Source organism: Strongylocentrotus purpuratus, unplaced genomic scaffold (assembly GCF_000002235.5).
Source record: "Strongylocentrotus purpuratus isolate Spur 01 unplaced genomic scaffold, Spur_5.0 spur5_scaffold_7, whole genome shotgun sequence".
NCBI classification, from domain to species: domain Eukaryota; kingdom Metazoa; phylum Echinodermata; class Echinoidea; order Camarodonta; family Strongylocentrotidae; genus Strongylocentrotus; species Strongylocentrotus purpuratus.
Window position 1 is genome coordinate 28,685,225 of NW_022145613.1, and position 56,987 is coordinate 28,742,211.

The 56,987-nt window shown below is 36.6% G+C and overlaps 3 protein-coding genes across 6 annotated transcripts; all 3 read right to left on the reverse strand.

The window, feature by feature from the left end:
* Window positions 1-4,642: 4,642 nt before the first annotated feature.
* Window positions 4,643-16,660, reverse strand: LOC753609. Of its 3 annotated transcripts, none has more exons than XM_030974317.1 (11): window positions 16,646-16,660; window positions 14,940-15,302; window positions 14,297-14,480; window positions 12,594-12,713; window positions 11,011-11,170; window positions 10,048-10,246; window positions 9,503-9,575; window positions 8,838-8,882; window positions 8,124-8,287; window positions 6,192-6,303; window positions 4,643-5,449 (listed from the first exon to the last, which is right to left on the reverse strand). In XM_030974317.1, exons 2-11 carry the CDS (start codon window positions 15,287-15,289, stop codon window positions 5,021-5,023), a joined length of 1,836 nt encoding a protein of 611 aa, XP_030830177.1. In that variant the 5' UTR covers window positions 15,290-15,302; window positions 16,646-16,660; the 3' UTR covers window positions 4,643-5,020. The 3 variants fall into 3 exon arrangements, with proteins under 3 accessions (XP_030830177.1, XP_030830179.1, XP_030830178.1); XM_030974319.1 differs by lacking the exon at window positions 16,646-16,660 and adding an exon at window positions 16,587-16,593 and having other exon boundaries at window positions 14,940-15,300; XM_030974318.1 differs by lacking the exon at window positions 16,646-16,660 and adding an exon at window positions 16,186-16,293 and having other exon boundaries at window positions 14,940-15,300.
* A 4,690-nt stretch (window positions 16,661-21,350) lies between these two features.
* LOC105443434 (zinc finger BED domain-containing protein 1) lies at window positions 21,351-30,209 on the reverse strand. The gene is made up of 5 exons (XM_011676566.2): window positions 29,894-30,209; window positions 27,341-27,715; window positions 25,381-25,923; window positions 24,426-24,689; window positions 21,351-22,818 (listed from the first exon to the last, which is right to left on the reverse strand). The coding sequence occupies exons 1-5, from the start codon at window positions 30,101-30,103 to the stop codon at window positions 22,303-22,305; spliced, it is 1,908 nt and encodes a 635-aa protein (XP_011674868.1). The 5' UTR covers window positions 30,104-30,209; the 3' UTR covers window positions 21,351-22,302.
* Window positions 30,210-32,421: 2,212 nt separating this feature from the next.
* On the reverse strand, window positions 32,422-55,683 carry LOC581745 (cell division cycle protein 27 homolog). 2 transcript variants are annotated; one of them, XM_030974033.1, is made up of 20 exons: window positions 55,497-55,683; window positions 53,298-53,373; window positions 52,504-52,651; window positions 51,722-51,847; window positions 50,927-51,024; window positions 49,301-49,473; window positions 48,714-48,922; window positions 47,592-47,694; window positions 46,536-46,654; window positions 45,666-45,747; window positions 44,392-44,626; window positions 43,121-43,290; window positions 42,435-42,587; window positions 41,396-41,476; window positions 40,434-40,561; window positions 39,671-39,788; window positions 38,019-38,147; window positions 37,363-37,437; window positions 36,430-36,604; window positions 32,422-35,423 (listed from the first exon to the last, which is right to left on the reverse strand). In XM_030974033.1, the coding sequence occupies exons 1-20, from the start codon at window positions 55,518-55,520 to the stop codon at window positions 35,320-35,322; spliced, it is 2,526 nt and encodes an 841-aa protein (XP_030829893.1). In that variant the 5' UTR covers window positions 55,521-55,683; the 3' UTR covers window positions 32,422-35,319. The 2 variants fall into 2 exon arrangements, with proteins under 2 accessions (XP_030829893.1, XP_030829892.1); XM_030974032.1 differs by having other exon boundaries at window positions 43,121-43,293.
* Window positions 55,684-56,987: the final 1,304 nt, after the last annotated feature.

Here is a 56,987-nt window from a genome sequence, read left to right on the forward strand (position 1 = left end):
CTTTCACATTTCATGTTTTCTCAACTTACTCAACGTGCGACGTATATTATCTGTTTTTAGCGAAAACGTATTACCAAAAAACGTGATGACATTTTTTTTCTTCTTTTTTTTTCTTTCTTTAAGTCAATCATCCCCCTACTTGACACTTTATTTCGGACTTGTGCCTCTCCTCCGCCAGAGAATCCTAGATCCTTCACTGCCCCTGAAGACAAGTTGAAGACAATTCCTGAGATAATAATGTCATTTTGGCCCGGACATTGATTCTAGACATTGACCAATACTTAATGCATGCTTTTCTCCCAAAGTCGAACCATACATTTATGTTCAAGGAAAATAAAAGAAACTGCATTGTTTAGTACAAGAAAGGAAAAAAACAAAAGAATAGAAAAGAAAAGAAGAGAATAGACTTAAAAGGAAAGAAAAGAAGAGAAAAGAAAAGAAAAGAAAAGAAAAGAAAAGAAAAAAAGAAACAAAGAAAGGAAAAAAAAGAAGAAAAAGAATAGAAAAGAAAGAAAAAGTATATAAAAGAATAAAACATGATTCATATTTCATATTCATATTCAAATTTATTGTCCAATGATTGGAAATTTGTTTCATTTGCATGTCAGTACAAGGTTACACATTATAAACATCAATAAGATACATTATGGGTACAGAGTAGAATATTTAACTTGGACATAAGTAACAACAAATGCGATAGTTCAACATGCAGACTAAAATTCGGTTCATAAATTCAGACTAAGTAGTTAAATTCAGTTCAAGTTCGGATTAAATTCATTCGCAATTCAGATTAAATACAATTAAAAATTTATACCAATTCAATTCGTAATTCAGATCAAATCCATTTCAAATCCCGATCACATTCAATTCGTAATTCAAATTAAAATATAATTAACAAAATCAAATCACATTCAATTTATAATTCAAACTAAGTAGTAAAATTAAATATCTTAATTCGGGTTAAATTAAGTTCACAATTCAAATTCAATACAATTCATGATTCAGACAAATTCATGATGACATCATAGTAAATACATAATTTTATAGTTTCAGTTTTCTTGCAGATGTAACTGTTTTGCTGAATCATCATTCACAATTGTTGTTTCCTTTATGTGTTTCCTGTCAAATGTTAATGTTGACTATCTCAATTGTATTGCTGATGTTAAATACGATGTACACTGGTTTTATAAAAACGTTTCATATAGTGTTTCGGTCGGTTCAAAGGATAAATTCACACGTATTTCTACAGTGCGTCCAAGAAAAAAGAAAAGAGTTAAAACAAGACTTCTCTCCCAAAATAAATGTTATCATATTTCCCCCAAAAGTCATCTTAGTAGATAGCTATTAAACGGTCTGTTCTATAAAATGACACCAACAAATCTGACAATAATTACGCTTGAGTGAGCAAAAGCCCTTTCGGTGAAAGGGTGGAAAATATTTACTTGACGAATACTGATAATAATTGTCCTGGAGGTGAGGGTATCAACAAGTTGAGAGCGATTAAAAAGTTTACAGCTGCATAAAGTACCCTCAGATGATTATATTAACTTACTTTCAACAACAAAAGTCAAGACAAAAAGTGTCTCTATTGTGAAATGTCAAGTGACATGTGAAGCGTCATTCAAAGTCGTTCAACTTTCTGGAAAAAAGAGGCACATACAAAGGAAAACCTCAAAGCCGAAAATATACCATTGTTAACATTGGTATATACCCCTACATTGTGATTATTATCAGGGATGATTTCAATGTTTGTTTGTTTCTTTAGATGGTCCCTGATATTGCTTAAGCACCATACATGAACTTTGCGGTCGGGTGGGATAGTCTGAATATTTATTTCCGAGCGAGCGAAGTGAGCGAGCAAAAAAAAAAGATTTGTGTCGTCGCAGTGCGAAAAATTCTCATAAAGGGAAAATAACTAAATGAGTTACTAATGTTCCAAAAGGAACACATGGGAGAACAGTGATTTTTGCAAAATGCTGAACAAAATTTAAAACGGCATCAGATGTAACCTGATGTAATCTAAATATGGCATACTTCCATATTGATTATCAAGAAATAAAACAGCAATCAATCTATAAATTAAACTTTTGAATACCTCTCCATTATCCATTCAATTACTCCATTCATCGTTCATCAAATTATTATTCAATCAATCAGTCAATTAACCAACCAATCAAACAATTAGTCGGTCATTCAACCAACCAATCAGACAATTAGTCAGTCAATTAATTATTCAAATAGTCATTCATTCAATCAATCAATCAATCAGTCAGTCAGTCAATCAATCAATTAACCAACCAATCAAACATTTATTCGGTCAATCAATCAGTCAATCAATCTATTGCTTATTTAATCAATCAGTCATTCATTCATTCAATCAATCAGTCAATCAACCAACCAATCAATCAATGAGTTGGTCAATCAATCAGTCAATCAATCAATTGCTTATTCAATCAATCAGTCTATCACTTCACCAACTAACCAAACCGCACATTTAAAAACAAAATATATATCTCTAGCTGAAGTTTATACACCCAGAACAAACTGCAATCCCTATAAAGTCATTTTTATTCTGTTCACCTCGTTGCAATGTTTGAATACAAAAATAGTACTGATCTTAGGAAAAATATATTTTGATTCCTTTTATAAACGCTCACAAATTGAATTATATAGTACTCTGAATAAGATACACAATGCAGTATAAGAACTAATTTCATTATTACTATAAAACTGAAATTTGTGTCTAAAGTACCGGTACTGAGTTTAGAATAGCTAGCCACAATGTACATGTAGATATGCTATTTACAACAATTTTGATGTTGTGAAGTTATTATAGGTTGATAACAATTCACCATAGAGAACTTGCTTTTTGCATGGGAATTTGAAAGACATATTTACATTGATATTGTGTGACACATCAAACATGTATTCTTGTCAGTGTTCCACTAAATTAGGTGGGAAGGACTTAGCATTAAATGAGCAATGTCTATACTCCTAATTCCTATATTTCTAACTATGCTGTATACTTTAACCATACACCCAGCACTATACCTATCCCTAACACATACCAAACCAAATTGAGACATAATCCTAAACTTGATACCGTTGACAAAAACAGATGCTGCTGGGGTCAATCTTGCATCAACCAACTAATGCCGCAAAGTGGTCCTAGAAGTTAAGGTTTTACAAAATAGACATAAATGAGGTTTTGATTTTTTATAATTATTTTCTGAGAAGCTGCAAGGTATATGACCTCAAAGGTAATGATATTCATACAACTTATGGGTTTATGAGATTATAAGTTGTCCATGTACGCTTTAAACCATCAAAAGATTTACAACAATTCAATGTATGATTCTAATAATATTATCAGGCAGGTATTAAATGACAAATCTCAAAGTAATATTTTATTTGCAAACATGAAGTTATGCAGTGTACATATATATATACCAAATCAAACTATGTAATCTTTCTAAACCCTGACCTTTGTAACACTTTCCAATAATCTTGTTGGGAAAAAAACGGAAAAAAAAGTGAAAATCTCATTTCAGAAAATACATTTCCTTGACTACCTGAAAGACCCATTAAATGATTGGCTCGATTTAACAATTTTTTTACTGCAAAATCTCACCTTTTAAAGTCCTCTTCCACCCAATTACAATAATGACATTCTTTACTACCAAATACAAAGTTAATGTTGTACATCAAAGTTTACGTTTTGGAATGATATCACTTGAAAGAAATGGTAGTACTGATTTCACAAGTTTTGGCAACACATATAAGAGCAAAAATAAACACAGAAATATGTACAGGCACAAAAAGGTGGGACAGGCATATTCAATGCCAATGGACAGTGAACAATACAATTTATACAAATAAGAAGCTTGCATATAGGCTAGTGATCTCTTCAACTGCTTGATCCTTAAATATACAAATAACACAGAAGCACAGACCTGCATAGACTTTAATGGCTAGTTGCATATATTACACTAAGGGTTGATGATTAGGCCTAAAAAAACACGATGTTGTATTGCCCTTTGCGACCGACCCCAAAATCTTTAAATCTATGGTCGGCTGTTAAAAAAAAAAAAACTTTTTTTTTTCTTTACAGTTTTTAGCAAGAAAATGTAATAAAGCATTCAAAACTGGGATATATCGGCCCAAAGAGGGAGAAAAAGAAAAAAAAAGTAAAAAAAAAAAAAAGGTTTTCGACTGCCCGACCCATGTTTTGGTACCTAAAGGGCAATACAACATCTTTTTTGTTTAGGCCTTATAGTGGTATTGGATCCAGGATTCTAGGAAACCCAAGATGTAGATCTGACCAATTCATAAATGCCAGCAAACAAATGTGCTTTCTGATATTTTGACATTGTCATGAATACAGTAGAAATGCTTTATCAATCTGGCTATTAAAGAATACGAGATGAAACAGCCCTGGCAGATTAACAAACATGAACAGTGTTTAAGAAGGGACAATGAATGTTCACCGTCAATACGAATAATACTTCTATGTTTGCATAGCTGTAAAATCATTGATATCACTGAACCAAGAAGAATAGTTTTAAAGGAGTCCTCCACACTGGTATAGTGTATCAAGAGACCTCTACAGCGAATAAGGCAAGGTAGAAAGAGGCCACAATGCCAGAAACACATTACAGAGGTTACCGTAAGAAGAACATCAATATATAAAAACGAACTTTCAAAACAAAGTGATCAATCCCCATAGTCCCAGCTTGTATAAACTATGTGTACATTTTCATAAAGGAAAATGATTTCACTTGAAGATAATATGGCAGCTCTGTATGAAACTTTTACAGTAAATAAGCAAATATATACCCCACCCTGTACAACAAAAATATCTGTAGCAAAGAAAATCAAACAAAACTCAATATTGCTTCTCTTCACAAAAATTAGGCTTTTAAAGCCTAAAGATGGAAACTCACTATGCATGTACCTGTACATTATGTTCGTGACCTCTGAACTCTCAGCAGCAAGCATATTAGTACCAAATAACTCTACATTATAATTCGTCATGCTTATCCTCTTCACCGTTAACGTTGTGCTCCTTCTCTTCCTCTTCCACTTGATTCAGCTCTTCATTCCTTCCCTCCTCTTCTTTCTCTTGCAATTTCTTTTCATCGCACACCGGCATACTATCCAGATCTTCTACGTACACGATTTCACCTTGTTCCATCTTTCCGGACCTCTCGCACTTTTCTTCCACTTCATCTTCCTCTGCTTTAGTTGATTCCTCGTCGGGGGCGTTGAAATGCGTCACGCCAAATTCTTGGAAGATGCCTTTGGCTGCAAACCGCTTGTACCACAGGTTTTCGATGGTGGGGTCGTGGGCGAAACCCTTGTTGAACTTCTCAAAGGCCTCGTCACCGTTCTGCATGATCATGCGGGCGGTTATCTGATTAGTACCTTCTGGATCCAACATGGCGAGGATCTGTTTTGTCATGGAAAAAATTTGAAAAATAAAAATAGGATGAGAAATAATAGTCCTCAAGGTAAGTATTCATTGAGGAATGGATGTTTGAGGATTGCCTTACCTGACTGCTAAGAAATCATGTTTATGCTTGTAAGTAAGCAAACATGGGGACAGACGCATTTTAGTAAGCAAATAATAATAATACACAACATTTATTAGGAACTAAGTACAGGTATTTCTAGGCGCACCATTGTCTGACTAAAAATTAACAACCAAAACTTATAATAAACACATAAAATAGGGGATAGACGCCTTTAAGTCCACTCCTGGGGCCTTGGTAATGAGGATTGAAGCCTTACCAAAGCGCACAAGCGCATTGACTTGGTTTTAAACCCGGGACCTCTCGATTACGAGACCACTGCTTTACCAATGAGCCATCGCGCCTCCTTTTAATTCATTTGGAAAAGAAAATTAAGAATAATGATTCAACAGACAAATTATTCACTAAACAGGCGAGTTCATGTGGTGGTGGTTATTTTACCTGACTGCTAAGAAAGCATAAATGCTTGTGAGTAAGCAACCAGACGTCCAGCGGCTTTAGGTTCTCTTCGAGGGACATGGTAATGAGGATTAATGCCTTACCAAAGGTCCCTATAGCACATCGACTTGGTTTCGAACCCGGGTCACCGGATCATGAGACCACTGCTCTACCGACTGAGCTATCGCGCCTCCTCATGATACCATAGGTGGAAAGTCTTACCTCTCTTGCGACCTTCTCACTGCCTCCAATGTAGATGGTGTAAATCTTGATGAAGTCTGATCCCTTGAATGGCTGAGAAGGGTCTTTACCTCGTAGCATGGCTAGAGCACCCCTAAACAAGAAAGCACAAAGATAACACCCATTTGATTCATGCAGTAAAAGCAGGGGCATGTCTAGCAGGAAGTTGAAGGGGGGGGGGGGAGGGCGGAGGGGGTGAGGTGACAACCCTCATTCAAATCTCACACTGTCAGCGACTTATTCAAACTACATTCTATGTTGGCAAGCATAAATTGAAGACATATTCCTTTTCCTTGCTTGCAAATAACAAAATAGAAACTATTTTCTATTACTTGCTCAAAATCATTAATTAATTTATTGACAGTTAATATCATACGAGATGAGAAAATATCGTAAGATATGGTATTAAAGAGAGACAACACATTGTAGCATATGAATAATCTCAACATTCTTCAATTTTCTGTTCTCAATTATACATTCTAAATAAGTCTATTCTTATGAGTATGACTTGTTAATGTCAACACTTGTATGGATACTTAGCCCTATTCTAACCAGGCTATTTCAGACCAGGTTTTTACCGGGGGTGGAGGGGGGGGGGGGGGGAGGGGTTAAGAGAGTAGTATGGGGTTAACTTAAAACTACTTGTAATCCAGAGATGTTATAGTATTAATGACTGCTTTGCGTATAAAAACAACTATTTCTCGAATATTAAAGCAGTCATTAATACCTTTATATGCCGAAAAAAAATAGACTAAAAAATAAAAAATAAAAAATACTTTTTTTTTTGGTCGAAGATGAGATTCGAACTCTTGCGTACAAAAGGTGATGTATCTAAAGTCAGCGCCTCAGACCTCTCGGCCATCGCGCGTTATTAACATGCATGGCAGTTTTGTACAATATATACATTAAAATGGATTGAAACCGGCTTCGCGTGTGATGAATGCTTCGCAAAAGCTCCATATACGGACTCTTCTTTTACTTTTGCAATGCATATTGGCACGAACTTAGATCAAGATCTATCGGCAGATGTTGTTTTTTTTGTTTTTGGAAGTTTATTTTCGTCTTCATGTCAACAATGCAAGATAAAATTGTCGGTAAGATCGATCGAGATTCAATTGTATTGAAATTACCGACCAATTATTCGCACACATACGGTATCCTCCATCGCTCAAACCATTTTTTAACACGTAAACCTATGGGGTAACCATGGAGACTGACCTATTTTTTTAATAACCATGGTTATTAAAAATATTAAATGTTTTAAGCATGGTTACCGGGAATTTTACAGGAACAGTTGACGTTTATGAATGCAATTTCGACCAATCAGATGGCTGGATTACTTAAGTGAGGTATATAATAATTTCTATTACAGTGAATTCATACCCACACACACAAACATATCTGGTGTGGATTGCAAACTCATACGTACGAGGACTGTTATTACATGTTCAAAGACAAATGTTTGTAGGAATATAACAACCCGATGACGATCTGGAAATTTACTGCATAACCGAGGACCTACTTTTTTAAAAGAAACATATCCCCTCTATGAAAGAGCTCAAAATTTTAAAAATTTCACAGGATTTTTTAACAGAAGACGTCCTCCTTTGGCGAGTTGCCGACAAAGTGAAGGTACATTTCTTACGAATGTCCTTGATACCCACGCACACACATAAAACAAAAGTTTACTATGTCTGGTAACCCTCTAATATATCAATATATAAATAATAACTTCCTCAATTTCCTCAAAATATAAATGCAGTTAAATTTCAAAATTAAATTTTTGTCTTCCTCAAATGTATAAATTACTATTAAGATTTGTTTATTACAAATTTAACTATGTTTTGTATACATTTTACATTGCATTTTGTTGGAAATGAAAAAATAAAAATGAAATGAAAAAAATGAACTTACCAGATAGCATCCTTGTCTAAGTGATTGTACTCAAAATCTTCTCGGTTGGAAGCATCCGAAGGGTCAATGATCTCCACAAGATTCTTCAGAGTTTCCAGGGGTAAGGAATCCAGTTCCTCTACCGGGATATAGCCCCGCCCATCGGTATCTAGAAGCTTGATAAACTGGATTGAAATGGGAGAAATCAATGATGATTAATAGACCGGATAAGATTCTTGAGAGTTTGCAGGGGTAAGGAATCCAGCTCCTCTACCGTGATATAGCCCCGCCCATCGGTATCCAGAATCTTGATAAACTGGATTGAAATGGGAGAAATAAATGATGATTAACAAACTTGACAAGATTCTTAAGAGTTTGCAGGGGTAAGGAATCCAGCTCCCCTACCGTGATATAGCCTCGTTCATCGGTCTCCAGAATCTTGATAAACTGGATTTAAATGGGAGAAATAAATGATGATTAATAGACTTGACAAGATTCTTTAGAGTTTGCAGGGGTAAAGAATCGAGCCCCTCTTTCGTGATGTAACCCTGTTTATCGTTATCAAGTATTGTTAATTGGCGCCGATTACACATTTACACATCTAAATAAAAGTTTGAAATAAAACAATTTAACATAAAACTCAAATAGGCAAAACAAAAAATATTTTCTGTGAGAAATTACATCATCTTCCAATCATTAGATTTTTATTTCTAGCCATCTAATAAAAGAACTTACCTCTAAACGTTGGTTCACGAGGACTTCTTCATCATTCAGTTCTCCCTGCACAAAAGGAGAAGAAGAATAACAAGATCACCAATCTTATCAATATCTAATTGTGTTTTCAAATGATTGTATTGTAAACAAAAAATATATCAAATCATCTACCTAAAAATTCAAAACTTCTAACATGAAAGGGTGTATTACTGCATTATAACCTCAAACACATAGGCCCGAATTCACAAAGCAAGGTTTGAGTTCAGACCAAGGTTTGAGCTCAAACCTCCTTTTGTTTCGCCAAACCTCCTTTTGTTCTTTACAAACCAGGTTTGTAAAAAATGCGTAAAACGCGTCATATGACGTACGAAAACCAAGGTTTGTCGACAAACCTCCTTTGTGAATTCGGGCCTTAGTGCATAGACGTCACTCACTTTGTGATGTGTTTTTTTCCGTTTGCAATATGCATAGTCTTAAATGTACAACAAATTCTACCTTCCTTGGGTTCAATCACATTCACTTAAAATCATACCACGTATCTGAACAATGCACCAACAAAATGAACTGCCCAGTGTCATCAATATATTTTCAGATTGTGCAAAATAGAAACTTGTCATATTTTGGGGGTCATAATGTATTATGGGCATCACATTTTCTGGTACAGAGAAAAAAGGGGTAAGTAATACCTGTATGAAATTACTTGTAAATTCCTCCAACCAAATCTTGCCGGTTTTATCAGCAGTTGTCTTCATGACAGTTCTGAAAAGAAGGAAATTTCAATGAAATTTGATATAGTAACATTAATAAAGAACAGGGTGAGTACTTATACAGCATCATATCCATTACACAGAATGCTTGAAGATGGAGTGATTTAATGCACATACTTCTGTGAGCATTTATACAGGGAAATTCTGTATCCCAATATCCATTGTACGACGCATGCTCAATCGACAATTGCTCTCCGGTTAATATCCTACACTAAATGTTTACCTAGATAACCAAGGCCTAACCCCACCCTGAACCTAACCTAAAACCAAATTCTACACCTAACCTAAACTCTATCTTTGACAAAATAAAACCTGGAGCAGTATTCTGCAGAGTATATTGTTAGAGCACAATAACATTTCAGTGTCTTAATTAAAAAATTGTACTTTTGCACGAAGCTCTGTTAATCAACACCTAAAAAGTATTTTGTAAGAAGACACTATATGTTCCTCATACAAATCAGTACCTCAGCATGTGGACATCCATATGGCCTTGCGCGAGCTCTCCCTGACCACTGTAGCGCCACAGTACAGACGACTCACTCATGGGTTTGAAAACATTCTCAGATTCCTCACAGCCAGAGGGGTCAAAGGTCAAATAGTGTGAGAACCAGATGGATACGGCGCTGTTCATGTAACCCCTTGACCTCACCTGATGTGTATAGCCTGGAAAATATACAGAGGGAAGATTTCGTTAGAAATAGACATTGTTGTAATTCAAAAAGTCTTTAACAAGGGTTCAGTGACACAAAGACGTGACTCCATATTTTGCCAAAATGAGTATTTGATATCAAAAAGTTAAACAAATATGGGCTTTCCAGGAAACACAAAGACTTAACTCCACCCAACACCCCATTGAAGTCAATAGCTAGTGAAATATAGACTTAACTCCTTAAGGCCCAAGTGCTCTGTGACACATAAACCAAGTTTTTCTCAAAAATGGCCAAAATGGAATTACGTCTTTGTGTCACTGACCTCTTGATAATATCTAGGTAGAAGTCTTTGTCAAACAAAAAACTGGATATATTCGGTAATGTATTTGTGAATGGAATACATTTGAGTATTTAAGTACAGAAGTAGGTACATGCCATAATCTTTAGGCAAGTAATAAGCCCCCACACAGTACCAGATCACTGACCTATAAAACAGACTGCTGTGCATGGGAGTAAATGTCTACGTGCCACAACCAAATGAGTAGAAAAACAGTTTAGTCAAAATGACTTCATAATGGAATCACAGGTATTACCTTAAACAGGGATTCCAGTGCAGCTAGGGTAGAACAGAATAAGTTGAGGTAAAATTGTTGTATACATGTACATACTGGAAACTATTGCACACTTTTTTTTTATTAAAGTATGTGAGATAGCAAGAATAAATCAGGAACAAAAGAACTGCAACCAATCATGAGTGAGTTTTTAGTAATAACTCACCGCTTGGCATGTAGATGCAGTCTCCTTTCTCAAGAATCACTCTGTCAAATAGTAGGTCCTTGACTTTGGGGTGCTTCTTATAGTCTACATCATCTACCTCTACTTCTGAGTATCCCCCAAACTCATAGCGTGAGTCCTCAGACATGTACAGCTGTTCTTTCTGAGAAAAGATACGTTTGATAAGCTCATTTACCAAAGCAGAACAATTCAGAGCCAGACAGATATGTGTGATTTATAAGCTATATAATATTATATCCCTTATCGTAAGATTGTTGCATTAGGTGTGTACACAACAAGAAAAAGAATAGTTTGACTGTAAAAGACGTTTCCTGCCGACTAGATCAAAATAGTTCATTTTTATTGATGACGTCACGCATAGTACCTTTTTTTCCCTAGGGAAAAAGGGTACTATGCGTGACGTCACAATAAAAAAACGCATATTCTTGAACTTTGCGTTTTCCCAGCGAGCGCGTACATGATTTCCAATGCCTCTGCGCGGTCAACCCCCGCGGTGTCACGGCGCTAGCTCAAGCCATATGCAATTTACGCTGTGCGATAACTGCACTACACTAGCGCCAGCTAAACATTTTTACATCCTTCAATGTTTCATTTGAGCCGTGCAATTTTCTTTATTTCTTTTCGATCTGAATGTAGATGTGAATGTGAATATAAGGGTCATGTTATTACAGAAGTGTACAAGGAATAATACAGATGGAAGGGATATAAAACAAATATAAAATGACTCATTCTCGGAACAAGCTAAAACTATTCGCACTCAGGAACATCAGTACTTTTCTAGAATAGAACTAGTTGATGTTCCTTCGATGCGAATAGTTTCAGCTAGATCCTCGAGTGTCATTGTATATTTGTAAACTATAGCCATCAATAAAAACTTTCTTGTATGAATATCATGAGGAATATTTCACGATATACAATTCAGAGAATTAAAAGCATTGAAATAAGCATTGTTATCACTGTTCGGCACTTTACTTACGGTATATTGATTTGTGTTATCTGTTGATAACAAGAAAAAGGATATTGATGGGAAAAAAGATTGGATATCATGCCTTGATGCATAAAATAACATCAGTCCGATAATGATTGATTTTTATTACTGTGTATGTATTGCCATTTCTTTTGTGAGGGGCGCCTCAAACCAACTTCATATAAAAAAAACAAAATGAAAACTAAACTCTGATAAGACCTGCAAAAAAAAAAAAAAAAAAAAAAAAATAAGAAAAAGAAAAAGAAAAAAAATTACACAATGCTAAGAGATTTCACTAAAATAGCTCTGATGAACAAAGAAGCATTTTAACTTCTGGATGAGATATATTATTTAGTTGTAATTCTAATTTCCTTTGCAGGACATTAATCTACAATTGCCACACTCAACCCAGGTGAGGTAAATGGGTACCTGAAAGGAATTAAGGAATTAAGTCCTTGAAATGCTAGAGCGCCATAATGTCAGCCATGCTAAAGCCGGAGAAATAATTTTCCAAGAGACGGTAATGTGATATGCGCTTTACAAGAACAGAATATTTGTTATTATTATTATTATTAATTATGTGACTAGCACTGCTTACCTGATTTGGGTCAGCAATGATCCACTGCTTGGTTCCATTGAATACACAGTGGACAGAGCTGTACGGATCACGATGAAGCAAAGTCTTCCCTCCTCGAGAACTCACAAACAAGTGAACTTCCTTGGGATTCAAGTGAGGATAACAAAAATCAAGCATTGTTCAATGATCAGCAGTCCAGAAAATGAGTATTACATCTACATGTATATCCATTCGTTCATAAAAAACCTAATCTTGCAGAAAAGGCCCAGGTGTTTTTTCAGCATACCCTTTGCATTTTACATTTGCATATTTATGGTAATTTATGCAAATAAGGTCATAAAATTCACATTTTTGCCCATAAATTACACATTCATATTTAACCATCCTTTCTCACTACATATATTTGTTAGACCATTTGGAATAATAATACAACACAAAAAATTGAAAAACCAGGGTTATTCCTTATGTTATCTATTGTTTTGATAATTTCTTATGTATTTCTTTGTTTTTTTAACTTATGTATTTTATTGTTTTTGTTCTTTTACTTCATTTCCAACTATAATTCAACTATTTTGACCCCAAAATAAACACCTAAACTATAAACAAGACCAAATAACCAATGTTTTATCTCCTTATTTGAAAAATGAGATTTCCATATGTTTTGTACACAAATCACAAAAATGAGCGATTTTCGGACTGACATGCAAAGACAAAAGGACACGTGACTTTGTAATGGTAGGTCCGATTTTCGAAAAATTTCTTTCAAAAGATGCGCAATACTTGAAAGAGAAAAGTCACAAAATATCAGTGCAAGATTTTCTTGCATTAAAAAATTATCGCGAAAAATGCAGCTTTCCTTTGCCACCTTCAAAGATTCCTTGCCTATTTCCTGTGGCTACTTGACACTTTGTTGACAGGAAACTGTTTGACATCCTATTACGAAACCGTCATAAGTACAAGTTTGCCAACACGCTATTGAGACACGTGTGTTGAAAATTAACAAGCGTGTCAATGGGATGTTGGTGAACTTGTACTTATGATGGTTTCCTGAAACAATGCCCATGTACACTTTGAGTGTATTATGGCATTGGAACATCCCATGCAGGGCAGTAATTTGGGAGAATCAAAACAACTTTGTAAATTGAAAATATGTATTGACATATATATCTAACCCTAACATTTCCTCCAGCAACAATTGCTCTGTATTTTATCTTAAGTATAGTTAGGGTTAGGGTTACATTGTGGTTTTAGGTTAGGTTTAGGGTTAGGGTTAGGTTTTTTGTTGGGTCCATGGTTAAAATTAGGAATTTGGTTAGTTTAGGAGTAATTGTCACAAAAGTATACATGTGACAAACAATTCTAATAGAGTAACGAAGCTGTGACATCATAACAATCTATTTTTACAATTTCTCAATTTAACTTTATTTTCAGAAGGAGGATACAAAATAATGTCCAAATGTCGGAAACCAATTGAATATGGTAAATATTGGCTGAGATATGACCATCTGAATAAATAGATTTCCTATAGGAACTCAGTGTTATTTTGCTCTGGTTTCTATAATGTTTAAAAAAATAGTTATTTGATGACGTCACACTTCACCATAGCTTTGTTTGTACCCTTGTCAGGAGAAGGTTTTCAGAGGGTTCCCTGGAACCCTCCATCATTAATATTAGCACCAAGATCGAGGGATAGATGTTTGCCACGGCAAGAACCCTGTACCTACCTGGACACCCTGTGCCAGTGATCCACAGGTCAAGAACGGAGGAAATGAGATGTCTTTCTCCATTGGAGCAGGGACTTGTGATATGATGTACCCGTCCAGGGTCTGGTACCGGTCCAGGAAGTTTCTAATGGAGTCCCGTCCCATCCCTCCCACTCCGCTCGGTATCCTGGAGTTATCCTCACTCCTATAATGGATAGATGGAAGAAAACAAAATAACTATAACATCCCCCTACTCCCTCTCTTTTTCTTTCATTTTCTATTATATTCACAGCATAAAGTCAAATGAATTCGAGGTTTGTCTAACGTTAAAACAATTCTTCCGATTATTGCACCGAAAAGTGTGTAAGATGAAATCTGAAAATGAAATAGAAAAAAAATATTAACGTATTAGAATGGGAGAGAGAGACGGACACACAAACACACACCTGCATGCAGACAGAGACATGAAGAGAAATAGAGAGATAGAGAGATGAAACCGAGACTGAATTAAAAAGGTAGAGTAAAAGTAGCATAAGGAAAAAAAAAGTTTAAATAAATAAATTTAATGACAACAATTGCAATTCAATATTAAAGGTAACAAGCTCTATATTCAACAAGTGGAGATACCCCCCCCCCCCCCCCAATAAGATCTCTTATGCATTACCTAGCTTCAAGCCTGACAGACAGATCTCCATAATTTTCCTTCAGGTAATCTTCCGTCCACAGATGATAGGCTGAAGAGTGTTTTGCTGCTCCTCGCAAAACAACTGGCTTGTACTCTTTGATGTATCTCTCATGAAACTCTGCGGGGCTAGGGAACTTATCTTCTGGACCTACATGTATTTCGTCTATGTAAGGCGTCGGCTCGGCGTGCTTGCCAAAAGTATTTGCAGGCCGGCCCCGATAAAATGGATTTCGAGGATCGAGGTCAGGCACGTCAAAATCTACCCCAGGTTCCACAAAGTGAGGGATGTTCATAGCACATACAAAAATGAAGAGGTGTCCCAGTGTCATGATGCCAAATTCTGAGGGGGAAAAAAGAGATTAATTATATAGTTATTATAGTTTTGTAATACTTTTGTAAACTATTCTGTTTTAGTGCATCTTTTAATCAATAACATCATACAGTGGTATAATGGTAGGCCTAGATTCAGATAAGTACAGTGAAAAGCATTGCATCAGATAGAAAGGGGGACATGGAGTTTAACTGGCAGCAAAACTACTGATGAAGTCAGCTTTCTATTGCATCCTTTTTAAAAATTGCTCACTTTTGGATATCAATTATGATACAAAGTTGATCAATTCGCTGCATTTTTAAGAAATTCCATGTTAGATGATAATTAGATTTTAGGATTCAGGAATATCTGATAGGGGAGGGTCATAGCTAAATCTGAAAAATAACAAGTTAAAAAAAAAAATCACCTATTCCTGGCATCCTGCCAAACCCACTTTTTTAAGAGGGGGGGGGGGGGGGATCCAATTCACCAATGACCATACCCATTGTCACCTCAAGGCTGATTTACTCTATTAACAATCCTGTGAATGAAAGTTTATGAACTTAAAATTCACAGATAAAGTCCTATTCATAATTAACGGATCTTACACTGACCCGGCCACTGAATTAATTGTTACTAGTGTTACAGGATTTAATCATTTTGCATTGAGCATTCCCAAAAGAAAAAAGAGAATCCAAAAATGTAAAACAGATTGGTCTATATAGATCTAATAGTTATAGGCTCGCAAAATCAGTAATCAGTAAAGGATTTATTCATATTTAAAAAATAAAATTAGATCTAGAAGAGTCAAACAAATTAACGTAAAGTTAACAAGTTTAACAGTTTAAAATTAATAACATGGAGCCTATTGTGGAATTAAAAGATAACTTTCAATGCCATGTCATTAATTATTACCACCAAGATTTTCAGACTTAATCCCTCCATAAAAATCAAAGCCTACGGACGCTCCAGCAGCAACAAATGCAAATACGGCAGCCAGCTCAGTCCGGTCCTTCGATCCGGCTTCCAGGTGCAGCTAGAGCTCAGAGGATCGTTCGAACTTCCAACAGAAAGTCGACACAGCAACCGGAAATCCCAGGCCAGCAGTTTGCCGTACTTGATCGATTGCTTCCCGCTGATTGAGATCTCCTCAGCAGAACTTTTTATTTGTAAACTTACATGTGATTATGCATGCATGCATGACCACTAAAGTGTACGATTATGAGATCATGCCATCTAAGAGAATTAACCAAAATAAAAAGTTTAGAGAAAAGTTAACAATGACATGAAATATGACATTTAGGAGAAATACATACCCCCGGCCCGGTGGCGCGTTTGGAGAAAAGCCTAGGGCAGGGTGTAAAACGGAAACGCGCGGCCCGGTGTGTAACATTAAAGGTAATACGAAGTTTTAGTATGGGGTCATGAATTTGGTTCAAATGAACATATTGGATGCATATGCGATCCTACAATATTCAGTGATCGTTGTCGCGGTTGAAATCGAGCCTAAAGTTATGAAATTGTAAATAATACACTCTTTATGTTGTATAGCTCCCTCTTAAGGTCAAGATTTTAATTAAGCCATAAAACATTGTTTCTTGACTAAAATCGACCAATTAGCTACTTCAATTTGGAAATTATATATCACAACTACATATTCTGAGATTTTCATTCTCGCAGCTACCATTGTACGGCCATAGGCGCTATTTGAAATTCATCAAAATTTACCGGGAGCACCGGTAAATTTTTATATTCAATTTTTCTCGAAAGCAGAAGTGTTTTAGGGGCTAAATTTTCTAGTGCTTATAATACATCCACAGGGGCATCCAAATATATCAAAATTGTAAAGAATCACTATCCACCCAATTTTCAAAATTTCCCAAAACTTTGTAATACCTTTAACAACGTTGACCAGTGTAAACCAAAAGCAATAACAATCGACTAGCTCCGGCTAGCGTTATTTTTTTATGCGGCACAGATTGGGGCATGGCGCGTGTTAAACCTATGGGAAGTACGTTCTTTCCCTTCTGAATAGTGTCTGCACATACGTGAGACTAGTCATGTTAGCTAGCGCATTAGCGCTGCGAAGAAGTTTGTATATCCATCGCGAACTATGTGTTTAGATAACATTCCTGTTCGTTTAAGTTAGTTAAGTTTTATTGACTAATTATTGTGATGTTCTCCTTATTGACGTTCTGCCTCCTCTTCAGATTTCCAATTTGATTTTAATTGTTGATGTAATGATTTTCCATGCGGTAGTGGATTAAATGTAAAAACAGACCTCTACTACTTATACTGTCTCGTACGCACACGACCAGTATTAGTCTGTAAATCAAGACCCCTTTTAAAAAAAAGCCCCAATCTGTGCCGCATAAAAAAATAACGCCTCCGGCGATACACAAATACACTTTGGGCGACCTTCCACGCAATCCGCCGTAAGTGGCGCTACAGTTGGGGGGCAGCTGGGGGGCTTCTGGATAGCACCTGAATGGGAAAGTTGAATGAGCGAGAGCTCGTTCGTACTTAGGCCCGCATCTACTGGCGGTGTGGTGAGAGTGCCTCCGTACCGTAAGATCGAACTCACAACTCTGCTCCAGCTAGCTAAAATTCCTTGAATTATTTATATTCTAACTCTAAATCATTCCGTCTCTCACTCTCTTCAATTCAATAAAATCATCTGCATGTTAACATACACGATAATGAATATGTGGGGCACCGTTACAACGGCGTCTCCCAAACTTCGATTGCCGAAAACGCACGCAAAACTCGCCAATGACGGACATCATCTACCCATTCATCCATCGTAAATGAAATAAATTTAGACAAAATGAAGTTGAAATGTCCGAAAGCGGCAAGGAATAATAAGTGGTTTGTCTGTGAGAAAGCAATGATCGTTGCATGCAAGATGAAAGCGCAAGCTGATAGAAGCCCCCCAGCGTGTAATGATAAACGTAGAGGGCTCACATCCATGAAAATTCGCCCGTATCGGTGTATACTATAGGTCCACGTGTAAAAGAGGGCGTGTCCAAATAAGCGGTAAATTAGCCTAGGCTACTTTACTACGAGTACGAGTATCTGGTAAATTTGGTATTTACAGTCCCCTATCTCTCTTCAATTCTATCTTTCTGCTTTTCTCTAATTTAGCCGTAGAGAAAGAACCAATTGCAACATTGACTTCTGGGCGACATGCAGCAGTACAAGTGTAATATCAACTGTAATTATGTCTGTCTCTTCCTCTGTACTCTTCCTCTTTTTTGTGCATAAATGAATGCGGTTTATTTCAAAATATTTCTTTAAAGAGAAATACTCGTGCTGGTAAATATTACCGGTATACCTCAACAATTTAGAAGGAAAACCAATGTCTGAATGACTATTTGTCAAAAAATGAAAGAAAGAAAGAAAGAAAGAAGGGAGAAATAAAAATCAAAATGTTTTAAACAAGAAAGAAAAATAAATATGTTTTAAAATTAGGTACAGAATTTGTACTGAACTTAAAAATTGGCTCTGAGAGAGAGAGAGAGAGATATATATATATATATATATATATATATAAATGTATATGAGCTGAAAATTATGTGAAAGAAAAGTAAGGAGAAAAGGGCACAGGCATGGTTCTAGGTTCAATTTTTTTCAGGGGGGGGGGGGGGGGGCTATGTATATTAGTTTGTCAGTCATATGTTTTTGTTTCCCCTTAATTTTTAACAAGCGCAACGTTGAATTAAAAGCATTTAACCCTGAGCCTCGGGGGGGGGGGGGGGGGGGGAGCGGTAAGGTGATATACACCTCTTTTATACCAAGCTGGATAATACAATAAATGACTAACAAATTCTAGAATTTGGGACAGGTTAGGCAGCTCTCTCAGTCACTCGTTTGCTATAATTCCTCTCTCTCTCTCTCTTTTCCCTCCTCCCTCTCTCTCTCTCTCTCTCTCTCTATTTCTTTCAATTTGTATTCATGCAACTTGATCTGTCATGGTTATCTCAACCTCAAAGTGCCTACATTATTAGGCTGCTCCAACTTCACGATTTAAACTCAAATCACCAAATGTCCCCACGTCACGTGAAGCTTGCAGCTATGTAACACAAGTGAACTCAATCAGAAATTGCCCAAATTGCAATATTTCAAAGTTCTAGTGATTTGCCTCTACAATCCATAGCTCACAAATCCCACACGGACTGTTTTCAAGGTTGAAGCAACCAGAGGCATGTCTCTGAAGCAACTATTATCGTCAAGAATGGATTACTGTATATTGAATTTCACCCTTGCAGTCACATAGGCCCCTACATATATTTGAAGTCAAATGTTTGTTTAGCATCTAATGATCTTAATTAATTGAAGCAAAAATGTCGACTGGAAGAAACCTTCAAAGTAAACATGGATTTCACCCTGACACCTTTCCTGGAGAAAAAAGAAAGAAAGAAATTCAGACAGGAGATGAAAAAGCTTGTGAATATCAATAAAAAGTATATTTTAATACATTTTACATGTATTGAAATGCGAAATTTAAGAATTGAATGTAGCACCAACATTATTTCCATTTTGATGCAATAAAATATTAAAATCATGCAACTATTTACATATCACTATAATAATTGTACATCATGTACAGGTAGTTCTTTAAAAGATCAAGAAATATTCTGCTTCATCTTAACTATTGCAAAATATGTAATGTACTACTTTGTAAGTAAGGGACATTAGCAGTTTTTAACTAAAGGCCTTGTTCACAATGGACATGGTAAACCTAAACAAAATTTTTAAAAATAAATAAAGAAACAAATAAAAAGAAAATATTTAAAAAAAATACCCAAAAGGAGAACAAAAAAAACCTGTCAATAAATAATAACAAAGTTTACGTACTAGGAATGAATGGCGGAAGGAGGTGATATTAAACCTAATACAACTATATGGGTTAAAACATTAAAGCAGCCGTCAATACAGAAATATGAAGTGCACTTTGCTCCAGCCATCTCACTTCAATTGGGACTTTGAGGCAATAAGGCAAATACAGGTATGCATAACATACACATAATTAATAGACCATTTTTGTTATGCAATCAAATTTAATGCATAAATCTTTGTCAAGTGCCATGCTACAAATTATTTTATTCACCCTTTATGAATAATTGTATTTCAATAGTCAGAATGCAAACTGCATACATTAACTGTCACTACCTAAAAGCAGGGAATGCAGACCTGCCAACCTCTGGAGTTCAAAAAATGTATTCTTTAATCCCAAAAGTTGTATTTTACTGACAAAAGTTGTATTCTTAAAAAATAAACACGGACTGTTACGCGGATCAATGCCACTTGCAGTTCCTACATACAGGAAGAATTTTTTTTATGGATCATTGGTTGCATATGCATGATTTCGTCTCAACTGGTGTGTTGGATAAACCAATAAAAATCCCCAAATTGCCTATGTGAGATGCTTGAAGGATACTTTACAGGACAGAATGGGCATCTTGCCATTGAAAATGAATTAATTAATGAACAAATTTAAATTTAAATTTTAAAAAAAAAAAAAAAAAAAAAAAAAAGTCGTACGAAATACGACTAGATCGTACTGGTTGGCATGTATTCCTAAAAGGTTAATGAAATAGTTTGTAACAAGGCACTATACAAAGATTTGTGCAATTGCATACATTAATTGTTGCTAGGTAGGACAAACATCATGGCTTGTCCTACTGACTGTATGTATGCAATAGGCCATTTTCGTAATGTTACCAAGTTAAATGCACTAAGACTTATGCATTAAATTTGGTTACATTGCGAAAATGGCCTATTCACATTCTGACTATGGAGACACAATTATACCTAACAGGTGAATGAAAGAGTTTGTAATGAGGTACCTTACAAAGATTTGTGTATTGAATTTGATTACATAATTACGAAAATGGCCGATCAAGGAAATAAATCAATTAAATATTCCCAAAACTATGATTATAATAATCTTATAATCAGCCAATTACATGAAATTTAGAATATATTACTTGGAAAGAGTGCAAAAACCATTTGCAAATTATAACTAAAATATTATTACATTTGCTTCAGTGACTGATCATATCATCTGTTGAGACGCAGAAGAGTGTAACTCTTCAAAATACTAATTCTCAAGTAAAAAAAACTAGAACTATCTGTTCAAAGTGCGGGCTAGACCTCATCGATAACAACAAAGATAACAAGATCCTTCATTAAAGGTACACCTACAGCTGCCTTACTATTGACATATTCATACTCATACTAGCATACAAACACAAAATAGTAGGGAATACCTTTAAGCGATACTATTATCATAGTTTTTCATAAGTGAGGTCCAGTCAGTACTTAATGCAGCTACAGAAACAGAAAGTAAAAAAAAAAAAAAAAAAAAAAAAAAAAAAAAAAAAAAAAAAAAGGTCTAGAACATCATGTTTAAGCTGGCAGGTCAAAGACCAACACTTATGTGGTTGCAAACAAATTACCATTCAAATATAAAAAGAAGAAATATTCTTTTCTTTTAATAAACATTGGTAATCTGAAACAAATGGGTTTTAATTACATGCATAAGGGTAAGAAAGAGACAGATAGACAGAGATAAGAGACAGAAACAGAGAGAAAGGGGAGGGCAAGAGGTGCAAATGTGCAAACTTGCTACAATATGGAGTGATCAAAGTGCTTCAACTATTAAACATGAACACTTAAACTGGAATAAATAGAAACAAAAAGGCACATTTCATTCCATATCCAACATATTTACAATTCCTTTGAATGAAGACAACAACAAAATAAATATCTAAACACTCTATACATGATGCTCAGTGAGTTATCCATAAAGATACTGACTGCACATGCTGTCGTTGTTGTTGAAGTTTCAAGGAGATTCTTTGAAATGTGAAGATGAAGATAAAGCTCAGTGTCTGGAAGTTTTAACGTGACTGTGATGTAAAAAAGCGAATCAATATCAATAAGCATAAGACTTCGCCTACAAAAATCCTCAGACTGTAATAATTTAGACTGTCAAGAGTTCTTTCTCTCTCTGTATCACTAGTTGGCCTATGACAGAATGGACCAATTCTTGTTTAAGAAGATCAATGGTCCAGCAGTGTCCACCTCCAGGAGAGCCCTCTTCAGGTCAACCTTGGACGTCCCCGTCATGATGTCATTCCAGGACTGGACAACGACAGGTACGGCAAGGTAACAGCGTGCGATCTTCGACAGCTCGGGGAACTTGCCCTGGTTCATGCGCCACCAGTCCAACGGGCACATGTCTCTTGACAGAGGTGGGTACGACAGGTAGGTCGTGACCTCCGCATCGGTGCTTTCAGGCTTACTATTGAACTCGTCCTCACCGAACAGACACAGGAATGGAGAGACACTGTTGGCTGTAGGGTCATCCGACTCCTGGTTTGTAGTGGCGTTTGCCGTCACCAGCTGTTTGAGAGCATCGATGACATCTAATTTGTCGTCGTCTGCAATAAACTTGAGTTGCTTGAAGCGGGGGTCCAAGAGCGCAGAAAGCATTGTGACTGAAGATGGCATGATGGCGTTGAGATCCCATTTATCCCGAACCTGAAAAAAATGGCAATCAATGACTTTTAATTTCAAATGCATTGTTGCTATGACCATAAAATCTAGACAAATATACATGTAGTATAAGACATTAGGTAGCTATTACAAATTTTTGATCCTTTTTTCTTTTTTCTAGATAGGTATTTACGATCATTACCGTATATCGTTTTAAGAATTATCAAATTCAATCAAGTCAACAGACCTAGAACATTTTAAATGTGAATTTTATTTGATTGAAGCCGAGACAGATTTTGCCTCTCTGTTTCAAATTTCAACATAAAAATATGCAGGGCATTAATTTGAATTCACCTCCTTAGCAATGAAACTGAGAGGGATTCATGCAAGCATTCTAGTAAGACCAGAAACTTCGACTTTCGACCCCTCTTAGGTACATTGCCAAGGAGGTAAATTAATCTTAAAGTAGATATTCATTGATTTTAAAAACTAACTTTATTTTCATTATTGCAAAGTTGAAACTTTGATTCGACAAGGTTATCAAAATTCAATGCTTGGAAACATTCGAAGTAATGTTTATTATAAATTACAAAACGCTTAAATACAGCCCCGGCATAGCACCTGAAGAGCTCTCCGAACGCTGCTGAGATGTGTGAGATCACAGTATGGACATGACTTGCACAAGCAGACGATGTCCCATGACATCTCACACGTTTTCAGTGCCTGTGTTTTCATCTTCTCTTGAGTTCTTTCTCTTACTTCACTACCGTCGGGCTAAATGTATAATCTATTGCCTCACTCTAAATCCCACGCATGGTTTTATTTTGATGACAAATGCAGCGATACAAAAATAAAGGAATCTGTCGCTTGTAAACAAAATAAGACGCCATTGTATATTCAGCTGCACACACCGGGGTATGTTCGGCATTTCAAGAGGGAACAAATACCATCCTTAATATCATTCCGGGGGTTTTTCACTTTGAAAGTCTGGTTTCTTTGATTGTTAATTAACCCCTATCCTGTGTATTTACAAGCAAAAGATTTTAGTTATCAGAATCGGGTCATATTCCCTTTTGAATGGTTTGACATGCCATTACATTTATATACACTACACTCATTATAATTTGAGAAATAATAGCTTTGCAATTATGTTCATTCTCTATGGGATGTCGTCTGCTTGGGCAGTGTTGGTATAGTGACGTCATTAAAACATCGTTATTTTCCGGCGAATCTCTTGTATATCCCAGCTGCTATGGAGGTAGTTGTATTTGTATTTCTGTTAGCTTAGCAGCTTCTGGTGATACATTAGTTGACATATTTGTGATTTTCTTTGAATTTCACCTTTAATGCGCTGTATATTTTTATGTGAAAACAAAGAGGTAAAATCTGTCTCGGCTCAGCTTCAATCAAATCAAATATACATTTAAAAAGTTTTAAATCAGTTAACTTTTATGCATTGTACACAACTTCAGCTTATTACAAAATATTAGTGTCTTGTCAGGCCTAATTTTTCAATTATTCTGAAGCATGTAAGGTCATGAATCTGAACCACTCACGAAATTCATGAATATTTTATATGTGCAAAAACTTGTGTTTTAACATACACCTGAACGCTTCCCAAAATAAATATGCAGTGCATCAATTTCATTCACCTCCTTGGCAATTAAACCGAGAAACTCGCTGATAATGGTATTATCCTCCTCTCGACCCTCGCAGTGCTGTAGCATACTGTGAACAACGGGCAGGAGACAGGCAACAGAGCCACTCTTCTGGTCGCTCAACACAGTCAGGGCTGCCTTCAAGATCTGGAGGGACTGGACCAACTGACCGGCACTCTCCCACTCATGGATGTACATCAGCTGGTTCTTCTCATCCAGAACTTTGACGGTCTCGATCTCGTCTTGCAGTGCAATGACCTGAGTAAAAAGGAATATAAAGAAATAAGATTATTTCAGAACATGCCAACGTGGTTGAGTGGATATGTCACCTTTGCCAAGACATTGATCTAAATTTGCCACTCTCCACCCAGGTGTTAAATGGGTACCTGGTAGGATGCAAAAGTTAATGTGGTTGGATTAGGAAGTGGCGCTTGTAGAATGGCAACTGCTCCCCAGTGAGTGGAAAATGTGCATACATTGTGTTGCGGGTAAGCCTGAATCTGATGACCTGGGTAATAATATGTGCTGCGCCTAGAAACAAAGTACTGGGCGCATTATAAATGTGAGCTAATATTATTATTATTATTATTATTCAGAGAAATCAGTTTTTAAAACCTATCAGGACATTTTTTTTAAAGAAATAATAAATAAAATACTCTCAAAACTATTCCATTCATCATTATCACCAATCTGGATTTAAACATATACAAATATAATTACTGTATAAATGAAAAGAGCAACAAGTAAATATAAATATCTTCTTCCCCACTGTAAAACCACTTAAGAAAATTGGATTCCTGAAATCACCTCCGTGAAATAATTTGTTCCATCATCTTTGTACTGAGTGATTTCATGCTTTTGATTCTTTTTATCGAACCCACTGAAGGCCCCCACTGAAGGCCCCACCTTCCACTAATATCTGACAGATCTAACAGTAAAGAATTCTCACATTCTGCAGCATGTCAGCAACGCCCAACCAAGATCCTTTGTTGTAGTCTTGGAGTTCCACATTCAGCTTGTTGTCATATTTGGCCTTGTCCAGCATCTCCCTGGCTTCCTCGTTCTGCAAGAAGTACCTGACCATTTTGGCAGCCTCATCCACCACTTCCTTCACACTGGAGAGCTGCAACCCCAGCGAGACACACTGCTCCAACTTCTCCGCTGCACAGCTCATGCTGTCACACTGCAACGCACTCCCGACCTTGCCGATCTGTGTACCCTTGAGCATCCCTTGCCGATTGACCACGGCCGTTATGCTCTCCAGGGAGAGTTGGTAATGGCTGATTAAGTTCCGAATGCACATGCTTAGCTCGGTGCAGGAGGGTTTGGCGGATACGCGGTCCGTCCCCAGCACCCAGGACTCTCGGTTCCACTGGTGTGTCAGGTAGTGGATGGTGACAGTCAGGTAATTGTTCTTATCATGGCCTGTCCATACTTCATACATGAGGCCAAAGTTTTTGGCGTCCTTGTTCAGGCAGATCTTCAGCTTCTCCTGAAAATGATTTGGAAGCAGAATGAGGTTTGAAGTCACAAAATCAGACTGGGTTGGCTGAATCTTTATGATGATCGATTTTGTCTAAGCTTCTCAGCATACTAATTGGAAAGCATGAAAAGCATTTTCAAGGTGTAATCAATCGTTTCTCTTTCACTCATACAATTACATGATGTTGGTTCAGTTAGATTTCTAAAAAGATATTGTTTGTAAGCACCAGCCCATTGATTTCTTCTAGATTCTCTGTTGAAGAAATTTTCTTCTAAAGCACCATGGTAAAATAATAATATAGGAATAAATAAGATTTGGACTAAGAGAAGCATCCTTTTGCCCTAGGATGATAGCACTAATGTAACGAAAGAAATGTTCAGCTTTCATGTAGGCTTACATTCAAGACAACAAAATAGGACCTAACAAGCTACAATAGTGCTTTTAATGTAGCATAGTATACAAATATACAATGACACTCGAGGATCTAGCTGAAACTATTCGCATCGAAGGAACATCAACTAGTACTATTCTCCCGAGGGCCATCGGCCCGAGGGAGAAAGTACTAATGATGTTCCTGAGTGCGATTAGTTTTAGCTTGTTCCGAGAATGAGTCATTGTATATTTGTTTTATATCCCTTCCATCTGTATTATTCCTTGTACACTTCTATAATAACATGAACCTTAAACTCACATTCACATCTACATTCAGATCGAAAAGAAATAAAGAAAATTGCACGGCTCAAATGAAACATTGAAGGATGTAAAAATGTTTAGCTGGCGCTAGTGTAATGCAGTTATCGCACAGCGTAAATTGAGCGCCGTGACACCGCGGGGATTGACCTCGCAGAGGCATTTGAAATCATGTACGCGCTCGCTGGGAAAACGCATAGTTCAAGAATATGCGTTTTTTTATTGTGACGTCACGCATAGTACCTTTTTTTCCCTAGGGAAAAAAAGGTACTATGCGTGACGTCATCAATAAAAAGGTACTATTTCGATGTAGGCAGCAGGAAACGTCTTTTATAGTAAAACTATTCATTTTCTTGTTGTGTACACTCCTAATGCAACAATCTTACGATAAGGGATATAACATGTATTATATCCTGCATCAAAAATTTGTTGGCTTATGATTGGTTGAGAGATCGTCACATGACCAGAAATATTTGACCTATTTTTAGAAAGTACTATATGAGAGTACTATTTTGGTTTACTATTTCGGAGTTGGAAAAAAAAAGAAAAAAGAAAAAAATTTAATCTTATTTTAATGAAAACAAAATATTTTAAATCTTTTTAGATAATAGCACTAATGTAACGAAAGAAATGTTGAGCTTTCATGTAGGCTTACATTCAAGACAACAAAATAGGACCTAACAAGCTACAATAGTGCTTTTAATGTAGCATAGCATGTACTGTACATGTAGCTTACCTGTGACTCTCCAAATTTTGCCATTAACTTCATCTGAGCTGTATGTTTGTTGAGCATTGTGTAGCCAGGTTCCAGCTCTTGGACAAATCGGATGAACCCTTCGTCTTCAACCATGCTCACTGGAAGCAGACCCTGGGCCAGGAGCATCACGACGTGCGAGTTGATGAATTTGGATCTCTCTGGGCCACAGGGAATCTTCACCGCAGCATTGGACGTTGACGGCAATGGTGAATTGTTGCCGCGGGAAGAACCTTTGCCTGATGGGGATCCACTTATGCTGACACGGAATGTTGATCCGGATTTGGGTGCACGAACCCTCCTTCCTGTCTTCCATTCTCCCCCTTCTTTGTAAATTCTGGCAGATGGCCCAATAACCTAGATTGACAGAGAGACAAAATCAGCCGTTTCTAATGTTGTTCTGCTTTGGAGGTACAACTGTAAGGCCAAATTATTTTTAAAATGCGTTTCTCGTCCGGACTTTTAAAAAAAAGAGGTGGCGGGCATTACTATTTACAATTTTGCAATTTTTTTTCTCAAGATGGCTGCCATGCTAATTATAGCTGGCTAAGCCTATGTACTGTAGATCTAATATTATTTACAGATATTGTGCTATAGACTGAGCTATGCGAGTATACTGTTGCAATGTATGACAAAACAAATGATTTGTATCACTTTAGAAGCTATTTTGATTTAAATAAAATGTAGATCTATCACAGGTTTTTTTTGGGGGGGAGGGGGGCTTTTTTTCTGAATAGTAAATAGTTAAAAAAAGGAGGCGGGTGGATACGAGAAACACTTAATATTTGTTATATACCAAGAAAAAAGGGCACCTACAAAGGGAAATCTCAAAGGGAAAATATACAAATTTTTTAGACATTGGTATATTCCCCTACATTGTGATTACAATTATCAGGGATGAGTTCAATATTTGTTTCACTTTATACACCATACAAGATATTGCTTAAGCATCATGCTTTGCAGTTGAGTTTGAGTGTCTAAAAAATTGTTTGCAAGCGAGCGAGGAGAAATTTAAAGATGTGTGAGGTCGCAGAGCAAAAAATTATAATTAATAAAGAGGAAAAACCCAGTACTAATGGGGTTATAAGCACATTCTCATAACGGAAGACTGAAGACGTTTGATAAATATGCAAGTAGATCTAGATCTAGAGATCTATATCATCTATAAATGCGTGCGAGCTTTGGGGGAAATTGCTCTTAGTCGCTTGAAATTAGTTAGGGCGCATTTAATGATGAGAGGAAAAGGGGACACTTATCAGGAAAGAAAAGGAGCATGTGCAAAAGTAGGCCTACAACAAAGAGTAATTAATTATCAGAGGTGAAAATGGGGCACTTCTTAGACCATTAAAAAAGAGATGAAAAAAAAGTCAGTCATGAGAATATGAAATGGGCATTTTTGGACACAAAAGGGGCCCCCATCAATTCAGTTACTGGTTAGACTATATTATGATATATTGTTAAAAGGGACATTATCAGAGGTGAAAAGGGGGCAATGACCAGATATGTAGACTCTAAAGCCTAAAGGGCCACTTGACTTGTAATAAAGGAAAATGTGCATTAGGTCTAGAAGTCTAGTTAAGAAAATGGGCACCGGTCAGATTTGAAAGGGGCATTTAGCGGAGGTGAAGGGGGCACTTATCAAAAGTGAAAAGAGGCACTTCTCGTACTAGGGGCACTTACTAGAGATTAAAAAAGACACTTCTAAATGAGAATGGAAAATGGACACTTATTGCAAAGGAAAATGGGAACTTGTCGAAGGAAAAGAGGTAGGTCTACGTGTCCAAATAAAAGGGGCACTTATCAGAATTGAAAAGCCAGGGCAGGAAGGGGCACTTTTACAAATTAATAGGGGCACTTGTCAAAGTCAAAGGGGCACTATTCCTATGTAAAAAGGGGCACTTTTCAGGTGCTTGAAAAAGTGGGGGGAGGGCCAGGGGAGAGGTCCCGTCTTCTTTTTCTTTTGTAATTTAAGGTAAATTCCTGGAGAGTTTACACTAACTGAGGCTATTAAAGGCAAAGCCTTTAATTCTAAAGGCAAGCTCAGCTATTCTCAGAAAGTCGGTAAATACTAGCCTCACGTCACAGGCCAAGGGCCCATGCCATTTACACGAGACCCCTCTACCACTCAACTTACACAAGCTGCAGGCGGGCAGCGCTAAGCTAAGCCCAAGGTTGCCTTGCCCTTGGCCGTGCCGCGCCCGGGCCGACGGAGTCGGCACTCAACTCACTGCACCGACCACATCCACAGCATTCCGCCCGAGAATCGAGATCAGCGGACACGACCGAAGAGACGCGTCAGAGTCTGACATCTGATCATATTCATTTCAATTTTAGGGCATACAATTTCCAAGTTACACATGTATTTCCAGACAAATTAATGACAAGAGACCCTACATTACTACTTTCGCTCAAATAAACGTTGAAAATAAATTAAATCAACCGATAACTTTGACCGATTTGTTGTTCTGATAATTTTCGTCGATAACACATATGCACACACGATACTGCAACAATACAACGTAGATCTAGACCTACCTCAAACTCTTGCATTTGGTGTGCCGCAGTCAAATGATAACGCAAGTTTGTAGTGCCGCCTGTGTACTTCATTGTTTTGTTGCAAATGTTACATCGGGCGACCTTTGCATCAATATCACAGCTAATGTATTGCCAGACTTGAGACCTGCTAGGCGTGTGTCTTTTCCCTGGTGATTTCGACATCTTCATGGGGGTTTTAATTTCCTCCATCTCCCAAACTTTTTGAGATTTATTCGGTCAAGAAATATCGATCAAATTTCCGATGTGTCGGCTTCCCGCGAATAGCGATCTTATCGAAAAGCTATGCATTGCAATGCAATTTGCATAAGTACAAGTACGCGCGGAGGATCAAAGTTCACTACTGATATATCGAAACGAAGGACTTAAAGGGAAATATTACTTAAAATATGAATAAAGCCAATTTTTATGAAATATTACGGATAGGTTCATATATAAATACAGTTATTAAAAATATAGTATGAGAAAAATAGAAATGAAATCATTTTAAAAATAAAGAGAACCGGTTTGTACTCATATAAAGCCTGGCAATAAGTCTAACCCATGGACAATAACGCGTTGGGATCGGCGACCGATAGATGCTAGGGAGGTAGGGCTCGGCGAAAGGGTTAGGGGTTGTGGGGCGGGGACGTAAAGTATGCACCTAAAGCTAAGAAGATGATCAAAATTCGAAATTATAGAAGAAAGGTCGTGAATCGTGATAGCCAAGTTCTTCACTCGAATAATTTGGAGGAAACCTATCAACATGTATTTTTTTTTAATGTAATACACCTTATACTAATAAAAAGAGTCTGGCAAAAATATGATGATACCGTACTCAATTTTTTCCAAAGAGAAAGAAATTCATATGGAAGAAATGGGAGTACTATAATGAAAACAGAGCAATTACTAAACCACATTCTAATTTTGATTAAATTGATGATTTTTGATGAAAGAGAGAAGGGGTGCATGCCTCCAAATGTAAATGAAGTATAAGATAATTTTTTTTCGAAAATAGGAAAGAGGAAACAAAACTAATTGCAATGGAAAGGGATACTCTTTCAATTCATTACAAGTGGGAGGCCTTGGAAGGTTTTGTATGATATAAATTCACCTAAAAGTTCTAGCAACTTCCCAGCCCTCTATCCCGGCCAGCAGTCTTCCTTTGCTTTGTGTTTGTTCGTTTGTTTATTTTTTGTATGGTTGTTTTTGTTCTGTTTTTTTTCTTTGTTTTTGTTTCAAGTTGTCCTTTTTTTTTAATCTTTATCTAGTCTCTCTCTCTCTCTCTCTGGGGGAGTTTTTCTCTTTTCAGAGGTAGTACTGTATTTATTTTTAATTAATTTTATTTGACAGATTATAATATTTTATAAACAAGCATTTATTTATTTCGTTTACTTCAGATAAAGTGTTTTTGAAAGAAAAGAAAATTGAACATGAAATGATATGTATTATTGTTTTAAATGAATAAGGAAATGTATGAAAGATTAAGAGTTTGTTGTTTAGCAACTGCTTTAATTGTATTTTGATTATTCTGAATGTGATTTTGATTATATGTACTACCTCTGGTATTCAGGAAATAAAACACCTCATAAATATAAAAATCAACAATTTCGAAACTAGACCAGTATTGGAAACGCCCCAATTTCAAAAAATGAAATGGAAGCTCTTATTACCAATCATGTGAAAGAATATGTTTTGACTAATACACGATAACAATTTTGCCGGGAAACCGCCAACTATTTGATATATTTGGTAAATTAGTTTATCTATTGGTGTGTGAGAGATAAACGCACGTGTCACGCACGTGCGTATAGTCCCATATACATCTTTCTGTGTACAGTGCTTGTAACTTTATGGAGACTGGGCCAAATTTATTTCTTATCATTTTGATGATTCCAGAACCTTGCAGTACACTGGCAATACATATATGCTAGATGATCAACCTTTTCTGATCGATTCCACGTTTCTTTCACAATGCAATCGCATGACCATATTGGTCTTTATCTTTAACGGTTGGCGGTTGGCAGAGTAACCGGCAGAGAGTAGGGTAGATGTCCCCATGCAGTCCTCAAAGTTAAGCTATATGGTGCCCCAAAATATCCTCATTTTATTTATTTATATATATATATATCTCAGTATATATCTTCATTTGTTAGGTTTGGGCGAGAGGGTGGATAATATATGGCATATACCGTTACATTCCACAAATAGGTCGATATTAAAGTTATCCACGGAACATGGGGGTCAAGACTATAGGCCTACCCCCCCCCCCCCGCATGTTATAAGCACTTTCATAATCATCATAATCATCATTATAGTTTTTATCAATATCATTATAATTACTATCATTTTTATAATCATTTATTATTATTATTATTATTCTTACCAATGTTTATTATTAATATTATTATTATTGTTATGATTATCATTATTATTATTATTATCATTATCAATTATGAATATGAGGTAGGGGGGATTTAAAAAAAGGGAGGACCCCAATAATATACAGAATCAAGGGCGCAAATACAATGTTATCATTATCATGGATTCATTTTTATTTTATTTTCACATGTAGATAAGATGATACATATATCTGATGGTAGATAATCTTCTGCCATCACTTTCCTAATACAATATTCTGCAGTACAATATTTAAGTTTACTATGTGATTAACATCAATATTTACACATGTACACCGTCATACTTTCCAGGCCCTTTGCCATTACTGATTTTGACTGTAATACAGTTCATCAGTCTATCATAATTGTAGACGACTATGAAAAGAATTTGTAAAAGCTATATAATTGGAAATTACATGTATTCACATATGGCATATAGGGATGCAAGACCTTTTTAAAACAAAATTGCAGAAATTCTAGCAGATGTACAACATTGGGGGAAAATACAATAAAAAAAAAGAAATGGAAATGATGAAACTTGGTACAAACTTATACCTGTTTAACCACAATGACTATCATTATGGAGAAAACCCCAAGAAAGTGGCAAAAACGTTAACCAACTTCATGAACGTCTGCTTATCAAAGTCGAAATAAATGTTTGCATTCTATAACAGAAAACAAACTTATTGTTCATATCTGGCACAACAGGACACAAATTACAAAATAATAAAATCCAAAGATGCCATTTTCGATTTAAAAAAAGAACATTTTAAACATTGAGGGGGAATTACTTGGGCTAATTCTTTAAAGACCATTATTCCATACTTGTCCCATGTATTTCAAGTAATGCCAATATTTCATTATACATGGCATATCTTTGACTCAAGTGAACCATGTCTCAATTTCATTTAAGATTATGACTTCAGGGCAAAACAATACATAATAATAATAATAAATCACATTTATAACGCACCTAATACTTTGTTTCTAGGCGCAGTATTACCCTGGTCATCGGACTCGGGCTTAACTGCACCAGTGTATGCACATTCTCCACTCCCTGGGGAGCATGTAGTAAGTAACCTTTAATAATGTGCATAATTACGCAATGTAAACTTGCACAGGTTACCAGGTTTCTCCTATGGAGTCTGAAGGGAGACTCGGACATGTTGAAGCCCTACATAATTTAAAATAAATTGTGTATATTGTACAATTTAAAGCCTGTAACATAGAGGGGACAGGGCCTGAAATAAGGCAAAAGCCTGAAAAAATGCATCTGTGCTTCCAACAGAACATAGCTTCCTAAAGAAAACACTCATATCTGCTGTTTTTTTGATGAAAGCTATGATTCTCATTGGTCTATGTAAGACAATTTGAAGTCAACCACAGGTATGACTAATTAATTGTTAAAAAACATGATTATTGTCTTTACCATTCTGCAAATTCTAGATGCCATATTACAAAATGTCACTTCGCTTCAGAACAGAAACGTGGGAGTAAAAAAATTGATCTGAATGATAGGCCTTTGCAAGTTTCACATGATTCAATAATTGACAAGTTAGATTTCATGAAATGCTCTACTTTCATGTTATTTCATCAAAACATAATACACCTAATGGGCTTTTTCTTTTAAGAGAACCTGTAACAACAAACTCTCCATAATATGTTTTGAGCAGTGCCCCAAAAGTGAAGGCACTTGGGGAAAACACCGACAGACTTAGTGATATTTGTGTACACAACAAACTGGAGAATTATCTGCCACTACGTCACAATCCAATGACAAAATTGCCAATTTGAGATCCACATAGCTGTAGTGATCTCATATTTCAAACATTCATAACTTTCTTATTAATGGTTAGATTTATTTTAAACTATCACCATTCTATTTCTCTGATGTTTCTGCCTTCATACAAACGAACTTATTACAGGGTTGGATTGCCCTTTGAATGTCAACATATATCAGGTATGAGAGTTATGGAAGAAAACAAATCCTAGCTACCAGTAGTTTGTTATTACTACATAGTTGTATCTTCTTGAAAAGGTAAAACACAAACAAGGTATGATGAACTGTTTACACAAAGAGGGTACTTTTGATAATCCTTTGTGCAGGAACATACATTGCAGCAGCATAACTACACCTGTCATTGTAATCAAACGCAGAGTAACATGAAAACCTTAATGATCTTTTGGCATGTCACTTTGATGGATGTTGCAGCTTTTACATCAATTTGTTCATTCATCAAAATGACATTGTGAGTTAAGAAAAGTTGTATTATGTTGTATGTATGAGGTACCCAAAAATGGAAAGTGGTAGAGATGGAGATTTTCCATCAGTCTGAATCCCATTTTGCTCTATTCTTGTTCTAGATAGAACCACTACTATAAAACCAGATACTTTGGCGTGCATGAAATGTTCGTGAATTTTGTGAGAATTTCAGATCCAAAGAACTTTTACGCCAGGTAATTACTGAATTACAGTTAAGACAATACTACATTTTGCAATTTACTGAAATTTCTTGCAATGAAAATGGCTATCCTTGACAATTTGCAATAATCCCATGTTGTGAAAGCTTCTTGTTGTATAGCAATTGATTATAACATAGGGAGTCTTTCTTGTAGTCAATCCCGGATGCATCAAGAATATGGGGGGGGGGGGGAAGAATTACCCAACCTTTAATTCTGATTTAGGAAATCCTGCAATCCATCTTGGATTCCCTCTGAGGGAGGGGGAAGAGGGAGGGGGAAGATGGATATGGGAAGGGGGAGGGGGAGGGTTTGGATTTGTGTATGTCTGATTCACAAGCGACGAGAGATTCAAATTTCAAGCTCCTCTTGTTCTTGCTAGCATCAGAGTACATCGATGTAATCCCTGCAAAAGTTGCCCATTCATGGATATTTCTCCAAGGGCTAGTCTGACAGACACATCTTCCATGACACCACACTGCAGGCCCACAAGAGGACATTCATGTCGGGTGCTCCCATCCAAGTTCTAACGTCATAGTCCTATGCATGCATTTAAATGTTTGGTGATGATCATAAACTCTCGTCGCTCTCATTTGCTTGGAGTTGCATGTCCTCTCCATCGAGTAAACTTTCCCTCGATATATCCCCTGCTGCGTCAGAGTCTTCAATACCTCCTGTGCATGATGGAAAGAAATGAAAAATACATACCAATGAAGAAGAAGGTCAAAGGTCAAACTACCACTTTGGAAAAAGTCTATTGGAACATTCACAGGAAAGGAACAGCTTTTTATCTTCTGAAACTCAAAAACATCTGGCCATACAACATGGTGATTTGCCATAATTTTGAGGCATGATTCCTTACATAAAAGACTTTAAAAACAATGAAGAACCAACGTACTCTTACCAAAAGAAGACATTCTTCTGACAAGTTACGTGAAAACTATGTAATTATTTAAACATTTTAAATGGCAAGACAGGGGTAGTAACTTGCCAACACTCAGTATTCATTGTGGGAGTTTGATGACCACTACCAAATGACTCCCATCTGATTTTTAAATTTATCACAAGTTCACAACCTTTATCTTGACAAAATTTGCCACCTTTCTAAAGAACCAGCATTGACAGATTCCAATCAATATTTTACATTGAAGCGTACCGCAACTTAACTGATAGAAATTTCTGACCCTTCACTCATTTGCGAGTAATTAACATCCAATATCAAAAGACTTATGTTTGATTGTTACAGTTCATTTACAAGCTATGTCTGAAAATATTTAAATATCTCATTTTTTTGCCTAATGACAACAAACAGAAACCCAATCAACATCGATAATTCACATTTATTTGTAGTTTATTTCATACAATTCTGTTTCTATGAAAATACTACTTTCTTTTCTCTATACTGTCTGTCCTGGATATTTAATTTCATACTATATTTTGCTTGGAAATTTATGTTTCACCATTTTTCTTTATCGTTTGTTAATGTATATTGTATTGTTTTACTATACCATTTCTGGTCCCCATGGAAGACCAATGGCATCATAACGATACCACTGAATATGGGCTATTCAGCTGTTTGTTTTATATTGTAATTCATAATATCTATTCGTTATTGTTTTACCAATTGCATGATGTCGTTTTTTTTATACATATTAAAACAAACAATCAAAATCTAGTCACCTTGACTGGGTGTGTCTGCTTGAGCTAGTGCAGGGACTGCAGGTTCGTCATCCTCTGGTAGATAGTGCTTGTCTAGAGCTTCTTTGATCTGGCTATTGGCTCCCTTTGGATCCAGGTCTAAGGCCCAGGAGAAGTTGGCCAAGGCTTGATGAGTCTGGCCTAGTTTCTTGTAAACCTGTAAATCGAAACAAATTGTAAATGTTTACAAGTCCTTGGGGTGTGGGGATTGGTCACATTCTGGAGCTATATGAACAAACCTTTTATCATTCCACATCACTATGTTTGCTTTAACATATTATGGAGGAATCTAGGAATCACAACATTTGTTTGGAGGCCATAGAATAGGAATTATTTCTCTATTATGGATAAGTAGACAGCTATGTATTAGTAATCAGGCATTTAGAAAATCAAGGATGAAAAGGAAAAGGATAAAGAAATATTGAAGACATTCAAATGTAAAATGATTTCATGTCCAGTATTTAGTATTGAGGGTGATCAATTTATGGCTTATCGATCTGCTTTAAAAGTAGACTTGTTTTTTTTCTTACAAATTGTAATTTTTATTCATTTGTACTCTCACATTGATATAAACAATATTTGAATCACACATTCTCTATAATGACAGAAACAAAATGAATTTTGTTGTAGTCTAAGCACTCGACTTGAAATTCAAAGGTCGTGGTTCGATCACGGCACTAATGTCCTTTGGCAAGGCATTAATCTTCATTTGCTCGACCCAGGTGAGGTAAATGGGTACCTGGCAAGAATAGTTCCTTGAAATGCTGGAGCACTGTCATGGCAGCTAGGCTAAAGCCGGTGTAATAATTAGTGCACCTCGGAATAGAATTTCTAGATAGAGGGCGCTATAGAAATGCCTATTATTATTATTATTATTATTATTAATTTGAAATGGGAAATTGATTTTCAACATACCTTGCCTATGAGGAAGTAGACTAATGATTCTGATGGAGTCATCTGTTTCATTTCTTCTAGTTCTTTCAAGGCATCCTGCAGATGAAACGGGTACAAATGTCATGCACGAATATATGAATAATGATTAACCCGTTTGATTTGCACTACATAATTTATTCTTGAAAAGTGCATGCTCTGAAACTTCTTAGCTGTTAGGAACATATATATGCTGCATCACATTAATTGTGTATTTCCCTTTGTCTCACCAGTCCTCATCATTTTCACACAATTTCTTTTCTACTTATAAACTTGCATTCAATGCAAAGCTGTGTTCTACACACTTTGAAGCCTCACTCAAAATTACTGGGCGTAGCTAAAAAAAAAAAGTTGTGGCACAATAACATGACAAGGCATTGGGCTCTTCACATTCTTGTTTTTAACGTATATACATTACACCACAAAATTAAACATAAGTACCATTTTTAGGGCCTTTGTTGAAAGCAGTTAAACTTTTTTGTCCGGCTCCACTTGCAATTCATTTACACATAATTTTGCTAATTTTTGCCGCACGGTTTTTTTGTTGTCTCTTTATTTTGTCTTCTTTTTAAAATTTAAAAGTGATTTATTGCATTATAATATGCAAATAGCACTTCACAAGTTCTCTTCACTGCTCCTACCTGGTATTTCTCGGTAGCAAACAATATTGAAGCACGGTGAAATCTACAGAGAGGGTTGTTTGCATCAAGGCGCACGGCTTTGGCTAGGGTAGCGAGGGCTTGATCTGACTTGTGAAGTGCATGTTGAACCTGGTTTATGGAGAAAATAAAACCATCTGGTGAATTTCAATACCACAATTACTTACCTGCCAACCTTTCACAGCAAAAAATTAGGAATCTCTCAAGGCAAAATTAGGAATACAGTGTATTTTGTATACTTTTCACCCAAAATATTTCAGAAAAAGAGAGGAATCTGGGGTTCAAAACATTAGCTTGAAGGCCAAATAATAGGAATCCTTTACAGCTATGAATTGAAGTAGTTGCATGTGGGATTGGTAGTAAAGGTATTTTTATCAACTGCTATGTATTTGGGGAATTTTGTGCAGCAGTGATAATATATTTTAAGACTATCAATGTACTGTGTCAGCAATATTATCAGCCCTCAATAGAAATAACCACGTCAAGCTCAATAATCTGTACTTAAGGGTTACATGTACACCAACAACTTTCTCCAAAATTACTGCACATATTTGATACCCATATCTTGGTGGATGAATATGATAAAACAAACTATGCAACTTCTTTACACAATATTTGTGTTCTACAGAATAATGGGTCTACTCAAGTTATACTATTTTGTCCAAAAATTAATTCCAAAGGTCTTTAAAGAATTAAAAAGAAAGAAAGAAAGAAAAAAAGAAAGATAAGAACCAACATGACTTAACCCTAATAAGGCCGGGCTATTTGAAGTCTTACTACGGGGGGGGGGGGGGGGGGGGGGGGCCATTATGGCCCCCCCCCCAAGATCTCGGCCGTAAAACGGCCGATCTCCGCGAAAATTTGCACGCATGTCAAGTGAAGTGTATAGAACAATATGATAATTTCAATTTTTTGAAAAAAATCCCTCATTTGCATATTTATGGTAATTTATGCAAATAACGTCATAAAATCACATTTTTACCCATAAATCCTATATTATTCATATTTAAGCATTCTTTTTCACTACATATATTCATTAGACCATTTGGAACAATAATACGACAAAAAAAATTGGAAGAGCCAGCTTATTCCTTATGTTATCTCTTGTTTTGATAATTTCTTATGTATTTCATTGTTTTTTAAACTTATTTATGTTATTGTTTTTTTTTTTTTTCATTTCTTCCTACAATTCAACTATTTTGACTCCCAAAACAACCACCTAAACTTTAAACAAGACCCAATAACCAATGTTTGATCTATTTTTAGGAAAAATGACATTTCCATATGTTTTGTACACAAATCACAAAAATGAGCGATTTTCGGGCTGACATTCGGGCTGACATGCAAAGACAAAAGGTCACGTGACCTTGTAACTATAGGTCTGATTTTTTTTTTTTTTTTTTTTTAAAGATGCGCAAGACTCTAAAGAAAAAATTCAGCGAGCGGCGAGGCGCCATCCATATGCGTTCTCGAACAATCAGAAAAATCGTGGAGGGGGGGGCCATAATGGCCCCCCCCCCCCCCGGCCTTATTAGGGTTAAGCATGCTTCAATACAGTTTTGATAGCAGATGACATCCTTCATATAAAAATTGAAAGCTTCAATGAAAACAAAATCAAAGTAAATGATACTTACAACACTGATATGAACCAGTAATACAGAGCTCTGGGGGTTGATGGCAAGTGCTTTACAGTAATGCATCTCGGCAAGGGCAAACTTCTCCTGCTTATAGTAGATCATACCAGTACCGTACCTGACGAACAAAACAAAAATGAAATCATGAATATTACTTTTTGGATGGCATGCTTAGGAGGTATAACAACATGAATGAGTGGCCTAAAAAACTTCAATTGATTGAAGTTACTCAAATGAATGGCAAGCCACAGTTTTAGTACAGATTCATGAGATGCGTTAATGTAAGATGAATGATTACATTTGTATAAAAACATACTGACTGGTAAAGCCTTGGCATTATAACTGTAGCAGAAATAAATCAAAGTGCCAGCCATAAACTCACCAAATCACATATTATAAAGAGTGAGGAACAAAAAAATTCAGCAAACCAAGTGTTGTCCTAAAATATTGATTATATCGCGTCCTTTCTTGGTGTCAAAGTTAAGGCTTGAGGGGATGTGAAGGTTATAGGTTTGAGCCCTAGCAGAGACACTAATGACCTATGCAAGAATTTACCTACATTTGCCACTCTCTACCCTGGTGTAGTTAGTGGGTATCTGGAAGGATCCATTCTTTGAAATGCATGGTATGTTATGAATGGTTGTCAAAGCTAAAGCTGAGGATTCCAAAGCTCTTCGAAAGTGTAGATCCTCAATTGATATGCGTTATAAAAGAACCAAGTATTTATCATTGTTATTAATACATCAATAATTCTACCGCTTACCATGCATTATAATGTCTAGGGCTTATCCTTATAGCATTTCTGAAGCAGGCCATGGCTCTGTCTAGTTCCTCTGTAGCTACGTACTCGTGACCCAATAACGTGTACGCATAGGCAAACTTGGGATCCACCTGGGAACATGGACAGAAAATAATCAACAGGATTAAGTTTCAAATAGTAGCTGGTGTTTAGAAGTACCACATGTTGCACACTAATTGTATATCATGAGCACGGAAAGGCTGTCCCCTCAACAACAAAAAATAAATAAAAAATAAAAAAAAATAACAATGTCCTTCTCCTACTGTATACACCAGTTTACGGTAATGTTTTCAGAGCACTGCCTGTGCTGTGCGCTCACATCATATTTGCATAGGCGCTTTCTTGATTACACGTAAACCACTGACCTCTAGAGGTCAAAGGTTTGTTTACTTGTAAATTAAAATGGCGCCCATGTCTGCGCATGTGCACTGTTGTAACCATAAACTGGTGTATTGGCCATAATACGCTGCAAGCTACACTACTTCAAAGAAGAAAAAAAATTTATCTAGAAAGTGAAATAGTAAAAATAGGCGGCTGGATATTTTGTAAAAAAGTGAAAGTAAAGAGGTAATAATTCAGATTGGTGAAAGTAGAAAATCAATCTTCTAGGACACATCTCGAATATTCTCTTCTCTGCGGGAGAAATTCACTCTAAAGCTTGTCTAAATGAATTATTTCGCTACACACATCTTGCTGTGCATATCCACTGTTTAGCCTGGGTGTTTGGTAGCATCTTCAATACTTATGGAAATGCGCAATGTTATTTTTTCCAATAATTGAAATATTGGACCATGAGGGGGGAGTAACTTAGAGGTTCAACAGACTCTGATCATGGGTCAAGGTTTATATAATGTGTCAACAAATATTACTCTAAATATTTTCTTGATCCAAATCCACTGTAAGAATAATATTGCTTGGTGACCTACCTGTATTGCTCTTTGGAAAAACTTGATAGCAGAGTCATGTTCCTTCTGTAAACTGAAGCAGTTTCCAGCTGCACACCAGGCCTGAATAAAACAAAAATAAAGCATAATCAAAGCATATATGTAGCATTAAGAATCTCACAAAATGAAGACAGGACCAACAATAGCCTCATGACTAACAATCAACATCAAAACATTTTTTTGTATTTATAAAAGCAATTATGAATACTATTATGAATACATGATAAATTTATGATACATAAAACATCAAATACTTAAAACACAGACTCATTGGACATTCCACGCCCACCTGTTCATACATAACTCAAATTCCTAATTCTAACCCTATACAAAACACCATACTTATCTGCAACCCTAAACCTAAATATATCACCCAATAGTAATCCCAATCCTAACCCTTCAGCTTTGATGAACTAGAAGAACTTAGCTCCAGAGTAAATGTCGCCACAACAAATGTTGGATCACCTGGAAGCCGTTTCACAAAGCCTTTTTTCAATGACAAATGACAAATATCAGTGACAAATCTGCTGATAACCAATCAGAAGCAAGGATTTCAGTAGCTTATAACAACAACTGTCATTTGTCACTGATGACAAGTTTTGTAAAACATCCCCCTGATATACAATTCTCGCTACCCTAAATAGGTACGAAAATCTCGAAATTCGCGAGACGAGGTAATTTTCACTCTCTCGGGTCGTCACTGCAACTTCCGGTATAGAGTCCCATCCCACTGGCGCTAGCGCCTGTGTTCGCTGTGCAGAGTTTTCACGCACGCTAAAATCGATGCCAATCAGTGTAATTTGTACAGATTATAATATGCAATGGAAAGCTTCGGGCAGAATTAGTGACTTTAGCACAAAAGGCCGTTAAACTCTACCGTGAAAGAGAGGGTTGTGATCACGAACGCCTGCACAGGAAGCTGTGATGTCGAAAAGCTATCCCATAATGCAATGGGCGTTTTCAGGATTTTCCCCGGATCTCGGCAGAATCGCTATTTGGGGTAGCGAGAATTGCGCCTTACCTGAGGAGATTCTGGATTTAAGTCTGTGAGATCCTGTGCAAGGGCGGAGAGCGCAGTCTCCTTCTGTAAGTGCCATAATGTCGTGGAGTAGATCTCCATGTAACCTAGGTGGTGGGGCTCTAGTCTCCGCACTTCTGCAAATATTGCCTCCGCCTGAAAGGTAAACCAGAAAAAAATAAAAGCAATTATGAATGTGGCAGATTGCATGAGGTTAAGCTCCAAACAAGGTCTCTGATGTCTCAGTCACACCATTGCGCATTTGGCTTGCATATTGCTGCGTATTTATGGTAAGCCGTTTTAACATTTATTCCTATTTCTTGACATCAAGAATTACCATTGCTTTACAACAGAAAATCATCTCTTGATATAAATAAATAGGAATAAATGTTAAAACGGCTTGCCATGAATACGCAGCAAAAAGCAAGCGAAATACGCAAAGGTGTGACTGAGGCATTAGGGTCTGTTCAGATATGGCACAGTAAACCACCGCAAAAAAGTTGCCATGTTTTTTTTTAAAGGATAAATGCATGGCAACGGCTTGCACAAATTCACTGAGCACTGTGTTATAAGATACAGAAAGGATAAGCGTATTGCACTGTACGTCATCACCAAAAATTATCACAGTTTTGCTGTGTCATATAATTAATGAAAGTATTTACTGACTAAACAAAATAGTATTCATGTACCTTGTGATACTGAGCCATCTCAAACAACGCCTTGCCAACCTGACATAGCACCCATGCTGTGTTGTAGTGTTGAGGTGGAAGGGATTTGAAGAGCTCCACAGCTTTCTTTAGATCATACCGGCTTAGCGCCTGGTAGGCTTTGCCAACATCTCGTAGTAAGCGAAGAAGCCCTTCTGCACACAGAGAAAAGGAGTTATTATTACTTTCAACGTGAGCTGCTAGTTGTATTTTTCGAAATAAAGTGTTTCTTATCAAAGGATGACGCAAGGAGATGCATTATATATTGTTTTTTTAACATACTTAACATAAATTTACAACAGAATCTTAAGAAATAACAGCACATCATGACCAGTGATTTTAAACAAAACTATGTGGAATTTTGAAGTTCTTCAATTGAACTTTCCTCCCTGATTACTTTTGCTTCACGATACATCAAACTAACTATTTTATCATTGTCTGCAGCTTACTTTAGGGAAGACAATTCATAACTACAATATCTAAAATCATCTACTCTAAACATGTACATGTATACAACGAGATTTAATTGATATTCAAAATGTATACCCGCTTAACATTTTGTGGAGTTTATTGTTAGTTTTATGCAGTCATATGAATACAGTGTACTTTAAAAAAAATTGAGAGTCTCTTACCATTGAAAGTCCCTTATCTACAATTGAGTATTATATATCACAAGTAATGCACATACTTGCAAAGATATCTAATTGAGGAGCATCACACCTTCCTATATCTTCATATGAAGCATATACACTACATGTATATATCAATTAGGAGCCAATTTTTCATCAAATTAATTCATACATACTAGGGCTGCGACGAGTAGTCAAATGCTCGAGTATCCGCAATGTTGACGACTACTCGAGCACGATTTTTCGTACTCGAATATTCGTCCGCAAAAAAAAAAAAAAAAATTCCCGGTCACCTGGCACTGTCCGGTTGAAAATGGATTATTCTGCCATCTTTGGTTTTTAAAACAGCATTGTTCACTGTTATTATTATCATTAAATCTGCGCCTTCAACTGCAACTCGAAGTAAAATTGCATGCGTTTTCGGCGACGGACCTGGGATATTGCTCCAGTGGTATGGTGGTGGCAAAAAAAAAATCAAAAATCAAAAATCAAAAAAAAAAAAAATCAAAAAATTCAAAAAAATTATTAAAAAACTTGGCGTCCGAATACTCGAGTATTCGCTTTTAAGCCTGGGAGTGTACTCGGGTACCTCATTACACTGCTGTGCACAGCCTTAATACATACCTGCTGATGACTTCTGCATGTCGGCGATATGGAGCTGCAGATTGGCAACTGCATTATTGGCTTTATTGAGTTCATTGGATTTCTGATTTTCTAGCTTGGTTATATCGTCCAGGTCCGGTGGTTTTGTAATTGTAGAACTTCTTGTTGTTCTTGCTCTCGTCTTACCCTTCTGCACTTTACTCACACCCGTTTTTGTTCTATTTGTGGTGGTCTTGGTAGTTGCACTTGTGTTTTCCTGTCAAGAGGAAAGAAAGAGGAAAATTGTGAAAAATTATTGAAATTAAAAATACAAATCAAGACAAATGACTTGGTACTCAGTTGGGTTATCCCTTTGGCAGCTCACTCAGGAGGCTAAACTGGGATCATGTAGGTGAGGCGAGTAACTACAAGAAGTGTCACGGATGGCTGGAATGGTGTGTGGACAAAGCACTTGTTAATTTACAGTAAAATATGCTTAGTCCAGTGCCAGTAAAAACCAAGCTAGTAAGCTTATATGATGCGATAACACACTATATACATAACGTGACAAACATGTTCCTTTGGGTTTTTGGAAATCTTTACCAAGACTTTTATAGCATCAAGAGCCATCATGATCAATGCAAATATCATTGCAAAATGTTATCCTAGTAGTTTAACCACTTCTACACTTGGGTAGAGAGAAATATATGTGGATGAAATACATTGCCTATTAAAGGGACTTGGTAACATTGTTCAGATAAAAGAAAATGGTGCTAAGGTAGTGACTTCAATGTAGATGTACATTTAAAGATAATCTGAAAGTTTGATTGAAAACAGACAATTATTAATGATAAAAATTGGGAAAAACTGATCTAATCGATTCCTGAATTGTCCCAACTTTATTATTACAATCTAATTACATTTCAGGTGAATGTTAATCCTCATAAAGCAATGAATTGGATCTGTATACCATTCCTGACAATTAAGTGTCAAAATATTTTTTAAAGCCTGTTGTATGTCTTATTTTCACGGAAAAACGGTTGGGAAATTCAAAAATAGTTGAGAGAATTTACTGTTAGAGGGTGTCGCACATTGACACCTTCAAAGAAAACCATAAATATCTTTGTGGTTTGAGAATTTTGAGAATTATGGCTTAACCTTGAGATTGAAAGTCAAGGGAATGAACTACCATACCCCGGTGCTCCATTTTCACTTTCCAAGATGAATTTTACACCATAGTACCTGTACATATAGTAATAGGATTTGCACAAAACTAGACAGCAGTTTGATTAACTGCTATGATCAGATAGACTTACCTTAACTGAGTTAGCATTGCTGAAGAGACGGGAACTCCTTCTCACCCCATGAGCTGATGGAAAGAGTAGTTGTACTGGAGATCTACATGGCAAAGAGAAGTTGGGTACATTATTCATTCAAATACCATATTGTTAGAAGAGTGCATCATGCATGGATCTTGATTGCACTTAGAAGCACATGTTTCAGCCTATTTCTATGCACTCAAGAAGGGGAACAATCTGCACGATTTCTCTTTGTAGCTTGTAAGGTCAAATCAGCTTTACTTTACTTTTCATTTAAATACTGAAGAATGAAACCTGCTTTTAAAGGCCCACTGCACTACTTGTAGCTACTTGCGCCCTCTATATAACAAACAATGCCTAATCGGTGACCATTGGTCCCCCATGATCCTCTTTTTCTTATGTTAACTGAGAGCTGAGTTGATGAGATAACCACCTGTCCAGTGACCTTGCAGGGCAGTCTAATCCCTCCTGTAAACTATGGCAGATAAGCTTTAAGTAACCATCCATATGGAATGACCATAATCTTAGTTTCCATTGAACAGTATATTCCATTGAAACCTGTACTTAAGAAAACAACATACTGAAAACATCTACTGAAGGAAAACCATGTATTTCTGTGTTTTACTTTATAATGTCTGTACTAAAAAAGAGTGGAGAAAAGGGGGGAGGGGAAGAAAGAATGAAATAAATAGATAAAGAAATGAACAAACAAATGACAAACGTGCAAGTACACAGATTTTCTAATGTATCAGGAAATGTTTCATCATAGAAAGTAAATAATTTCTATGGAAATTCAGATATCTGATAAACATAAGAAGATCATTTACAAGCATTGTAGGATGTTTCCACATATTTGCCTGTACTTACCCAGCAGGGGCGGGGCTTTGGTGTAATGAGGTGAGGGCGGGGTCTTTGGTGTTGCTGCTGTTCCCTGATTGGCTGAATACGGGCGGCTTGATACCCTGTGGGCCTCTCCTTGTTGTGCCCTATTAGAAAGGATGAGTGCATAGACAATGTCATTTTTAATTGTTGGCAAGATCCCCCTTTCTCTCTTCCCCTTCTTTACCTCTTGTCTCTCTCTTTCGTTTTCTCTCTTTCTCCATCTCTCTGTCTTTTCCTGCTCTTTTTGTTGTTGACTATATCTCTCTGTCTCTTATCATCTCTCTTTTTCTCACTTTCCTTCCCCCTCTCCTCCTGCTCCCCCTCTCTCTCTCTCTCTCTCTCTCTCTCTCTCTCTCTCTCTCTATTTCCTTTTTTAACCTCTTTTCTCTACATCTTTCCCTTCTCTCTTCCTCACTTTCATATTTTGTTTAGGTACATATTCCCCATTTCCTTCTTGTTCATATTTTTGCTTTATTTTACATTTGGTACAAAATTAAGGATAAACATGTGACATATATGTGTACTTCTAATTTTGTAAATGATACTGTTTTGAATTGTACACTTGTTTTTAAAATACAATGTATATCCATGTGCAATTCAGTAAATGTAACGATGCATGATTCAATAAATAAAGAGCAAAATACTACTAAAAACCCCACAAAATTGTATTATTCTGGTCTTCAAGAGGCCATTTTCTATATCAACAAATATATAATATCATAACCATTTTGCCTGAAACTTTCAAGAATGCATGATTTTCCAATCGATAAATATATTAGATGTAACAATTCAACTTTATTCAGTTTACCTTGAAAACTGAATATAGTACCATTATGAATATTATCTTTCTGTGTACAGTCAAACCTGCTCTAGTGACCACCTGTCTACAGAGACCACAATTTTTGTTTCCCTTGAAAAAAGTTTCTCATTGAAAAGGAACCTATACATAAAGCCCATTTTTCTTGTTTCCTTTGGGTGGTCTTTATAGAAAGGTTTCACTGTATAAAACAAGAACAATGTGAAGTTATGTATGACACTCACTCTTCTGATAGGTGCCTTTGCATCAGCTAGATTGCCGTCTCCTGTAAATGATGTTGGATTGCCAGGAGTAGGGCTCGGTGTGTCTAGAGGTAAAATACCAAAGCTGGAGGGAGGGGGGGGGGGGGGGGGGGGGGGTATGAAAAGGGAAATTTAGTTGATGGTGTGAAGAAGTATAGATCTAGGTATAAAAGGCACATACATTGTACATCAAAACATCTGACCAATCTAGTAAAATTGCTGAAATACATGTATATCATAATGGTATGCTAATTGACGATGTTTTCTCTAATTTGATAATTTGCTCATCAAAATACATTTGAAACATACATGTATAGCTACATACTCTTGGATATACTTTTTCTTCAATTTCCACATAAAATTATTCCTGTCTGCAACAGCAAAGAAACAATACAGTATAAATTAACAGGGAATTTACACAGAAGGGCGTTCTTGCATTAACCATGAAACAAATTAATGCAACGCTTACTAACTCTCAAATGAAGAATGATACAAATATGTATATAAACATAGGAATAGTAAATGAACAACATCTTCCTTCCTTTAATCTCATCTATACAATATGGAATTTTTATTTCAATCTGATAGTCATAGAGAAAGAAAAAAAAAGTCCATGTACAGTTAACAACTAAATCACTCGTACCCCTTGTAAATTTGATGTTTTGTGTATTTTTCATTACTCAGGAATGAAAGGTGGCCTGGTTCAATTAGGGCCTTTGCTGAATTACGTTTAGGTGTAAGCTATAAAGCCCAACTGCACTACTTATAGCTACTTGCGCCCTCTATATAGCAAACAATGCCTAAATCGGTGCCTGTTGGTTCCCCATGATCCTCTTTTTCATATGTTAATTGAAAGCTGATTTGATGAGATAACCACCTGTCAGTGACCTTGCAGGGAGGTCTAATCCCCCTGGCCAAACTAGTACGATGGGCTTTTATATGTCACATTCTCAAGAAACATCAATCAGGACAAATCTATTTTACACATACTTAAAAATAACAAAACTTGGTAATTTAGTTGTTAACTGTACAAGGGAACATAACTGGAAAGCAAAACTCTGCCATGGGAAGAGTAATGTGCAAGTCGTTCAGATCAATACGTACCTCGGCGTTAGAGGACTATAGGGTGACGTTAAGGGCGAGGTGAGGTGCATTCTGCCTATCCTGGCTTGGGATTGCCTTGAAGACAGGGGCGCACTGGGCACGGTAAAGGGTGTAATCATGGTGTCGGGGGTAACGCCCGGGTCACTGTTGAAATCGGGTGTGGTCAGCGGTAGAGGTCTGATACCAGAGAGTTGGGTTATCAGTTGGTCCTTTGTGAGAGAGAGGAAGCCTTGGATTATTTCCACATAAATACATTTAAATCATTAAGTTTCATTTGCTTCTAACAAGTCTTTTTAACACACTCTTTTAAATACATCCCATGAAACAAAGTGAAGGAAGTATTGTGCTTTAATAGAACTCATGACAAAAGCCATTACTTCAGAATACTGTGGGTCTTTCGAGAACCTTCATGAAAATGCAAACGTATAGGCGAAGAAAATTAATCCCGCCCTATGGCAATATATTTTGTCAAATCTTTAGGTCCTAAAAATCCAGAAGATCAGAATATTCCAGATTATTTGGAAGTTTGGCAGGTATATGTATGCCAATGGTATACAAATTCCTGCTAGGAAGCGTGTAGTATCTACCTGAGGTGTTTCTGATGGTACTGGTGTTACGTCAGGTGCAGAAGTGTTGAGGTGGCCAGGCCCGCCCATGTTCTCTGTGTCTAGGATAGGGTAGGAGTCTTGCTGACTGGGCGTGGTGGTGACAGTTGGCGTGGAAGCAAAGTGAAACGTCTTCTCGGGATCGACCTTCTCACCTGGGTTTGGAAAAAAAAATTGATTTTTAGAATATAATTAGAAAAACAGGACAAAAATTCACACTGTAATAATGGAAAGTATTGATCACAAAATATGTTTTTCATCTCTCTTGGAAATTGGATGTACAGAAAATTTTATTTAAAGCTATGTTTGGTAGTGCTAACTCCACATCCACACTGAATCCAATTACCTGAATTACAAGATGAAGGAAACAATAATTTCAGGGTAAAAAAAAAGGAGGGGGGGAGTGGAGTCATAAGAAATTCCAAAGAATAGTGAAAATCATTACATTTCTCAGCATCAATAATCATTAATTTTTATTGAGCCATTTTGTGGGTGCAACCAGTTTTAATCATATCACATCTTTGGTTACTGAACCACGAAAATCATATGCAAGTGAAATAAAATGCATAGATAGAAGTGGCCAGCAGTGAATTATCAAAACAGAAAAAATGATAAGAAAAATAAAGAAAATGAAAGAGAGGGAGAGCACATTCATTGAGTAAGATTGGTGCTTCCACCCCCACCCCCCCCCCCCCCTTGATGATGGCAAGGCCCCTAAATGGCTGGCCATGCCCAGAGATGCCAACCCTATAGGAGGGCTGTCAGTAACATTTACCAAATTTGTCCGTAACGAATGGGGGTCTTTCCGGAACGCAAGACACTGCAGCATAATTTTCGCGCGAAACGTCAAACACCCAATCACTCTTACTGCATTTCAAACCTACCATTTTTAAGTCAAAAATAAAGATGTGCATGAAAACGTTTTTAAAAATCGGTTTGCAGTCAAAGGATCTCCTCCTCGGGTACTCGCTCTTTTGAATGAATCCATGATAATATTCAGGAAGAAAACACCTCGTTCAAGCGTTGAACCACAAATTTGAATCCACAGTCAAATGGCAGAACTCGTATTCTACACACACATACGTACACTCACCACTACCACAGACACACCAGCCCAGGCCGCTAGGCCCGGCGTTCATGAACAACAACACACCGTATACCACACTTGCAATGCGCCCGCTGAATCACTGAAGTCTTCGCTACTATACTTTGAATGGGTATTGCGGGCGCCGCGCGCATGATCATCCACCACCATGCTCCCCCCAAAACGCACGACCGCACGTAGCAGAATTGACGGCGGCCGTGTTGTTTCACAATTAAACAAGATGGCGGTGGACGGACCATGTGCGCGAAAGTGCCTATCCAGTGTAGTCAAATTCAGTGAACTTATGAGTAAATGCGTGCGACATGCAGCACAGTGTACGGAGGCTATGTGATAAGGCGGCATTCGCTATAATGTACTTTTATTTATCGTTTCCCCGTAACCTTTTGATTGTTTACCGTAACACCATAACAAGAGCATTAAAACCGTAACAAATACGGCGAAACCGTAACGGTTGGCATCTCTGCATGCCAAATGGAGGCAAGAATTAAGGAGTGTGTTATTACCTAGATCACAGATGGCTTCAAAGGAACTCCAGAGGAAGGGATTGTGCTTCATGGCAAGCTTGTGTGCCTCAATCGATTTTGATATCCTTTCCGTTTCACTGCAATAAAAGAGGGAGGAAACAACTTCAAAGGCAACTTCATGTATAACAAATCACACTATCCAAAATATATATTTATATACACTATCCAACAAGACAAATAACAATCTGTCTTTTCCCCAACTGATTCATCTATTTACTACTTAGTATATTGACACACTGATAAACATGCATTAGAACGTATACAGTAAGGGAACGTAAGTGAATAAGGTAAACATATTGCATGTATTTACAAGTACCAGTAATTTGCTAGTATAGGCATACAATACAAATGCAGTTATGGAAGGCATGGAAAATCAATGTACTTTGTATTTGTGCAATATCTATTTATTTTTATTTTATTTTTTTTATTTTTTTAAACAGAAGGCACAATCTCATTCTACATCGAAAGTAATCATGCTTCCTCTACAATGATATTAATTGTAGAGGAAGTCAAAGCCATGATACGATATCATCAACTCATCATCATCATCTGCGACTGCGGAGAGACTCAGACGATGGACCACATCTTGCAGTGCAGCGGAACGGTTGCACAGATGAAGACTTGGCCCTTGTAAATGAGACAGCCATCGGGCGATGGCAGAACTTAATTTAATTTAATTTAATTTAGGAACTTTACATTAATATTGATCGAAGGAGACACGAACGAACGATCAACTAACAGAAAATACAAGTATGATGTCCCATTAGGTCTTACCTGCACAACTTTCCTAGTACTGATAATGCATAGGGTGCCGAGTCTTTAAAGTCATTTACAATGTCATCGCATGTGTTGGGTTTCAGTATTGATGATCCTGATAGTGCAGTTTCACAGTCCGCTAGCCTAAAACAAGAAAAATAATGGACTTTGTTAGAAGCTGACTGATACAATTGAATACATTCTCTTGGCAAAATTTCAGCTTATTCGATGAAAAGAATGCTGTCTGCAATTAAAGAAACATGAGGTATGAGGTCAAGTGCATAAGTTGGGATGGGTTTGGATACCAGTCATGGCACCAATGTTTTATTTTTGCCATGCAGAGGTGTTGCAGTTACATGTAGCTTGCTTGTGACACTCGAGACACAAAGGCAGATGATTCATTTCCAGCATGGAACTTCAATGTCCTTTTATCTCCTTTGATAAGGCAGTTTATCTCCATTGCTTTCTTGACACATGCTTGAATGATACAATGCCATAGTACACAATCCAACCCGTTTTTATATTAGCAATGCGAGTACTCTTTAAAGACCCCTCAAGTTGATTTCTTGAAAGTTTTTGCATCCAATTTAATACAAGATCCTCCTCATTATCATCATCCTCGTTATCACCATCCACCTAATTATCATCATCGTCCTCATCATCATCATCATCATCACCACCACCGTCATCGTCGTCAACATCATCATCATCAACACCACCACCACCATCATCATCATCATTGTCGTCGTCAACATCATCATCATCATCCTCATCCTCATAATCATAATAAAGATTCATACTTTTCAAGATCCAGGCAGCATCTCGCCATTAGGAACCTGCAATCCGGAGTGGGACAGCCTTTGGTTTGTAGCAAGGTGTAGGCACTCATTGGCTGGCCTGATCGGTAGTAACAGGTGGCAAGTAGGAACAGCCCCTCATCAGACCCAACTAAACAAAACAGATTATGGCACATGTAATGAGGAAAGGAATTCTTGGGCACAAAACTCTGTATTTCAGTCACTAATGTAAATGAAGTTGTTGAAATGAGCATCAATTACAGTGATAAAAATGCAATGTGTACATGTACATGTACATGTACAGTACATTTACAGTGAAATAATCTTTTATAAAAATAGAAACGACAAAGAATGTCGGTATTGTCAAAATTGTTCATTTCTTGACTGTACTTAGAAAGAGACGCAATTTCAGACCAATTTGACTTTGTATATATACATGTACAGTACATGTAACTTGCATGACTTCTGGCCACAGAACAAACACAAATTTTCCAAATGTGGTTTTAGGACAAAAGTGTAGACCCACAAACATATGCCCACTGTTAACTTAGACAATTTGTTTTGTTCTCTTCACAACAACAAACTTTCTGTACAGTACAACTGTACAACATCTGTACCAAGTCATTCATTACCACCCCATTTTCAATCTTTAAACAAAGGAAATAGGGAGAAAAAAAAGAAAAGGAAAAAACATCTTACACTTGAAAACCATACAATTTAAAGCATAGCAACTACTGGAGCAAAACTGACTGCAAAACCATAAATTACATCAACTTTATAAATAACAAAGAACTTACCTTCAGCATAGAGCCGCTCTGCCAGGAAGGTGGCATCTTGGTAAGCATAGTGGTTCAAGCACTGCCAGATGGCCGCCTGAAAATAAAATGTACACATTAACCTTTAAATTACATTTTTGTACTACATGTACATTGTAGCAGAACAATCTTTATGGCACTGACTAAAAATAACCACTGTTGTATGTTTTCCTCTTCTTTTTTTTTGTTAAAGTCAGGAGTCAGGACCAAGATGTAAAATGGATAACAAAATTTTCCTGTTTAAATCTCTTTCTTGTCATCTAAAATAAATATCTGGTGATTTACAAAGATTAAAGGGAAAGTCTACCCTGATATGAAGTTAGTTTAAGAAAAAGCAGACAAATGAAATGAGAGAAACATTAATGAAAGTTTGAGCAATATCCAATTAAAAATAGGAAAGTCAAAAATTTTTATTAAAGTTGTCATCAGTAAAACACAACATGGCACCACATCAACGTATCTTGTGAGCTCCTCTCTCATTTGCTCTGTTCAGAAAATTTCAGAAACTTCCATTTTCTTACTTGATGACTGAATAGATTTGTTTATTAAATACAGGGGTTGCATAAAGAGAAATTTTGCAATAATGAATGTATGATTGAACATTTTCTTAAGGGAAAATATGAATATGAAGTTTTTAGTACAAGGCAAATGGGAAACTTCGTAAGATACAGTTACATGTACTCTACTCTCTAGTCTCCCATAGGCCTACTACATATTGGCTGTGCACCTCTACTGCTACTGCTAGTACACCCAGATATTGTGTTCGGACAATTGATTTAAAACAGCCATTTGAAGAAATTTACAAGCAATATCTCATTAATCTTCTAGACTTATTTTGGACAATATAAACAAAATATATTCACAAGATTTTGTAAAATTTTTAGAATTTCATTGACTCTTTGATCCCCTCTCGGGGTATGAGAGTATGGTCAAGTGCTATTTTTGTTGTTGTTCAAAATGAAGGCAAAAAAAAGAAGGATTTACGTTTGTTAAAGTGTCTGGACCCCAACACCCCATCAAACAGGTTGTACGTACAATAATATGGCACTTTTTGTTGTTGCTGCATGTCAGGAAAAGCCACTGGACTGGCCTGGTCAACTGTCTAAAAATAAATTACTCGACTCGTCCATAATTGACTGGTCATGCAAGCCAAAGGAAAGGCCTGTCATTTGTGATTACTAGTATGTATAAGAGACGCATTTTATTTACTTTGGCTTTGCATGTTAACGGCTATCACATTTTATACCCAGAACAGAAGTTGTGTGTCCAGACAGGTTGCGATTCCAGATGGTTGATTTGAAACAGTAATTTAAAAATGTTCATACACAATAAAGTCATTATTTCATCAGTAGGGGCGCTGGTCTGAGAATGAGGATCGTCCAGACGTCCACATAAACGAGATATATCCTCGTAAACGCGTACAAACCGCATCCTAAAAAAAAGGATCGTCCGCAATTTTTGCAGACGATCCTTTTTATTTTTCGGCGCTCTGAGGGTGTGGGGCGCTGGCGATGCGAAAAAACGTATTCCCAGTTCACCATGAAATGCATCAAGGAGCATCATCGCGGAATCCGTTTTTCACATTGCCAATGCGCAGATCTGAAATAAGAAACAACCATCCTTATTCTCGGACCAGTGCCTCTACTGATTTTAACTGTTTATAAACCATTGTTTGTTTTCTTTTCTTCTTCTTCTTACAACATGTTGACTTGTTATTTGTTAATTGTTAGACAATAAATAAAGGACAAATATTTATGTCATTATGATGCCTGATGCATCATTACAATACAATTTATTGATATATTTCATTAAATCCAAAATAGTAAAGACAAAGTCAAGGGCGAGGGCGAGGCAAAAGTGGTGGGCTGGTGGCATGGCTAGATAGATTGTCCGCGTAGCCGTACTACTACTACTGCCTACACACAACCCTCCACTGACCACGCTGAGCTCTCTCCAGCATTATATTCATATGCTATCACAGACAATTTCCTACCAAGTCCACTAATTTCCATACAGCTACAACAAGTACTGTACAACGTCAACACAAGACAAGCCACAGACACAGTCAAAAATGTTCCATTCATTCTCATGACAGCTCGACAAGTCATCATTCATTCATTCATTCACACAAAAAGTCCACGACACGGGAAGAAGAACATTAACGTGAGGAATAATAGATACCTGTACGGGCTCTTGAATGACCATTTTCAAGGCAGCTTCAAATTTTACACAGCTTGTACAGTTTCCAGCGATGAAAACTTTATTAGTTGATATTACTTGTTGTTTTACGAATTTACAAGCAGTCCGTAACCGCAGTGTATTCCGCCATTTTGGATTCCCTGACTAGAGCTGAAGAGTTGAATGTGCACGGTTAATGTACGACCGTTTTCATTGGACTAAATTTTATGTTAATCAGCAGGGCGGAAACGATCAATGAGAGACTTCCTCTGATTGGATCTAATAAAAAATATACTTTGCTTACTGTACTGGTCAATGGCCTTTTCCCTCTTGTAGCTCTTCCTCTTCTTCTTCTTCTTCTTCTTCTTCTAGTTCTTCTTCTTCTAGTTCTTCTTCTTCTACTTTTTCTTCTACTTTTTCTTCTACTTCTTCTTGTTCTTCTTCTTCTTTTTGGCTTATTCTTACAATTGTTATTATAATTAGTAGTAGCTAGACTAGTAGGCCTAGTGGTATTATTGATTATTATCAATATCATTATATATTTTTTTTTTAAATAGGAGATGAGTAGTGATCAAGAAGGAAGATTTGACTGATCTTAAAGTGATCATAGAAAAAGGAAGACAGCAATTTGCCTGGCTGTTTTTTAGGGGAAAATATCTTAAAATTGACAGCAATGGGATGTGGGCAGATATGGGAGATCGATTTTTACCCCTGAGAAGAAAGTTACTCATGTAATTATTTTGCAGTGATATAACTTATAATATTTCTATTGCTCTGAATTATAAAAAGTAAAATTGCTTCATGGCGGCTAGGGTAATACATTTTGGAGCTTGAATTTGTCTAAATCCCTTCAAAGTATCGACACCCACTCATTCCTAACTAGTTGAGGTGTTCACACTTGTACAACTTAATTGATTTTTAGTGGACCCCTCTGTTTCCAATATGTATGTCTACATTTTGTTGTAAATGTTTATAATGATTGATTTGTAATGTTTTGTTGGAAATAAATAAATTGAAATTGAATTGAAAAGTATGCATTGTAATTTGTAGGTTTAATATATACTTTTTTTTCATTGTATTTTGTTAGACTTTATAAACGTCGTTTTATTATTATTATTTTTTATTTCGTATTACTTAAATAATATTCCGCTTTTATATAGCGCCTATATCGATGCAACTATGATCTCATGAGGGTTACCCCCAATAAGCCGGGACAGAATCAAGATAGTGATTTTACACATGTTAATCTATATCATGCGCAGAAGATAACAAATCGCTTAAATCATGGAAAATCAATGTGCAGTTCTGGTTTATAATCAGAAATTGTTGTTCCGTGTCAGAGGCGGCGCTCTCGGGGGCAGGGGGGCACGGTGCCCCACTTTTTCAGGTCCCCCCAAAGTGCCCCCTTTTACATAGGAAAAGTGCACCTTTAACTTTGTAAGAAGTGCCCCTTTTTACATAGGAAAAGTCCCCCTTTTACTTTGACAAGTGCCC

Bases quoted from the DNA above. Each gene is read 5' to 3' on its own strand.
- LOC581745 (XM_030974032.1), bottom strand. From the start codon at position 55,520: ATGGTCATTCAAGAGCCCGTACAG. The intron at 45,748-46,535 runs GTAAGTACAGGC...TTTGCCATGTAG, and splicing joins CAAAGCCCCGCCCCTGCTGG to ATCTCCAGTACAACTACTCT. The intron at 43,294-44,391 runs GTATGTATTAAG...CTCTGTGTGCAG, and splicing joins CATGCAGAAGTCATCAGCAG to AAGGGCTTCTTCGCTTACTA.
- LOC753609 (XM_030974317.1), bottom strand. From the start codon at position 15,289: ATGACACTGGGACACCTCTTCATTTTTGTATGTGCTATGAACATCCCT. The intron at 12,714-14,296 runs GTAGGTACAGGG...TTGAATCCCAAG, and splicing joins CACTGGCACAGGGTGTCCAG to GAAGTTCACTTGTTTGTGAG. The intron at 10,247-11,010 runs GTGAGTTATTAC...TATATTTTCCAG, and splicing joins CTGCATCTACATGCCAAGCG to GCTATACACATCAGGTGAGG.
- LOC105443434 (XM_011676566.2), bottom strand. From the start codon at position 30,103: ATGGAGGAAATTAAAACCCCCATGAAGATGTCGAAATCACCAGGGAAA. The intron at 27,716-29,893 runs GTAGGTCTAGAT...CTGTCAATCTAG, and splicing joins ACCAAATGCAAGAGTTTGAG to GTTATTGGGCCATCTGCCAG. The intron at 24,690-25,380 runs GTGAGAATTCTT...CTTTTTACTCAG, and splicing joins TTGCTGACATGCTGCAGAAT to GTCATTGCACTGCAAGACGA.